The 71,728-nt window shown below is 44.7% G+C and overlaps 4 protein-coding genes across 8 annotated transcripts; all 4 read right to left on the minus strand.

Annotated features, from left to right (window-relative positions):
- Positions 1-6,724: 6,724 nt before the first annotated feature.
- On the minus strand, positions 6,725-12,333 carry LOC142784649 (uncharacterized). Its single transcript, XM_075883078.1, has 3 exons — positions 12,242-12,333; positions 8,686-9,019; positions 6,725-7,002 (listed from the first exon to the last, which is right to left on the minus strand). The coding sequence occupies exons 1-3, from the start codon at positions 12,276-12,278 to the stop codon at positions 6,789-6,791; spliced, it is 585 nt and encodes a 194-aa protein (XP_075739193.1). The 5' UTR covers positions 12,279-12,333; the 3' UTR covers positions 6,725-6,788.
- Positions 12,334-13,348: 1,015 nt separating this feature from the next.
- LOC142784618 (uncharacterized) lies at positions 13,349-26,772 on the minus strand. The gene is made up of 8 exons (XM_075883045.1): positions 26,766-26,772; positions 23,294-23,499; positions 22,595-22,750; positions 20,980-21,103; positions 17,291-17,622; positions 15,132-15,261; positions 14,556-14,672; positions 13,349-13,575 (listed from the first exon to the last, which is right to left on the minus strand). Exons 1-8 carry the CDS (start codon positions 26,770-26,772, stop codon positions 13,349-13,351), a joined length of 1,299 nt encoding a protein of 432 aa, XP_075739160.1.
- A 9,221-nt stretch (positions 26,773-35,993) lies between these two features.
- On the minus strand, positions 35,994-57,474 carry LOC142784705 (uncharacterized). Of its 5 annotated transcripts, none has more exons than XM_075883206.1 (8): positions 57,192-57,474; positions 56,837-57,097; positions 56,124-56,372; positions 42,645-42,731; positions 37,597-37,769; positions 36,950-37,053; positions 36,365-36,465; positions 35,994-36,288 (listed from the first exon to the last, which is right to left on the minus strand). In XM_075883206.1, the coding sequence occupies exons 5-8, from the start codon at positions 37,680-37,682 to the stop codon at positions 36,202-36,204; spliced, it is 378 nt and encodes a 125-aa protein (XP_075739321.1). In that variant the 5' UTR covers positions 37,683-37,769; positions 42,645-42,731; positions 56,124-56,372; positions 56,837-57,097; positions 57,192-57,474; the 3' UTR covers positions 35,994-36,201. The 5 variants fall into 4 exon arrangements, 2 of the variants coding, with proteins under 2 accessions (XP_075739321.1, XP_075739322.1); XR_012888736.1 differs by having other exon boundaries at positions 56,124-57,097; XR_012888737.1 differs by lacking the exon at positions 36,950-37,053 and having other exon boundaries at positions 56,124-57,097.
- Positions 50,382-52,205, minus strand: LOC142784706 (uncharacterized; the record flags this gene model as incomplete). The annotated part of the gene is made up of 1 exon (XM_075883208.1): positions 50,382-52,205. A coding segment is annotated over one exon (990 nt), but the record flags the coding sequence as incomplete, so codon positions are not given.
- Positions 57,475-71,728: the final 14,254 nt, after the last annotated feature.

Raw genomic sequence — 71,728 nt, forward strand, 5'->3', positions numbered from 1 at the left:
CTTCCAGAAATTTCTCGTCCTTTCGTCGGCGCGATACGCAGCGAAGGCTGGAGAGGGGCGAGACGGTTTGTCAGCCCTCCGCGCCGGGTGACTCAGCTCGGCGTAGCCACGCCTCCTTCGTTCTGGAATTTTCTAGCGCTTGCCCGGCCGCCGCTGTGGGGTGAGGAGGTTCGTCTGCGAAGCCGTGCTTCTGCGGGGAGAGCGCGCGCCCGGGAGCCTTGGATGTTTGCTTTCTTTTTTTTTTCTTTTTTCCTCGCGGCGTTTCTACCGCCCGTTGTCGCAAGGATTTGGCGGCGCGCTCTTTTTTTAGCGCTCGTTCTGTGACAACAACTGAACGAAAAACCACGCTATATCAATCCCGTCGTGAGGCACTGCATGACGTGCTCTCTTCCCCATGACCGCAAAGCACATGTGAAGGCTAGACGATGGGTGAGAGCAGGAAAGGGTTAATTGAGAGGGCGGTGAATGGCTGAATCGGGCACATCTGGCTGACATTGATAAAATTGAGGAGGCGCTACACTTGGAAGCGCATGACCACAGATAGATGCGCTTCGCTTGCGGTCTACGGAATTCTACAGAGGGGTTTCAGTGCCTCCATGTTGATGCATACGAAAACGGCAGAATTAGAGCATCCGTTGTTTCATTTCATAATAATTCACATCACACTCGGTAACGAGGAAGCGGATAAAGTGGCCAGAGGGTTAGTGAACGAGGTCGCGCTTTCATTGGAATCCGGCTCCACGATAGAAAAGCCAGTGACCTCCTATAACAAACTTACGAATATGTATAAAGATGACAGGAGATTATATCCCATACCGCACAGCAACCTCGCAAGAGCGCAGACCACTATCCTCCTCCGAATTCAAACGAACAGCCACTCCTCACCGCTTAGCGATATTCACAGGTGGAGAGGTTGACTCAACATGCAAAAATTGCGACAAAAATGCCATATCAAACCAAAGTCACATCCTCTGGGAATGCGAGGGCCTTCCCCACCCCGAGAGTTTCTGCCAGCTTCCTCCGAAAGGACGTGGGAGACCTTAATACGGTCCCCCGACAAAAAACTGCTGAAAGCAGTGATTGCGTGGGCACAAGAGGTCGCCGCAGACAATCGGCCAGCTCGAAACCCATGAAATTTCTTTTAATAAAGTTGTATCCTCCCGCTCCTCTACAGCTCAAGGTGATGGTGCCCACATGTCTAAGATAAAATAGTCTATAAGAAAGTCTAGACATAGAGAAGAAATTTATTTTAAAATAAAAAAAACCTGGTCCGGGCCTACTAAAAAATGGCAGCACATCCACGGAGTGAATGATGGAGAGTGCGGCGAAGCATTCGTCCGTCCATGCGTCCGTCTGTGTGACCGTCCATGCGTCTGCTCGTGCGCCCGTCCCTGCGTCCGTTCATGCGTCCATCCATGCATCTGTCTGTGTGTCCGTTCGTCCATCTATTCAACACTCCAAGTCCCACCATCTCGCATCTTTTCATCATATATTCCCCATATAGAAGCACCGCCATTCAGTGGACATTCCAAGGACTAAACGAGAGGTGGCACACGCACACTTTTTTACGGCTTGCGCTTCAGGTCTACTTCCCATCTTCAACCACCTTGAGCTCATGGTATATACTAGTTCACTGTATTCGTGGCACTGCGGCCCAATGCTCGCTAAACCTTTCTAAAACCAAGGAGGTTACGCCCAGCGAGTATAACGTAGCAACCTTTTCCTGTCAGATAGTGCTCAATGTACATGCCAGTGGCTGCTAATGTAAATTGAGAGACAGGAGGATTCAGCTTTTAATTTTTTACGGCTTGCGCTTCGTATCTGTTTTCCCCTTCAACCACCTCGAATTCATTCATGGTATATACTAGTTCATTGTATTCATGGCCTTGCGGCTCAACGCTCGCTAAACCTTTCTAAAACTAAGGAGGTTACACCCAGCGAGTATAATGTAGCAACCCTTTCTTGTCCGATAGTGCTCATGGTACATGCCAATGGCTGCTAATGGGGATCGCAGTGTGCGCGTTGACTAAAAGCCGAATGCTCCTGTCTCTCATTCCCCATTAGCAGCCATTGGCATGTACATTGAGCACTATTTTTTATTGTTAAACAACGCACAGCAGAAATCTCTCACCGGCACCACCTTGGATGTCAAATGTTATACCTATTTCGGGTATGTGCCACTGATGGTTACGTACTACGAGGAACGCACAAGCCACGCCATAAGGAGCTTCGCCCCTTAAAGCCTATCCATCAGACAGACCTAGAAGTTGCAAATGGTGGAGCAGTGTCTTCATGATGTCCGGCGAGGAGTCTGCCAGCCACTCCTCCAGGGTCGCAGGCCTTAGGTTTATAGATATGTGCTTGAGGCTCTCGGCCAAGGCTGCGCGACCACCCGGACAATCCCACAGAACGTGAGCATTATCCGGAAAGCCACCACATGACATGCAAGCAGATGATCCGTCTTTTCCTTGTATGTAGTGTTGAATGTGTGGTGTCATTAAAGAGTGAGTTTGGGCACGCCTTATCAGGGATGCCTCGCGTCTCGTCATGAAATGAGGAGGATCGGGATAAACCCTGCGATTGTTGCACATCTCATCTAATCGTTCGCGCCTCTCTAAACGTGCCATATCAAGTAATTCTGTGCGTTCAGTGAATCCGGCCACCACAGAGGAGGGCCTGGGAGATATACGCAGGACATGGCGTGTGACACTTCATTCCCTCTGATCCCCGAGTGACCAGGTATCCACTGTATACAAACACGTAACCAAGGGTAGTCAGCTAAGTGCTTCGTAAGTTTGTTGTAATGTGCGTCTGGAATGTCACCTGTCGCGAGGGCTCGACAGGCAGCTTGGCTATCTGTGCGTATCAGTAAATTACGGGCATTTGGATTGGGCATGGTATTTGCTTTTACTATGGCCATGATTTCTGCAATGCATTACGTACTAATGTTGTAATGGAAGCCCCATGACAGTGGTAGTCTATCGGAAGCTATTCCCGTTCAAAAGCCCTCGCCGGTATGAGACTAAGATGCATCCGTGTACAAGATCCACTCTCCTGTGGTTTCTCGGAGAAGCTAAACTCGTGATTTACGTCGTCCTGTTTAGTTATCTCGATCCATGTGCCGCGGAACTGGTTCGACGGTGCCCAAGGGGGCCGGGTTGCTTCAAGTGCGACAGGTGCAGATATGTCGTAGCCTAATTCACGAAGCAGGGTGTATCCTTGTGAGCAATGTTTGAGGCGCGTGAATTGTGCTTCCCGGTGAATTTGGGCCAACTCGTCGAGTTTTGGTAGGATCGCAGTTCCTTGAACCCTATCAGACTTTGCATAATGAGGGGTACCCAGTATCGTGCAAGAAATCTGACGGAGCAGGGTCTCGAGCTTCGATTTTTGGGTCTTGGTGATGTCAATATATGGATATTGATACATGACGCGGGGAATGGCTAAAGCTAGGGTCATGTGCCTGAGTTGGTGTTCTTTGATGCCTCTCAACTTTCGCATTGTGCGTTTCAAAAGACGGTGTACTTGCTGCAACTGTTGTACTGTATGTCGGAGCCACTCCTTTGACTTGCCGTCATCTTGCAACCAGAAGCCTAGCACTTTGATGCAGGGCTTCCTGGGAATAGGGTCATTTTGTATGGAGAGTGTAACAAGTTGCCGGTCTTCCTGAGCGTTTGGAAGCTTCCCATTTGTTACGACGATAAACTCAGATTTGGCACTGGAAAGAGTGAGTCCTCTTTCTTCAAGGTATCGAGAAGTCGTGTCAATGGCCGATTGCAGCGTGTGTTATATTTCTGATGGGGAACCCCTTCCAGCCCAAAGGGTGATGTCATCCACATATTGTCGCAGTACAACGCGAACAAAGCACAAGTACGCCTTGAGGCACCGAAAGCAGCGTGTTCTCAACAGCTGAGCCGCAAGATCTTCTTTTTTGTTCTCGCGTCAAGCCAGAGGCCCACTACCTGGTGTCCGCTAAATGCCCTCATCATCGTTTTTATCCACATGTAGACACGTGTCATTTGCCTCCCTCTCAAAGAGCATCGACGTGATGCGAAGTCTATAATGCAGCTTTTGTTAAACGATAAGTCTCATGCAATCACTCGCTGACGTAAGGCTTCATGCGCAATAAGTGAACGAGTTCAGGATGGTGCTGGCGACGCTTGGTACTACACGAATTGTCGGGGACAACTTCGTAAGTGACGTCACTCAGTTGTCGCAGCACTCGGTATTGCCCAAAGTATCTTCTTAAGAGCTTTTCTGATAGTCCTCGTTTCCGTACGGGTGTCCAAACCCATACTTTGTCGCCAGTTTGATAGACAAGTGCTCTGCGGTGAGCATTGTAGCAGCCTGCATCGTACTCTTGCTGCTGGCGGATCCGTAAACGTGCCAGTTGTCTGGCTTCTTCCGCGCGTTCCGTAAACGTGTTGGCGTCTGGGTCGATGTCATCACTTTCATGCGGTAGCATCGCATCTAACATAGTTCGTACTTCTCGTCCATGAACGAGGCTGAACGGGGTCATGCTGATCGTTTTTTGCTTGGCCGTGTTGTACGCAAACGTTATGTATGGCAAGATTTCATGCCAATTTTTGTTTTCAATGTCTACGTACATCGAAAGCATGTCTTCAATGGTTTTGTTCAGACGCTCCGTCAGCCCGTTTGTTTGTGGGTGGTAGGCAGTGGTCTTACGATGCGTTGTTCCACTCAGCATCAGGACATGATCCAAAAGAGCTGCCGTAAATGCGGTTCCTCTGTCTGTGATCATGACAGTTAGTGCACCATGCCTCAGTACAATATTTTCGATGAAAAATCTTGCCACCTCTGCTGCTGTACCTCTCTGAATAGCCTTTGTCTCGGCATAACGGGTCAGATAATTCGTCGCGACGATAACCCAGCGGTTCCCTGCAGTAGAAACAGGAAGTGGGTCCAAAATATTCATGCCTATCTGGTAGAATGGAGCTGTCGGGACCTGCACGGGTTGCAGGGGGCCAGCTGGTTTAGTCGGTGGTGACTTGCGTCTCTGGCAGTCGAAACAGGTACGAACGTGGTGCTTGACGGCTGTATGAACGGCTCTCCGTGGGAGTGTGGAGCATCAGGCGGAGTCGCGGGCCAGCACCTCCACCAGTGTCGCAGTACAACGCGAACAAAGCACAAGCACGCCTTGAGGCACCGAAAGCAGCGTGTTCTCTTGTCTTGTCTTGTCTCCTAGAAGACTTTGGCTCATACCCACATGGGGGATTGGCCACACTGTACCTCATGATAGATAATTTTTATAACGCTTGCTAAAAAAATAAAGAGAAATTAGATAGAAACAATAATAATGTTCCTTTGAAAAAAACATGATAAAATTGTAAAAGAATTGTGTTCTCAACAGCTGAGCCGCAAGATCTTCTTTTTCGTTCTCGCGTCAAGCCAGAGGCCCACTACCTGGTGTCCGCTAAATCCCCCCATCATCGTTTTTGTCCACATGTAGACACGTGTCAATATATTGCTGTTTTTCAATCCTGGCGCCATCTACTGTTTGCGTGCAGTGATCATATGTCTGGTGTTGGCTTACTCCAGCATACGAGTGCGTTCCAGTTGCGAACATAATCATGGCTGCAACACGCATAGAATTTCCTAATATGCCCTAGAAGGAACTCTGGCGCTAGTGTCTATTGAAGATGCAACGCACGGCGCCTCAGCGAGCATGGGAACGATGGGTAGCACGCACATTTGTCTAATCTTCGTACTTCGGGACTGCTTTTGGCTCCGTGTGTGTTCGTGTGCCTTGAAGCTGTTTTCTTACGAAACAGAAATGAGCAAATGTTCAGCGCTGGCACTTAACCACCTTATTTTTTGACTTACCTTTCCAAATCCGGCCACAAAGTTCAAAAGGGTTGTATCATTCTTTCAAAACAAAACTGAAACACAGCAATAAACGAAGCCGCAAGTATGAGTCGCCGCCCACAAGTACGAAGACAGGGCAAATGTGTGTACTACCCATCATTCTCATGGCTACTGAACGATCACAGCGCCAGAGTCTTCTCTAGTTAATTTTGGGAAAATCTATGGCAACACACACCCCGGATCTGCCTCCATCGCGTGTAGTGGCATCTGTAGGGGTAAATTACCGAGTATAGGACAAGATCTTATGTCAATGTAAGAGTCAGTCTGTCCCAAATGCCGAGCACACTCTCGAGATCATCGTTTATCACCAAGGGGGCGAGAATACAAATGTTTTTGGGGTAGAGAGGAGGGAGGGGGGCACGCGCCGGCCCGGTGCGCCACCTCGTAACTACGCCACTGTTTACCACCCCTAAATAAAAAACGAGGGAAAACAAGTTCCAGTGGATATGAAGGCCTGAAGAGTCATCGAGCAAGGAATGGCGCTGCAGCCCCAGCTTGACCCACACAGTCTTTATTATAGGTAGCAAATGTTTATTTTTAGCAGAAATGTTGAGAGATAGACGCTCATAAATAAGTAAAGAAAACGATTGCGGTACTGACAAAGGCGTGTTCTATAAATGGCGGCTCTAGCAACTAACCTTGTTTGGCGACTACGAATCAGGTTTTTATAGAGGCAATGTGAAGGCCGTGCTGCAGGAACCACGGGTCTTCTCTCGGCTTTATTCTCAGCAGATCGCTGCACGCATGAACATCTAGCAAATGGAACCATAAACAAAGAGTTGGAACTGGGATCATTCACACTAAAAGACATCGCTTAAAACTTCCGCAGCTGTGCCATAGATGCCTGGATGCAAGGCGGTATTTTTATTTTTGTGCATCTGCATATCATGCGGCTACAATGCACGTCAAAACTGCTGCGTGCCTTCAGGAGCAGCCAAGATTGTTGTCATAGATGAGTGCGGCTGCTGCACTAGAGCTATGGATTGGTGAATCATATCCAGGGCAAGGCCGATTTGTGAGCCTGAGGACCCTCCCCACGATGGCTGCTGCTGCTGTCCAACTGTGTGCTGCTGTCGCTGTACGGGTTGCTGCTGCTGCACCATGAGTCGAGGGTGGTGCCTGCGAGTTGTCATAGAGTTGGGTAGTTATTCAAGGTCTGTCTTTTTTTTACCTCGACAGCGTCAGAGAGCTCGTTTCGCAGGTATGTCGTCGTCGGCGTCATTGGTGGTGAGCGAAAAATTATCTTTTGCGCGACTGAAAAATTAAAACAAAATAAAATAAAATAAAATAAATTAAACATTCCGAGTCTGAGGATTATGTAGATTGAACCCTAGCTACCATGAAGCCACGAGATATGTTGAAACTGTTTTAAAAAATAAACATGAATTTCGTGCAGATAAAAGGAGTTTACACATCATATATATTTTGTGAATAAAGTGTAAAAATCACGCCAGCCATCAAAAGTTGCGGATTGAGCAGATAGTGGGTGTTTTAAAGGCCAGCACATTACAAAGCGCTAAGACACCGGTAATTATCAACAGCAGAACGATAAACAAAGTGAAAGGTTCACGTGTTGCCCTACGGACGCGTAGGCAATCAACGACACTTTTAAATGGCTAATTTTCAGCGCACAGTCATTAGTTTTCTTACGGCACAGTCAAGGCTTGCACCGAGACCGAAGAAGGTTGGCAGTTAAGAAGGCGATGTAAACGAGGCCCTATGAACTCTTCGCGACTTTCTTTTTAAGGCGGAGGTCCACAGCAGAACCATAAACAAAGTGAACAGGTGCGAAGGGTTCACGTGTTGCCCTACGGATGCGTAGGCAATCAACGATACTTTTAAACGGCCGATTTTCCGCTCACAGTCATTCATTTTTTTGTGGCATGTTTAAAGCTTGCGCCAAAAACCGAAGAAGGTTGGCAGTTAAGAAAGCAATGTACACGTGGCCTATTAACCTATCGCACCTACTTTTCAAGGTGGAGGTCAACTGTGTTGTGTGTTTTTTTACAATCATTGCATAGTGAGGTGTGTCTGTGCACATCTTTGCGAAGTATGATGGTAAAGGTTAAACCTCGTATCACTTTGGGATGATTTATTTAGCGCATAACAGGCACACTAAATGCGTAAGCGACGATATTACCACTGGTGTTCTTTATAAATACTGCTGCTAATGGTTGAATCTTCTTTTGTATAAGAGTTAACGAATGTTCTAATTTTATTAGGTGAATTGTTTTTTAATTTTATTAGGTGAATTGTTTCCAGCTACTTCGAAGCAGCTTTATAACACCCCTGGCCTCAACATATTTTTGTATGACCTAACTCAATACGATCAAGGGTCGTCCACCACCCATACTGCGTGGTTGATTGCTAATAATACCACATTTCTATAGCCAGTTTTTATGGTTTTTTGAGAAGCTGTCTGGCTAGACGATACCAGAAGCGAAATTTTCTTTTTTTTCTTCGAACAAGTCGAGGTAATAAAAAGCACAAGAGGGGACTAGCAATTTGAATGCATCATCTTCATATATATATATTCATTTACCCTGTCTTGTGCCAGTGGATTCCGTGGCATGCTTTAAGGGTTCTAAAGTTTATGACACCGTCTAATCATGCGCCACACTTCCAGGCACACCATTTTTTTCAGCTTCATTCTGCATACGATATCCAGCCTTATCTGCTCAAGCTCCTTTGCTTCTCCCCCCGAATTTTTCCAAGTTCAATTTCAAGGTCAGGAAAGCAGGAAATGCGTAGAAACCGCACTCCAGGTGATAATATAGACAGTATGATGTAAAGAAAACTTACCGGTCAACAGCACGCCCGCTACGGGGTGGTTGGTTTGAGCCGCTGGTTTCGGGCTCCTGAAATGACGTTGGCGTTTCCGTCAAGATGGGGCCACCTCCACGGCCCGAGTACGGGCCGCGCAACGCATGGCAGGGCTGCGCACGAGTACCCATGCAGCAAACCTGCGTCGAGTAGGCATAGGGGAGGGAGGTAATCGCACGGGAGACCGCGAGTTCGCACGGCTGGAAGGGTCCGCCCATATCCTGGTGCTGCGTGGCCTGGGCCGTCACCGGTGAGCAGAGCGTTGCTTCCACAGTGCTGGAAGTGGCAGCTTCAGTGAACCTCCGACGGGACCCTGAAAGAGGTCAGCATACGTCACTCGTTGCTTGGTGCATCCAAATCCAATACCCCAAGCCACATGCTCATTTAGCCCTGCAGTGGAGTTCGGCACGGTGGTTCACTGGTCACGGTACTCACCTGATCACCCGAAGGATTCGGATTAGATCTCAGCCGTAGCATTCGTGTTTCGGTGGAGGCGAAATGGTGTGTGCCACATTAGGGCAGGAGTACACCAGATGGTCGATATTTCTGGAGCTATGCGCAATGGTGTCCCTTACAATGGCACCGTGGTTTTGGTACGTAAACCCCCGGATATTACTACGCTGGTGCTTCCCTGTGGTGCAGAACGCCTTTGTTCAGAGTCAGTATGGGCGACCAAGTGGTCTCGTGACATGCCAGCGTGTGCGGCCGTTTTAAACGAGCATAACCTGAACAATACAGAGACCCGCCGCGGTGGTCTAGTGGCTATGATACTCGCCTGCTGACCCGCAGGTCGCGGTATTGAATCCCGGCTGCGGCGGCTGCATTTTCGATGGAAGTGAAAATTCTGCAGGCCCGTGTGCTCAATTTGGGTGCACGAACACCAGTTGGTCGAAATTTCCGAAGCCCTTCACTGTCACATCTTTTTTTTTACATATGGTGACTTTGGGGCGTGAAACCCCACGTATCAATCGTGAACTATACAGATGCATTGACATCACCTTGCTATAAAGCTCGATCGGCTTATTTCCAGTAGCGCAGTGGAGGCTGCGATTTGTACGGGAAATATCATGCGCTGAAGTCAAGCACATAAGCGCTGTTGTAGTCGGATGTCTGCCTGCTTCTTGCAGCAGTTAAGATTTCCGGACCTGCGAAGAGAGATGACCAATAAGATTTAGTGTGGTCAAGTCGTCCATGCGCTGGCACCGCGAACGTGCGGTACAGTGTAGCAGTGCGGGAGGCTCGATGTCTACGTTCATATGCCGCAATCACAGTTCAAAAAGCAGAAATTTGATTTGAAACATGGTGTGAACGTATTATTCTGGATTGATGCTCTTCTTAAGCATAATTCTAACTTTATGCGCTAAATTGGGAAAAGTACGAGAAAACAAGCGACACCAGAACTTGTGTCACTTCCTTGTTTGTCATTATATTTTGTGCTTTAGATTGTACTGATGCATATGTATCAACGTGCTAGTCTTTCAGTCTTCCTTCTTAACGCTACAGAAGTTTTATGGTCGTCTTGGTGATATAGTGACTTCAGCAATGCAGGTGATCGAAAACGCTTCTGCGAGTGCTCAGTACGAGTTTCAGGCTGCTATTCGCGAGTCCAACTGAGTGCTAGCCACCTAGCGGCCATGTCTGTAAACGGCGCTACCTGGGAAAAGCGTTAAAGGAGATGTGACCACGTTGCACGTGTTAAGACGCGGCCGCATAGTTTCTGTCTTTCTGCCATGCCGCACGTGCGAGCCTGAAAAAGTAGAAAGCGCTGTTCAGAGACCATTGCAGTTTTTCGCAATGCGTGGCATCGTGAGGGAAAGATGGCAACGTATCGTTCTGTCTCTTCCTTACGCCTGCAGACATGCACGACGGAGAACGGTGCAAACCGGAAACTTGAACATTGGGAAGAAGGTGATGGCCACTACAGTAGTTTGTTCTAATTACTGCGCTTGCGATTACTAAACTCTGCTCGGTGAGTAAACCATTATTTAGCTTGTGTGAATTTTTATCAATATCCGGCCTTCTCTAAGCGCGGAGTCGTTTATTTAAGCAAACGCTTTAGGAACTTTGTTGCGTTACACGTGTGACTGTATTTTTCTCATATGCTTGTTTTCTGTGCAAGCCGTAGTTCTACTCATTCTCCAATCAAGCTGCTATAGTCGTTCCTCCTGATTTTTTTTTATTTGGCATATGTGCACACACAAACGCGTGCACAAAGGTCACGCGTGCGCGTAGCATGCATGTATGTTCGTGCGTATATACGGCATGTCCGTCACGGTGCATTCGTAGCGTACGTGGTGGGCGTGCATATACCTGCTTTCAATATCATCTACTGCCAACACGAACAACGGAGTGTCCGGAAGCACACTACCTTAATCATTAGAAACCTGATAACATGGATCGGCGAATGTACAATAGAAGGTACGATTTGCCTTACATCAAGACACACCAGCACAGTAATTGTTCCTTTATGTAAGAGAACGAACGGGCGCTGCACTCTGCCACGCGCCGCTCACCGCTCGCGAGACGCTGAATGCGTATTCAGCTTTTGATGGCAAAACAAAACTCACTGGGATACATCAAATCGGCGGCAAAGGTTGCAGCGTACTTAGCTGAAAAACTGATAAGGCCTTGCCTGTAGCAGTGTAGCAACGCAGCGCAAAAGAACTATAGGGCCTTTCGAGGGGACCCGTCAACATAAACACTGGCCGTCTTCAACTTTGGGCTCGCTAAAAAGTTTCTTTGTCTTAAAGTAAATATGTTTGCGTTCACCGAAAAGGCTGGGTGTTCCCACCCATAGCACAATTATTTCCGCTCTTTCGCCAATGAAATTCTTTATGCCGATAGGAATTAAGCGGTCCGCTTTCACCTTCACTGAAGCAACGCGATCTGACGCCACAATAAAAAAAAAAACTTCAGCACAGCACCAAGCGAAACCATGGCGAAAGTGCCACGTTGACCCTGTTAGGCGTATTCAATTTTGCTTATTCGACCAGCATTGCCTGCACGCAGAGAGTTTTCTGAAGTTGTGAAAAGGCAGTAATTGAGTTTACGTAATGTTGATGCCGTCAATCTGTAACAGTCCCGCCGACATAAATTGCAGGGGGCGTGTCGTCGAGACGTTCTGTCAGGTTAAGCGGTCCTCAGCAGGACAATTCTTGGAAATTGACACTCTAGCCATGTCCATTTTTCAAAAACCTCATGGTAATTATTTGTTGTTTTTGTTTCCGTCCTAGAACCACGATATGATTATGAGCAACAGAGTAATGGTGGGCTCCAGAAACTTTAGACATCTCGAGGTCTTCAATGCGCCCCTAAACCTAAGCACACGAGCCGTCTCGCGTTTCGACTCAGTCAAAACTCAGCCGTTACGATTGCGACTCTACCCCCGCTCTGTTTTCGGGTCAGCAGTCGAACACAATAACCACCAAAGTACCGTGGCGAATTCTGACAACTTCGCAAGGATGATTAGCACGTAGAATACAAATTAATTATAAATAGATAAGCCACACAACAGCTTACGCAGCCATTGTCTCACCTGCGATTCGCTGTTGGCGACTGGCCATATTCGGCATCGTGGTTCCGGTCGGTGCCCTCCTGGTAGCAGTGGCGGTGTTCCTGTGCTGCTCCGGCTGCTCAGCGAAGGGTGCCATATGTAAACTTTCGGACGCAAATCGCTTGTAGTATGGTAAGAAAGGCGTTATGCTGTATTATGGCGCCACAGATGATACGACTGTAAGAATTTACGACCTGTAGCAATCGTCATCGCGATTTTGTGTCCATCTATAGACGGGCATCACACTCGGCGACTTGGATCGACTGTGATGTCGGTTTAGACGTGCAGCTGCAAATTCCCTAACCCTATCAATGCGCCTATAGTTTCCTCTCAGTTCTGGTGTCTCCCAATGAAAATTTCTTACCTTAAAACCAATTATAAAGCACTAATCAGTAAACAGTTACACAGGGTGTGTCAAGAAATGTGTCCAACTTACTGTAAAAATCAGGAAAATGCGACATTTAATGCAGGCTTCAAAATTGCTTTTCTTTTTGTACAGCGGTATGCATCCAAATGAATTGGAGACATTATTTGCATAAGCAAAAGTGATTGCGCCCTAAAATATTAGAACATATATAGAAAACCTAGTTTTCGTTCCTACTCTAACGTTAAGTTATGACGCAGAGTGAGCTTCCAGTGCCGCAAGCGGGCAAAAAATCGTCACTTATCTACGGTCGCCTCGCTCGGCGACGCACAAGATAACGTCATCACAACTCGCCGTATGAGCGTTTCTAATCACCGGTATTGGTACTGTAGTCTGACGTGACGCTAGTGTCGATGTAGTAGTGGAGCAGGTTGGGACTCCCTGTAGTCCCTCTCATAATTTGTCAATATCAGTAAGTGCGCCAAGCAAAATTTGAGTTCAATGTCAAAATAAAATGTTATCAGCAATCTATGAGCTTCACGTCGGATCGAAGTCGTCTTGATATGTTGGAGATTTGTATGACGACATGAACTAGGCTTATCCAATTGGTGCCGTAACTATTTAAAATCCAAGGTACATTTACTGCCGGGAGTGATCGCCCGACGGAGCTTTACAATTGATATATCGAATAATGGGATTTCATTGCAACGAGGATCAGGCCAGCATTAACAACAGCGAAACTGAGTAAAATAGCTCGCCTGCATCATGTGGAAGAACTGCATCGGACCAGGCCTGGCTGCTGCTTCCGGCCTGGGAAGTTGCATCTGTAGACCTGGCAAGGCGAAGTGGGGTCCTACCGTTGCAGGAGCCATGGCCGCGGGCAGCAGAAAGGGCAGTGGTGGAGCCAGGGCTGGAGATGCAGCAGCCGCAATAACTGGCCAGCACAGCACCGCTGCATCGTGGAAGACTTAGTTCCATTCGCTTGCTTCTACCACGACGCAGCATAAATGACTGCTACAGGCGTGCAGTAGACGCCTCCTCTGTTCAAATGAACACACGAGGCGCACCTTTAGCCATGTTCATCAATAATACCACCCGACACGTCGCATATTCTGTGTGCGAGTGCAAGCCCACAAAGGCTGAAAACGGGCGCAGCTCAATCAGACATGAAACACGCCGAGGAACTTAGTCGGTAGGTATACCGTGAACGCATGCTGGGGGGGGGGGGGGGGCTGCATTGGGGCACTGCGCTTCTACCAGGTGAATATTTCGGTGATTTTCTATAACACTGGACTTCAGTGAATTGCGACCGGTAAATCAAAAAAGGGTACCCGGAAGACTTCGCAGTGAACTCTGCATGCTCAAGGCTGCTTCAAAGGAAAGTAAAAAAAGACTGGGTCTAAGCGTACTTGAGGCAGGGTATGTATATGTGAGAAAATGTGTTTACAAGTTTGAAAAAATTGTGATTCGTTAGTTTGTCCCACCCGTCTGTGTCTGCTTCTTGAAAGACGTCATTTGCAATGCTGTATGCTTGATATGTGGAACGGTTTTTCATTTTGAACGCCATATTATTCCTTTCCTATTTTTCGACAGTAATTGGCGCATCTTTTGTAATGCGACTTCGACACGAAAACTTAGCGGAATCTGGCTAATTGAAATTGTTAATATTTTACCACACTTTCTTCACGGGAAAGAAAGATACAAAGAAAGAAAGAGAGAAAGCAAGCAAGCAAAAAAGAAATAAAGTAAAAAAACAAAAAAAACAGAGAAAGGAAAGAAGGAAAAGTAGGGCTTAGCCAGAGTTCGCCCCAAAATTTAAACCTTGTACTTGGCATGGGAAAAGAGAACATGTATGAACAAAAATGAGCGAAGGGCAATGAAGCTAGACATTAGAGTCATCACGGCACTCTAATAATATCATGGTAAACTCACGCGCTGCGGCTACTCCGACTGTCATGTGAGCAGCAGCGGTTTGGGCTGTTTGGTCAAAGAACCATTCCATCGTTCGGGCGCTTGCATCGAAGAACTGTGGCAGTCCAGGGCCGTTCACTTGTGGATGAGATGAAAAGACGCGGGAAAATTATATTACAGCTCGTCTTTTTAATGTAAAAAGTAATATATTGCCAACGCAAGAAGACACGGCTGGGTTTTCAATGTTAGGCATATAATTTGTAGGTCTAAATGACAGGAAGGAATACAATCAAATCGTATGTGTGTTCTGTCGCATTTTATTCGGTCATAGACGTTCCGCTTTCAAGCCTACACATGTCGCACCAACAAGGTCGGAAATCAGCCCTTGCTAGCTGAACTTTATCGCCGAATACATCAAGATCTGTCAAATACTGTCACGTTTAAACAACGTTCCACGTAGAGAAAATAAGATCAAATTCCTTACCTTCGTCTACATCACCAACAAGATCTTGACAAAAGCAATACAATGGTAAGGTATTCTACGCTGTGCTACCACACCCAATTGGGAACCTACAGCAAATGGTTGTGAATACTTACGCACAGCAGCGCCATCTCTGCTGAGGGCTGCCAGTGAGCTCAGCTGGTTTAGTGGGTAAGTGGTTGGCGGCTCACAGGAGGTGACAGTGCCAACCCTACGCAGTGGCGGTGGCGGAGCTCTGCGTAATCGCTGAATATGACCACGGTATCAATAATCATTCAATAAGTCAATCAATCATTCAATCAATCAACCAGTTAAGCAATCAATCAATCAATTGATATGCACTCAGACAGTTTGTCAAACTGGGGACAGCTGTGTGCACAAACGTGTGCAGGGTTCCTCAATGAGGGAGGGGGGGAGGACGTTTTACCGCCGTTCCACCGCATCATCGCCCCCTCCCCCCCCCCGCTTTCCGCTTCCTTGTTTTTTATCAATTTTGACGAAAAGAAGCTTCGCAATACATGCGAAAATCTAAAAAAAACGAGTCCACCGTAGTGGAGTAGTCGTTTAGGAGCTCGGCTGCCGATCCAAAGGTCGCGGGTTCGATCTCAGTCGTAGGGGTCGCATTTCCATGGAGGCGAAATGGTAGAGGCCCGTGTACTGTGCCATTTCAGTGCATGCGGCAAAGAACACCAGATGGTCTAAACATCCGCAGCCCTCCCTTACGGCGTCTCTCGTAATTATGTATCGTGGTCTTGGAACCTTAAACGCTACTTATGATAATTTTTTACACGTTTAATAGCCGGTAGTCAGCGATAACGCGTAATGAAGAAAGTCAGAGCAAGGCACGGACACTCACACGAGCGGCACTCTTCTTGTAGATGACCCACTAAAAGGTCCTCGTGAGTGAAACACGTTACTAAGTTCCTAAACATCGCTACGTTATTTGAATGAAACGAAGACATGATTCCCGCACTGGCCTGTATTCGATGCCCGGTTCACAGGGGATAAAAATTGAAACAGCTCTGAGTAAGCAAATTCAGTGGTTCCCGACCGTCATTAACGTAAAAGGAAGCTTCATTGTTAAAACCTGCATTTTCATACCTTGCACAAGAGCGGCGACAGGGACGATAGAGTAAAGTTAAGGGACCGATTTGGCGCTCTCTTCTGTGGTAAGCTCCTCACCTCTCTCCCTGACCATTTTCGTCAGCTCTATTATACGCAAGCTTATGATCAGGTACAAATAGATAGAGAAACGGAAACAATAGATGCTGGCTGTTGACGCATGCACCACATACGTGTTCTCAGTGTGTTTTTAAGTTCACGTTGATGCGAAGTGTGCCCGAAAGCGGAGGCCTGTGCAAGCGCTGCTTAGCATTGCTGCAATCTAACTTCTCCGCAATGCGGAATTCACTAAGGCGAAGCCATCTTGACGTGCTGTCTACAGTCGTCCCAACGCTATTATTATTCGCAATACTAGTTTCCAGCCATCTGGATGCTGGGCACATCACCATCAAAACTGGTTCACAAGTTGTGAAGAACATTTAGGAACAGAACACTTTGCTAATTCGACTAAACACTTTCGGGTTTACACGCTGTGTTACCTTACCTGATTGCAAGAGAAATGATTGAAAACGGTTCATTCAGTTTTTCTGGTTAGGCAGATTTCTCGTAGCTTGAAACCGGAGGTGCAACTTTAATTATTCACTCTAGTGACGCGCTTCAAGGCCTATGCTGAGTGACATGCTAATTGACCTGTCTCATTCTTCCACTACTGGTCCTGCTTCAACAACAACAACAACAACAACAACAACAACAACAACAACAACAACAACAACAACAACAACAACAACAACAATAATAATAATACTAATAATAATAATAATAATTACCCCTTACTGTTTCTAAAGAAAATGTGACAATTTTGACCTAATTAGGCTACCGTGTTTCAACTCGTATTACTGTCATAAGCCAATGCTGCTTTACAGCCAATGTTGTAAATAAGGCAATGTTGTTTACTGTTAGCTAGGGTAGATTTACAGTAGTTATCCGCTGCTGCGACAGCATTGTTGATTTTACGGTATGGATCTTGTTCCGGTCAATGGCGTTGTCATTAGCGATCATACATCGCGCGAAGGCCGTGCTGTTCCGACTGTCCTCTTGCTTTTTCCTTCGCTTTTGAAACACCACCTTTGAATTCGAAGTTAATGCGGCAGCATAAAATTTTAGTGGCGTTCGCACGTCCTTATCTGTCTAATGCCTTAATACACGCACTTACGCAGTATGGCCGTGCAACTGGTCTAGCCGATGCGGTGGATGGTGCGGCAGCCGTCGACCTGCCAGTTGGCGTTGTCCGACCGTCGGCCTGAGTGCTGGCCAGGGTAGCAGTGGTTGCCCACCGCCTGAGCCGGAGTGGCAGTGGGGGAGGTGACTGTGGAGGTCGAGGTAGGTTCTGCAATGCAGGAGTACTTGGACCCAGGGATGCAGAGGTGCTCTGTTCTTCCAGCTCCTGGTCTTCCGAAGGCTCCTGCTTCACTTTGCTGACAATCGCCTTGGCTATGCGCGCCTGCTCCTTGCGTCGGTGTGCCTCGTGTGGGTTGTAGACGTAGCCTGTGAATTGAAGAAATCACTGTAGCGTGGTATACGCCGTTCGAGCGATTCACGTCACCGAAGTGGTATGATTTTGAAACGAGACTGCATGCACGAGCATTGAAAGAGTACCTAAGGATTAGCACAGCGCCGAAGCTCTTCAGATCAGCGTTACGAAATGCGCGTAATGGTCAGTGATGCGACACGGCCTTGAAGGCTCGTTCACACCTGCGACCGTTTGCGAGTGGCGATGAAAAGCGGTTCAAGGCCATCATTGTTCACGCCTGAGTGCGACCTGTACGCATCATCGTCACACGAAATTCATGACTTCTCGCATATAGCTTTCCTACCTCCATGTAGCTCGCTCTGCCAGTGTCCCGCAAAGTAAGCTCACGTGATGTTTCTGCTCATGGGACTTGCTCAGAGTTTTGTAACTGATGCCGTCCGGCTGAAAAATCAAGGAGCGAGCGGATGAGCCAAAGCAGTCACCTTGTGGCTGAGGCGGTCGTTTGCGACTATTTGCAACCAGTCGCTTTTCAACTACCTTTATCGCACGACCAGTGCTAGACCTAGGTGTGAACGAGTGTTAACAATTGATGCAGTTGCTGCTCTCCAATAGAAACAGCATTTGGCTGGCGTTCTATACAAAAACGCTCGCTTGGTGAGGGGGATACCTTTGATGTATAACAATAGCTCTCATCTTCACCAACTGTCCCAGTCAAATCCTTTACGTGGACTCATTTTGCAGGGTCAGTTTACCGTTTACCGTACAAATGTACCACAAGTTCGTGGCTGGCATGTCACTATTTCAATCTACCATACATGTATTTTCCACTATAACCATTCAATCACGTTATCGTACGCGCCCCGAGCAACTCGCACAAAATTGTATCAACTTCTCGGATAGTGTTTGAAACGGATGTTTTGAAACGCAACGGTAATGTCCCACAGCGTGAATGGTACAGTAGTACCATCATATCTGAAAGGTCCAGATGACGGTGGGCAGGATAATACCGGCGAGAAGTACAAAGTGGGGATTTCAAAAGACGCCTTTGACAGAGCGACACGATTTTGGTTCTACTCTTTGTGATCACTTTCACTTTTATGTTTAGTTGATAGAAAAATAGATAGATAGATAGATAGATAGATAGGTAAATAAATAGATAGATAGATAGACAAATAGATAGATAGATAGATAGATAGATAGATAGATAGATAGATAGATAGATAGATAGATAGATAGATAGATAGATAGATAGATAGAATTGTGACCCCCGTTCAGGAATTTCATTGACTGACCTTGCATTACTAAACTGATTTTCCGTTAAATTCAGCAGATCCCATGCAACTTGGGAATCGACGTTATGCGAAGCATGCGAAGGGAAGGTGGCCGTCTTGCAATATATGTTATTGAGTGACACGTTACGAAATGACGCTAAGTATAAGCGAAGTGTTGTATGCACAGACATATGTTGAAAAGTCGCACATGTTTTATATAACCAGTTGTTTGCACTTAAGACATGATGTCAACAGCAACATGAGTATTAGCAGCACAAGAAGCGGTAAGCTGATATGTAACACTTGTACATGAGGATGGTAGCCCTGGACACTGCTACAAAAAAAAAAAACCCACAGCATATCCACAGAGTGAATGATAATGAGTGGGGCAAAGCGTCCGTCAGCCCTTCCGTGATTCCGTCCGTCCGCGCGACCATCCGTGCGTCCCTCCACGCATACGTCCGTCTGTCCATGCGTCCATTCGTCCGTACGTCCACGCGTCCGTCCATCTGTCCATCCATCTTCTAGTCTGTCTGTCAGTCCATCTAGTGAACACTCCAAGTACCCCCATCTCACATCTCGCATCTCCTGGGGTACATACCCGCTCCTCGGGTATGTCCATCCGTCCACTCGTCTGCTAGTCTGTCGGTCCGTCCGTCTATGTGTTCGTCCGTGCGTCCATCTAGTGAGCATTCTAATTACCACCATCTCCCATCTCACATTCTGGTGGCTACGTACGACAACCACGAAGGATGGACAGACCACGCCTTAAGGAGCTTCGCCCTTAAAAACAACAGTACATGGTGCCTAAACACAACTGCCGCTAACGCTACAAAATGGCTATATCGTAGCAGTACATATATAGCGTTTATACAATTGCAGATTCACAAGCACAACTGACGTTTCTCCCACATGACGTCCAAACAGCGCATTTTTATGAATTATTATAGAGACCCGGCGTTGCTCTGTGGTAGAATACTTGATTGCCATGCAAAATGGTAGGACTCGATTCGTACTGGGACAACAGCATTTATTTTTTGCTTTCATCCAGGCAACGCTGCCGATGTCACTTTTTTTAATACTCTCGCATTTGAATTACCAATGTTGTTGTCGCTGTTCCTGGGTACATAGAAAGTGTAAATCACCTGTGGTGCATAACCACCACTAGTGGCACATACCCGCCCACGAGTATGGCCACCGCGTCAGAAGGTGTTTGACGAGTACGTGTTGGAAGTGTGAAATTAGACAATTTTAGCTTACCGTTAGCGGGATAGCAGGGTTAAAGAAATAGCCTTACCGTGCAGAAACCGTACGTTACGGACAGCTTCTTATAGTTTAGCGGGATTGCGTTTACACGGTTTACGTGCCCTAGCTAGGATGGTGGTGCCATCTATCGAACAGTCGACAAGTTAAAGAACATGACAAAGAGGAGAGATCTTGTATGTTCGCCTGTGTCACCGTGCGAAGTATAGTTACAAGAAAATTTTAGGAATATTAAAGGTAAATAAATATAAAACTCACACAAAACGCTAAAACATTTATGCTTCCCATTTGTTTACACCGATTTTCTATTTAGGCGTAGGGACGTTCACATTAAGAAGCTATCTGAAAAATTACACTAGCATATCCGCAATATTTGGTCATTGAAGCTAACTGTAGGCAAGCGCAGTTATTTTAAGCAGTCGTTTGCTGCGCACGAAGTCTACCTTTCAAGAACTACGTATAATCACTTCGAAGCGGGCGCCCGTAAGCGCTGCCCTATTTACGTACACTGCGTACAGCACGCTAACACGGTAACGTTAAATATGAAAAATGACGCGCGTACGGTAACTGGTACGAGCAACGTACGCATCTGTGCATGCGCACTTTGATCCCGCTATCGGTGCAAGACCGCTAGCCGCTAAGCTTGGTATACAATAACTGTTCCCTGTTCATGCTACGACCAGCGGGCCATATTCGTCAAACCACCTTACTTTTTCATAACAATTCAGGGCCACCCCAAGTTGAGCACCCACACGTAGGCGGCTGATAGATAGATGCGCAGATAGACGCCAAAAGTGTCCGCAGTACGGACACAAATCATTTGCATTTAAATTATACCAGGATATTTGATTCGGTGGATTGCTGCTGCTACGGCCGCCTTGCGCCGATAAGATTCTTTAGCGGCCGCGCTGAGAGAACGCCACAATTTACCCAGTCGGGTGCTCACACGCTGGTTGTCCTCCTGCGTCGAAAACAAGCACAATAATTTTATAGGGTTTCACGTGCCAAAAGGACATAATAATGAGACAAAAAACATGAAAACACACCTAAAGCAGCCATCAGGTTGTAAAGATATGGTGAGCCAGTGTATGTACGGGAGCTTCATACGAGCTCAAGAACTGCCGCGAGTTTCTTCAATAAAGTTCAACCTAATATCCGAGTATTTCACTTTGCCTGTATACCTACAAGTCTATTAGACGAAGTTTCCTCACCATTCTCCGTGAGGTCACATATAATGACGACGCTTACAAGAGCCTACCTAAATCCTCTTCAGTGAAAATGAAGTAGATTGTCCTCTTAGGGTTTAACACCCCAAGTTTGAGAAAAGTTTGTGAAACCAATGGTGCTAAAATAGTACTTTGGAATTCGTGGCGTCATGCGTGGGAGCTTTGGGGCTAAATTTAAAAACGAAACGTTGACCTTGATTTTCTCCACTGTTAGTGAAGTTAGGATGATAAAATAATTGATGTTAGTGTTCTCACAGTACAACTTATCAATTTAAATCAATTCAGTGTTTCTTTTTAGTGTACCTTTAAGCTCTATCATTGTCCTATAAAAAAAACCACAAGAAAGTATGAAAGCGAGTACAGTGCCCAAGCCCTGAAACATGCTATCAATGGTTTTAGAATAGCGACTACATTCTACGGCAATGCCAGCACCCGCTGCCTGTCACAATTTTGCCACGCTAAAAACGTGGCATGCGTTTCCACAACCCGTTGCAGCACTACAAACGTGGCTTCCAAAGGTGACATTTCTGTGATATAAGCGTTTGCATCGAAATTACGGCGACATGACGTGATTCCAATATGGTGGGAACGAAAAGTAAGTGCATTGCTTGGTGCTAAGTTTGGTGTTCCGATCTACGAGCACTGCATTAAAGTATATACGAGGCATTACGCCTACAAAGCAAATGCTAAACGAATAAAAAAGTTTCCGCCGTCATGTATGCGATAGCGCCACGTGTTGTTGATAAGAGCGGCCTGCTAAGCTTCCCTGTAATGATGTGACCTGACTGCGATCAGTATAAAGCTGGCATGTCTAGGCTACCTCCCCACTCCCCCTTTTCACTTCTTTTCTACCGTCGTACTTACGGAACGATATATCAGCAAAGTGTTTTTTACTGTTTTACCTTCATCTCCGGGATTTGGACGTAAGAGCCGCGCACGTTGGAGCTCTGTGCAGCTATTACCCTCGTAGTCGGCAACTAGACCAATCAGCGTTGCTAAGAAGGGAAGTATAACAGCAATAAAAATTAAGCGAACAGCTGGAGAAACTCTATGTTTGCGAGGAATGGCTCGATTGCTGTAGAAATAATTCGAGCTCCCAAATGAGCCTCGCAAGTGCTTTAAGCTAAACGCTCACACTGTGTAGGTGTTTTTTGTTATGTATAGAAAACGTTTTGTGGAAATTTTTTGTTGCAGAAAGGGAATGCTTTGAGAAGTAGAGAGGAAACTGCACGTAAGTTAGGGTTCTCAGCAGCCACAGATCGCCTGTTCTCCATTGCGAACAGCATGAACGCGTTCGGGGGCCGCGTAATGCGCCTGCGCAGCGGATAGCCATGATGCTCTCCGCTGCTCATTGACGGACCTGCCACACTGAGGTCGGGCGGCTGCGTGAAAGATATACGTAAGAAAAGTACGCAAGTTTATCCGCAAACGTAAGCTACACAGGGACAGGAATAAAGAAGGAACAAGACAAGCGAACATGCATTCATACGAAGCCCGATTTACATGTTTATCAAGTCGCTCTTCTTTGTTCTGCTCAATATCATCTGTTTATGAATCAAAGGGGTCTTGAAAAGGTCGCTCCTAAAATTACACAGCGAAAACTGCCACAACCACACCTATTAGGTAGGTGACGTTTTGAGTGAAGTCAGCGTAAGAAGATTAGACATGTATGAATAATTTTCGTGGCAAAGCGTTCATGCTCGATAGGCTTATCGAGGCTTTGTCTTGCTAAGCATCCATGCAGGTCTACTCTTCTGAGGCGTACATCACCTAAAGCCGAATTCGTACGCTTTGCGAGTGCTCAATCTAAGCGGAACAAGACGTGGCCGGCTACAAAGGCCAGCGCCGCCACACGCGCGTCCAATCCGAGACAACCTCCGCGGCCTAACGAAATTTCCACAAGGTTTCTTCAAACTTTTCTGTACCTCATCCGGTGCAGTGGTCGCTTCCGTTGCTGCAGTTGCTGCCGCTTCTGCTCCCGGAAAAAACGGGTGACCCTCCACAACAGCTGAGACAGTGGCTGATGACGATTCTTGACCATCGCCGGTAGCACCGTCCACGGAGTCTAAACTGTCCAGAAAGCCTCCGCCGTCGAATGGCGAGCCGGCCACCGACGAGTCGTCATCCTCTTCTTCCACCAACGAGGATGCAGAGACATGGTAAGAGCTTCGCACAGCCGCAGCTCCACGAACTTCTAAGGCATAACTTTCTTTTCAACTTGCATAATTTTACGGTTGAAGGGAATGTGGCTGAATTTAATAATTGAATAATGGTAGGAATTCCAAGTCCATCTTCAACTGGTTGGAAGGGGAGCTTAGCGCCCACGAGGATAACAGAAATCAGGTGCCCTTTTCTCTCCTTCAAAAACCACGCATTCATTCTCTCCTTGTATCCTTCTCACCCTCTATATCTCTCCCACACTTTTGCTATGGTATACATTTCTATACCATGCATTGCCATGCTGTAATAAGAGCGTCTTGGCTCATATCCACCGAGGTTTCAGTTTACGCTACGCGAAGAAACCTTGAGCTGTTAGGATAGCTCCGCTTGCTGCGCCCCTGCGCCAAGTAATCCCATGTCGTAATGACAGCATTTTAAGCCCCCCACAGAGGCCTCCGCAGTGCTCTCGACAAGTCATAGTTGACAAGGTGGTGAATTTGACAATATGGCGTAATCAAGTGGTAGTTAGGATAGAACCTCTTGCCGATCACACACTAGCTGCATCACAAGAACTTTGAACAAAAAACGGCGGCATCTTGCCGCCGCTGCCTTGCTGATGTGGCTTCTTGTTCCCGTACAGCCGGATCTTGCCGACGCTGCCTTGCTGATGTGGCCTCTCGTTCTCGTACGAAAGGATCTTGCCGACGCTGACGTGCCGCTGCAGCTTCTTGTTCACGTACGGCGGCATCTTGCCGACGCTGCCTTGCTGATGTGGCTTCTTCTTCCCGTACAGCAGAATCTTGGTGGCGACGTCGCACAGCTTCCCGGCGCGCTTATGCCTCGCGTATTCTCACTTCAGGGTACTATCTGCGAGCGCGCGCTGCCGCTGCCCTGCGCGCCCGCGTTTCGGCATCTTATTCATACGAGCACACACCGACGGCAACGACCATCGGAAACTACAAACCTGTATCGATATTGTTTTGATTATAAATCCATTGCTTTAGAAAACACCTGGCGTCTTTCATTAGGCAGCTAGCGTCTTCTTTTTGTTTTGCTTTATTAACATCTGGCGTCTTTTCGTTTTGCTTTTAGAAAACATCTTGCGTCTTTCGTTGGTTTATTTCACCAATCAACGGCGCTTTGAACAAAAAAATTTATTGTTTATTCACGCACAGGAGAAATCTCACCAGGCACTACCAGGTAAACAAGGGCTGCTACTGGGAATGAGAGACAGCAGAAGTCGGCTTTTAACACTTCTACTTCTTCTAACGTTTCCTACTGGAAAATGCCAATGGCTGGTAATGGGGCATGAGAGACAGAAAAAGTCGGCTTATAGTTTGTGTGCACGCTGCGAATTTTTTTATTGTTCAACAACGCACAGGAGAAATCTCCCACCGGCACCACCTTGGAGGTCTAAGCGTAAGACTGGTTACACACTACGACTACGACTACGAGGTACGAACGGGTGCCGCTATAAGGACCTTCACCCCTAAAAAGAAATCCAATAGTGATCCTTATTTTGATGCAATGACTTGATTACATTTAACGTTACATTCATCCAATGATGTGGCGGCAACGTTCCGGCGTCATTTCCGCTCGCAATAGTTCTGGCAAGCACCACTACGAATTATGCAGTTAGCACCTATGTTTTTGAGCGTTAAAGGGCCCTTTTAATAGCAAAACACAATCCGTCGACGCAGCAGCCATTTTCAGGCGCTCCCCGGCGGCCCCAGGGTGGCTAAGGGAGTTTGAGTGAGAGAGATGCGTGTGCATGGGAGCCATTTGGCCCCATTCGATCGTTGATTCGACTGACTCGAGCGCTCCAACGAGACGCTGTGTCATAACGTGAAGTCTGAGAGTGTGAGAGGGGAAGAGACCACAGCTGGCACTGTGACAGGGAACGTATGGAGGGATGTATGGACGCACGGACGTGAGCACGAGACATCAAAGGCTATGACATCAGAAATTTAGAAAGGAAGCTGTCACAACGCCTTACCGACAAAGTTGAAGCTTGTGCTTGCCCCCCCCCCCTCTTCCAAATAAAAAAATGGCCTGTTCTGGTGACTTTTTCGAGAGTAAGTGACGTTGATCTATCATAATATTTGGTAGGTTAGTTGTAAACTAAAAATCTCGGTGGAAGTAACAAATCGAGATGAGTACTGGTGATTTGATCTTCAATAGTATTTCAGAAGACTTTGACACTTTCTAATGAAACGGTTTACACCGTGACTCACGTTGAGCAGTGCCTGCCCGAAGAAAGTTGCAGTGACGTTCAGCCTTCAGTTGAAGCCCGCAATAGGCGAGCGTACGACGCATGCGCAACGCTAACGCAAAGCTTTGCGTTGGCCTCTCGAATTAAATAGGCAGGCTTGCGAGGCAGAATGCAATTCTTTCTTCGCCGAATGGTATGGCTTTACCGTGCTCCTACTGAGATGGCGGTCACACCTGCCATGTTGTTAGATGAATGGCTTTACCCTAAAGCAATAATTTGCGCTTCATTGCCCTCTGTGTCAAACGTCATGGAGCCCCGTCCAGTTGTGTTCGCCAACTTACGTTTTTTCAGTTCAGCCATAGGGCTACGGGCCTCTGCGGGTTGCACGGCAGGTCCCGCGACTGAAGTCCTGGCAACAACACCTCGCTGTTGGCTTGTAGCGGAGACGATTACTACTGGCTTGCGCCTCGATGTTCTAAGAACCCGGTAGAACGTCGTAACTCAAGCTTCGGCACGCAGGAACATGCACAAGCGCGAGGACCGTGCGTTCGAAACGAGAAGAAATGCACGCGGATATCTTCTTCCTCGTCTTCGCTTTATGGGCTGTTTCACGGTTAAAAGCACTCTGGTGGATCCGCCATGAGTTCATCGATAAAAAATTCCAGCATCTCCATGGAGTTTTCCGACTTCTACTAGGATATACTCAAAAACACGGCTGTGGTGGTCGACAGCCAGGGAGAGGTACGGGACGCCCTGACTACACTCACTAAAGACTCCATGGTGGCGGAACAAGCCGCGATTGCTTTAGCTATCAGGAAAAGAAAATGGCTATACATCTATAGCGACTCCAAAGCAGCAATTAACAGCTTCGACAAGGGCTATGTCGCAGGAACTGTGATTAAACTTATGAACAAAGTCAATCCTATCAATACTGAAATCCGATGGTTTCATGTGCATATGGGACATGTGGACCAAACTCGAGTCAACCTCAACAAGGTGACGAATGAGCTGGCACGAGGACTCACTTGCCATGCCGGTGAGACCCGACCCGACGCCCACTACAATTCCGGGGACTATAAAGATAATTCATTCACATAAAATGACATCACAAGATACTATTACTTGGTGCTCCACCGTAGGGTGTTGACCAGTGCAATTCTCTCTTTAAAACGGGCCACACTACTAAGAAGAATATTGAAAGCATAAAAGAAGAAGAAAAACTTAGTTGGTCATCGTGAATGGAACTCACGTCATACGCCAACAACGTACTCACTCGCCTCAAAATATCAACGTAGTTGGAATGTATATAACAACTGGCACAAACAGCGAAAAACATTTCTGCAAGAAATCACAATTACGACTTCTTCAGAACAGTAACATCACTCTTGATGCATTACCCTGAAAAAGCAAAAGTAAAAAAAATAAAATGTGAACCAGAACTGACGACCTGTGGCACCATCGGTTTCCCAACTGCACGTCAACCCCCTATGCCAGCTGAACAGCTAGATGGTGGGCGTCTAAAACGACTACACATTCAGTGCAACGTACCCTCCCCCCTCATTTTTTCCAGTACACTGACGTGACGGGCCGTAGTCAATGCTTAACAAGGATGGGGCTCGTCGATATAGCTGCATCGCTTTTAGAGGGGCCCCCTTACTCCAACAATAGTACTGCGTGGACGGGTCACAATAGCCACTGCTTCTTCTAATACGGCGTTCCTTAAAATGCAAACGATGGCTCTTGACGTAGTACCCCACCACTATCGTATTATCTAACGGTAACCACAAATCGTTCGCTGCATCTCCCTGCTCGATACTGTTGAGGCATAGTCTGTTTCGGTAAACCAAGAAAAGCGGCTGGCATACGTCAAACTTTCGAAGACTTTACAATCAGCATATAAAATCATGAGACGGCAATCATAATTTTATTTTAATACTTTCTGTAGCAATCAGAAACTTCGGCATACTTACAGATTCTCTTTGTGGCAATTTCTGTTCGGTGTCTTGACTAAGTCAGCACGTGTCTCTACTTTAGTGTCCTGCTTTGGAATCAGAAGCTGGTCACCCTCTGGGACTAATTTTACTTCCCATTCGCAATTTGTTCATGTAAGCTGAAAAAAAGCCATTTCAATTTTTGCGAGGCTTACATTCTATGCTGGTCTTTGCCGTCACCGTGATATGCCACATATTCTCTTTGGTCCCTGGGTACCCATTTAAGTACAGTTGTTTTGAAGGCTCTAGATAATCACAGTTCAATATCCGCGTGTCCAACTTTGTCTTGGCACAATAAGGATAAGTTGCTTTCACGAAGGAACTCATCGAAGCAACGCGGTGCCCTGATAAGTGGCGCATCGTGTCTAGCCATATTCAAAAAACGAACGAACAGAAATGACTGAGTACTGCGCGAGCGCTCAGATGCGCACTGCACGAATGCTCGGCTGTGTTCTCGTGATAAGTGAAAGTTGTTTCCTTAGTTTCAGCGCGAGCGGCAACGTCTGTATTACATTTTTTCAACTGTGGAGGCCCTATAGATCACACTGAAAGTCATTTTTGTCTGATAATTTTGTTTCACCCAATTTAGAGACATCAAAAGATCAGGAGCACGCAAAGGGTATAATCACATTTTGAGAAAACCATTCAATTTTGAGGAGACATCATTTTTTGGTGTTTTTTTTTCTTGGGTGCAGGGAGTGAAATAATAGTTTTGAAAAAGCTTTTTTTCTTGGTGCATTCTTGTGACTGAGGAGAGTATGTATATGTGCTTATATATTTAGGAAATCATCCTAAAAAATTAGAAAAACGTTTTCCATGCGCGGAATCGAACGAGCGACCTCTCACTCTGCAGCGCCCAGCGTCAACCAATGAGCAACGCAGGCACTCGCTCTTGAACGTTCAAATGACGAGCTATTTATATACACCACTTACCACTGGCAGTGAACGTCTCGGGGCGAGTATCAGCGTGTTCATAACATTACCAGTGAGATTACGAGAAGCGCTAAAGGTGCGCTCGGCGCCCTTCTCTGCGCGATGCGTGGTCATGCGTTCTCCTCCTAAGCATACTTAGCCCCACAGGTAGTATAGACACCGATGTGCACGCGCTAATCTCGCGGGGGGGGGGGGGGCATTGTACGCTTTTGTCCTTCACTATAACGATCACGTTGTAGTTCACTTCAGTGGTTGCAAAGTCCCGACCTGCGAAAGGACCGTGCTTTTTAGACACAACAAGGTAACAACCGTGGCACTTGTTAGTTCGCGCTCGTCTGTACATGGGAGTGCGTTTCGTGCATCGTATTTCTTTGAGCAGCGCAATAAGTGTCGAGCTGTGAGCGTTGTTAGTTCGCTCTCGTCCTGTTTGTGTTATTTTCGTACGTCATTTGTAACTTTTGTGCACAGAAACATGCTGCACGTTTTCAATTCGCTTGCCATTCCTCGCGTGATATTCCACTTTGTTTCAAGGGCCTTCAAGTGCATGCCGCCTCCGCTGGTACGCACATGAAGGCTCTCTAATTTTGTTGCTATCGCGTTCATTGCTGCGGCCTTGCGGTGAAAATGTGACTTCTTTCTGTTGAATGAAGCACAGATATACTTATGGCGGCAAATGTTTACGTGCAAGTTGAACACTACAATGCGTGTTGGCAACATCACCTGCATGCTTTGAAAGGAAGCCGTTCATAGCATGAACATGATTTTTATCCTTACCAGCCGTCTTAGAAAGCGTTGGCCACAACAAAATAAGAACGTCGCTGCATAACGAAGGTGGCGCCCTTGATTCGTTCATTTACCCTACAAAAGGAAGAGGTAACGAATAACCTTGAACAGAGTCATGAATTGCACAAAACAGGCAGCATATGGGTTGCGACCAAAACAGCTCTGATAGAGATTGAGCTTTGATAAATAGGAACTCTGATAGTCAATGAGTTCTGAAAAGGAGCTCTGATGGATACTTGATGTTCTTCCTAGAATAAAAGTACAAATGGAATGAGCCGGACAAATTACGCCGTATAACAGTGACAGTGATAATTTACAATAAACTTTGCACAGCCGTGGCCACGTCTGTGAAGGGCGCACGAGCAGCTGGGCTTCCTTCTGCGGAGCGGCACCTTGAGGCAGTTTCGGGCTCTGACATGATGTGTCAGGAGCATGCGTGGCGTAGCAGTCAGGCTGACCACGCCAGAGCCCGAAACTGCCTCAAGGTGTCGCCACGCAGAGTGAAAATCGGCTGCTGACATGCACTACAAAGACATGACCACGGATCTTCAAGCACATGGTGAAACCAAGGAACCTGGGTGGCAGCCTTAAGGAATACTTCAGGAGGGTTGATATGTTGGGACCTACAGGCAAGTGCAGGGAGAGCAACAGAGGAGAAAGCCAAAGATGTTTGGCAGTTAATGTTCGCAGTCATGGGTGGCTGATACAGACTTTTTCTGTGATTAGCTGCACACTTGAGCGCAGCTTGAATATGCTGTAGCAAAAATATACGACTTACTTACGCGAGAGACTTAACGGAAAACAACTGTGTTCGTACGTGAAGTAATCAGCTGCTAGGTATACACAATATTGCCACCGCACTCGTAAACTATATAATGGAGTATGCCACGTTACAGTTACTTTTAATTAAGTGTAAACTTAACGTGCAAATTGACTGTATCATACTCTAAATGTGAGAAATTCAACACAAGCCAACAGTCTTACCAGTTATAACACAATCAATATGCTTACGAAAATTACAAAGAAGCTGCTCGACAACGGTGATATGTTAAGCACAGAAAACAGTTACACAGACATGAAATGCAAAATAAAAAAAATAATTGAACAGCTCTCACAAATCGTCAGACATTTTATCCACAATGCTAGATTGTGAAGTTAACAAGTATATCCTGCCGGCCGGGTGTAGGAAAGATGTCATGAAATTTTATATAAAGTTACTAGGTAATGATGTGGCGTGGCAATCGTCCAGAAAAATTAAGCCCACTGGGTGGTAGGGTTGGTTATCTATATGGTACTGATGGCTGCGACATCACACGCTCTGTATGCGTTATTTTTACCGCTTATCTTCTAGTCACGAGCAGTTGAGGTTATGGGAGTCACTCTTATCGGACGGCTACTTCCAGTGGCACACATGCTGCGCATGACAGATGCGCATGACACAATCAGACCATTCACAAGGAGCAGCTGCTGCTATGGCCGAAAGTTTGCTACGCGCTGGTGGGCGTGCTTTCGCCACTTGCACCGCCGAGACGTAGGCAAGTGAACAATGTCGTGGCCCGTGCTTTTTATTTAATTCAAGCGTGCTCTTTGAACATTCAACCACTAATAAATTGTCGAAGTTTTCATCCACGGTTTCCACATCTTGGGGCAGATGGTCTGAACTCTTTAAAATTTGCAAAAAAATTCTAGCTATTGATTTTCACAGAAAAGAGGTAATCATGATTGGCCGTGCAGCACATTATTCTGTAAAAAAATATAGAGAAATGCTTATAATAAAGTATGTGAAAGCGAAAATGTTGACATAGCGGACGCGTGAGTTCGCCACAATCAGGGTGTCACCGTTTTACGAACGTCCTGCGGGGGCCGCCCATGACATCGTTACTTTCTTCCCAGCATCACTACTGCCCTTTGGGTCAACATCCTACGGTGCCTTGAAACAAGTGCTTTCACCATAGCTTTATCAATTTCCAATGGCAAAAAAGCCGTTTCACGTCATAAAGACAAACTTGAGCCAAATCTATGCATTGGCTGCGTCGTTACCATGCTGGATAAACCCTCACAATTGCAGGTCCCACCACTACTGTGCCATACCTCTCTTTATATTGCGCCAAATTATTCTTTAAGAAATGTCACACGAAGCTAAATATTTTAGGCTGGTTTTGTGAGTCAAAATCTGATATTTGTGTTAGCACATACGCTCCACTATACCTTCGACAACTTTTTGTGGCAGCAAACCAAGGCTAAGAGGCCGACGCACGCCCTTTTTTATTGCCCTTCTGCAGGTAGTCCAAAACCCTCGTATATTGAGTAGAATAAACGAAAATGTAAAAAAAGATATTGTTATTATAGTCAAGATTGTTCGCATTGTTATCAAGAAAACTTATTCCGTGTGGTATTTTCGTTTTTCACTGTTTCTAGTTTTCTGGTGTCGTTTCACCTTTGCTTGCCCCGGTAAATCACAATGGCGTTTCCGGGATGCAGAAACTTGACGTCGAAGCTTGTGAGTGACCATGAGTACGCGTTCGAGCCCCCCTCGAAAGTTACACCAGCGACCTCACAATCTTCAGTGAGACCAGCGAAATTGCGATTGAAAACTGTAAGTAAAGTCAACGAGTTTATCATAAATTGTTTCATACTTCGTCTATATTTCGATAGTGCACTATTGCTGATACAATAACGTTAAATATCGCGTGTTGTAACACCGTTAGCTGTCGGTGTCTATGAGGGGAGTGGTTCCGGCGCTTTGCGATGGGAGAGGTATTCGAGAATAAAATATCCAGTGGAAAGCTTTACCTTGGCAACAGGCGCATCCCTGTCTAATACGCGGCTGACTGTGCAGGAACACCGTTCTTCGCCGAGCAAGGAGTGCGTTTCATTCGCCTGAATGAATGTCACGAGCTTGAGTTGGCTGCTCGTGACATGGTTGTGGCCAAGTTATCTGCCAAGGTAACTACAACTTGTAGCGAAGGCTCCATAGAAGCCCATACGTTCAGAAGATGGCGGATGATCAGCTGCTCATAGAGCTTAGCGCCATCGCTGTGAGGGGGAATACTTCCGATGGAACAAAAAAATAAATTGAATGTGACGGAATAGCTGGTTAACGAGTGACGTAATTTTGCGTGCACTAGTGGGAGATTTGATCTCAAATTACGTTTCTTAGGCCCCTTATCGCTGAGAGCTCGCGCTGAGGTGGTCAACGGAAATCTTTTTTTTTTGAACTTTTATTAGGTGTTCGTGGCATTTTTCGCAGATGGTTTAAAGCAAAGAACAGCGTAATTATGTCGTATCTGCAGCACTGCTAATTTTCTCCACACGTACGCATCTTCTTTAACATGCACAATACTTGTGTTCTTCGGTTTTAATAGAAAAAAAGATGACGCCTAGCCATGCCAGAATTATGAAATTTCAGTTTTATTCAATGGCCGCATTAACCCGAACTCCTCACACTACACACATTGGTAATATGCACAAAAGTCTGCGAACACTACTTATATTTGTATGAAGTTTTATTCAATACTAAATTACCGCTGTGCAATTAGTGTGGTTCAAAGAAGCATTTGCGCCGACCAAATCGAAGCGAGAGATGCCTGTGCTCCCATAAGTTTTCTTAGCCAACTTGTTGCGCAGCTTCCGCAGCGCTATACCCGATGCACGAAGTGGAATAGAGTGCATGCACTAGTAAACACCGATAAAACCGCTTCAATAAGCGGCGCAGAAAGATAGCGATGTCAACGGTCTAATTTTGTTCAAGCGGGTGCTTTGGCCCAGCGCAACACACACAAGTGGAAAGCGGGACCCATTCGCGAGTTCACGGCTTGAGATAAGAGTTTTGCGTTGGTGTTTGTTTCCTGAAGTGAAGGTGATTTGTAAGGGTGCATGTCGAGTACCAGCGTTGATGACGTGCATGTTGACGCCACCTTTGTGAGGAATTCACAATGTACTTTGTTCAGGTGTGTGTCAAATACTTCAAAACGTTCAATATATATATGAATTTTTCTTGTTGGGATAAACATGTGCCACTAGTGGTCGATGTAGGCTCGTCTGCAATAATGGTGCTATAGCTGTCATACGACTGACATTGAACCATCTCTCGTATTTAAATGTGCAATATACATTCAATAACTTTAATAAAGACACGTTTCACTCTCTTAATATACCAACAACAATCAGATGTGGATATACCACGTTTTAATAGTATACACCGCACACCTAAATTTCATTTTCTATTCGTAATATTTATTTATAAATTACCCTGATACAATATTGAATATGCTATTAAAATGAGCAAATTTTCATTAATCTTTTACGGTGGTTGTTGGCTACAGTGATCAGGCGGACAACGGCACATTCCTGGGCCATGATGCTGGTTTGGCAGGCGTTCGAACGCACCTCAGTGGTCACTGCATATGCTGTTTGTTCGTTCGCAAGTTGTCGATATGTTTAGTCGCGATTGAGTTAACGTCTAGCACCATTCCACTCTTTTCAGATGGCCGAGAGAGAGAGAGAGAGATAAATAGAAAGGAAAGGCAGGGAGGAAAACCAAGCTTGGCTTGGTTGACTATTCTACACTTGGGGGGGAGGGGGACAGAGTATAGAAGAAAGGGAAGAGATAGAAAAAAAAGAAGTAAGAATCAGGAGGATGAATGTTCAGCTCGAGACTACAAAGCACGGTCCCACACTGTGCTTTTACAAGCGGTCTTGAAGTCTGGTGGTCCTTAGGAAATACAAGAGGGCTTTCGTGGCTTTGCGCATATGGGAAATTGTCGGCCAAGGTTTCAGTATCTTCTCTTCTGTAAGCGGCCGTGAATACGGCTGACAGAGCTTGGCTTCCATGATACGTCGTTCAGACTGCTATGCTGGGAAATGACATAGAATGTGCTCGAGCGTTTCCTCGCAGGCGCAGATGTTGCATGCCGAAGTGCTCGCCATTCCAAGGAGAGGAGAATACGCATTTGTAAATGCCACGCCTAACCTCATGTGACACAGTAAAGTTTCAGCGCATCGTGGCAGCCCGGATGGCAAACGAAGTTGCAAGTTTGGGTCAATCGAATACAGGTGCGTGTTGGAGAAACCCGGCGTATTTCATTGTAGGAGAGTTATACGGCGAGTAAGTGGCCGAGTTATCCACAAAGACACTAGTCGCATTTGGTGTATATTTTCAACTGGAGTTGGCGAGAGCTGTGACTTTTTATGTGATATTACAAGAGCGAAAACTGCTCCTTTAGCTCATCCTCGTCGACACGAGTTATATGTGAATAATCGACATTAAATAAAAGGAGCCATATACTAATTTTGAAGTTGCATTGATAAACTTCAATATCGTCTAATAAACAATACAACATATCACGACTAAAGAAATAAAGCATGTTTTTCTATAGCTTCACAAGTCATACGTTTTGACAACTCTTGCGCAGCACAATGAAAGCAGCTTGTATAATTAAGATGCATTCGCAAACTGCGTAGAGAAACATCAAAAGTGCTGACAGTGAAACGCTTTGAAGTGCACTAATGATCATCAAGAGCTAAGAACTGTGCAGTAATGCACAAACAAAAGCAGTATAATTGACAAGGTCAGTGTAGCTTCTCTGAAAACATTTCCTTATTTTGGTTTCCATATAATAACGATAAGAATCTTCTCTGATAATAATATTATTATGTAAGTATTTACGGCCTAAAACTCACGATAAAATTAAGAGAAACGCTGAAGAGAAGGACTTTGAAAAATAATGACACCTAGTGGCCTTTAGGGTGCATAGGCATCGCAGCGTACGTGAGCCTTTGTCATTGGGACCACATCAAATTGTGTACGTCTCGGTCGGAATCGGCCCCGCTACCTTCGGATCAGCAGTTGAGCATGCTCTGTGCTGAGAAACTTGACTCCAGCGTTCGGTTGGTGTTTATAAGCGTTTTCATTTGAGCTTTCGTTATAATCGGAATCTTCTTATGTGTTTTTGTGAGTATAGCCAGCTGTGAGTCTAGAAATGGGTGCCACAAAGCCGTTGAAGCCTTGGTCGATTCGAAATTTCGCGTTGGGGGATGTAGAATATCAGTATATGTTGTTAAGCTACAGTTAGGGTGATGGTGCAAGGGCTCGCTGAGACCAAAGTGAATATTTATGCTTAGACGTAAGAGTGGATAATTAGGTGATATACCTGCTCAATCAAGAATAATCTTGATGTATAGTTAGAACTTACATATATTTAAAACGCCATAGGTGAACATCTCTGTGGTTTACACCTTCGTTGTTTGATATCGCAATCTTATTGTCCAACACAGAGGCGGATGCCAGCAAATCTGCAGTGCTTGTACCACAAACTATGAACTCTGCTGCGTTTTCTGCTCATAGGTGAATGTGAACATTTATGCATCTATGGGCACCCACTCCACACTGTCGCCATGACGCGGCCGGCTGTTAGTTCTGCCATCGCAGAAAATCACCGAGTGCATGAACGGCGTTGTTTCTTTTATAACGCAGACAATTATCTGCCAATCTCCGTACATCACAGCGAGGCCTGCGAGATTTCGTAAATTATACTTAGCCACACATGTACTCAGCTTGTATTTATTATATTGTACTTGAGGTGAAAGGCATCTTTGTGTATAGTTGGCCTAACTATAACTGGCAACCGGCTGTGTAACTGCAAGTACTCAGAGTTTGAGGGAACAAATATACCATTACATAAATTCTAAGGATATGTATGGTTGCTAACCAATATAGCGCCCGCGAACAGCCATAAAGCATGCAGTGGGTACACTAAAACTTCGTCGTTTGTGTCAGCAGTGTTTCTCCTATAAGCTCCTTCTCGTGGTGATCGACATCAGCCAAGTAAGCATTCCAGGCCTGTAAAAGAAGTTGCGCATAAGACATGAATGCGGTTTGTAAAATGAGTAGCACGGAGCCCGAAAATGATACTAACCGGCAGATTTATCTCATGACGAGCAGGAAGGATGCTTCTCCAGAAATTGAATGCCGAGTCGTGACAGAGATTGCGCTGCCATTTTTCCTTCTTCACTTCACCTAAAACACATATGGCAGTGTAAGGTTCAGAAACATGTCGAACAAGATATTGAGTTTACTCACGTACTGAATTGCGAGCTCTTGGGCCACAAAAACATCACAACCGTATGCATCTTTTCAAAAAGTACAACCCTAAGCTTGTTAGCACATGGAGTCTTTTATTTTTTTCTTACAAAACACTTCAATATAGCCTTCGATTTTTATCAAACCTCATAATGCAATATCCTCGAGGTATTTTACGTATTGCTACTTTGGCAGCTACATAAAAGAACATCATGTAACACCACTGCATTGTCTTTGTGGTAAGGTTTCACAGTCGCAAAGAAATGCGCGGAATTTATTGAGCATAAGCCTGCCGAATGTCATGGTTTTCTGCCTAAAGTACATGTAGGTATACGTTTTAGGAAGTGACAAGAATCAGCACATAAGTACAACCAGTTGCTTACAAGAAAAGGTGATAGTTACATGTGAATATTTGTATTACCTGTGGCAGCACTCACGGCAACGCCAATTATTAGTGTGGCAAATATGGCGAAAAAACTGGCCCACAGGTAAGACAGATGGAAGAGAATGAACGGTTTTTCACGGCTGCATAAAGAAAAAAAAAGAAACCGAACTCTAACTCTTAGGTGCTCGTGCACACAGGAGCACAAGTGCACGTGCAGATATGATCGTATAATTATAGTGGCAATAAGCTCGATCTCGAAGAATCGTGTACAAGCAAAACTCGCATCTAAAAGAAACTGTGTAGTTCTAAATTTTTTTTTTCGGTGCTTACAAATATATACCACATCCGTATTTGAATGAGCATAAAATGTAGTAGTATTATGTCAAGGGCACTTACTGCACAATGACAATCCAATTAGCCATCTTCTGGGCTCATAATAATTTCCAGAATATTGGCTGAAAACGCACTAAGCCATTCAATTTTCAAAGAAAAGGCATTTTGAGTTGATCTATTTGGTGTCTTGGCATTACTGGTCGGCAAGATATATGCATCTTGTTTTAGTTATACAAAAATATTGGCATTATTAAGCCGTTATTTTATGCGGTAAGAAATACCGCGTGTGCTCAATGATCAGACTAAGCGATTCTAGCATGAATGCATTGGTAAGATTTGGGCTAACTTACGGATTTGGTGTGAGGACGAACGTATTATTTACTGCAGAAGCAATGCTACTTTGATTCCCAGGGCAGCTGTCAAGTGACACTTCCATTCGGGGAGGTCTTCGTCCACTTTGAATAATTGTAGTGATGTGTCAGAGTTGGTAGAGAATCATCGAAAGTGTTGCCACCCCAGCTCCCTGCGCCATATATATTTTGGTGCTTAAAAATAATGCTTAAAAGCAAATATCCAAAATGAGTCAACTACCTGGTATAAAACATGCAGCTATGGTATCTAGCAAAACGCGTAGCATGGTTTTATATGTCTTACTATTACGTAACATTGAAGAATTGCATTCTCCAAGTAATTCATAGTGATATCACTTATATGAATAGTTTCAGCAGGTCGTTTCTGTCACTGTCAACAATCTTCAAGAACTCACTCGGCGTTAGACAGCTTAGTCATGTATTGTATGTCCTCCATATTATTATCTCTAGCATATTTATATGGTGTACCTCATTTACCGCTGACAGTGTGAAGGACCCGGATGAGCTTCAGCGTGTTCACCCATCAGATGGCGCGAAGGGCGTGGTGCAAAGTATGCCACTATGTTCGGTTTTCGCAGGACAATGAGAAACGTGCTTTGCGCGTACGACGTGTACTTTGCCCTATTGGTCACTCATGCTCATTGGCTCGGCAGGAGGGTGGAGGAAGAAGGCTTGTGCTTCAAGTGGTGTCACCTAAACGTTTGCGATGAAGGTATGGGCCGCACGAGTTCTACTTCACTCGCATCAGTGCTTGCGTATGCGAAACAAGTGAGCTCCAAGCTTGAAAAATCATAGCATGAGTAAGTTCCTTATGCTGAGTCCCCACTGCCAGCGTGCATCTGAAACACACGTAAAAAAATGGCAGATCCCACGTACAGTGGGAATCGGTGATATGCGAAGCATCAATCAGGAAGATTGATATACCGCTTTAAAGTTAGCGAAACGTTAAGAGGTGGAGGTAAATTATGCCGTACATGACTTCCATGTTATGATTAATATGTTTGGCCGTTCCATTTTCTTTCGTCATCTATTACGTCACTTGATACATATAAAGAGCTCACGAAAAGGCCACGAGCGTGCTATAAACGCAGTATGTAGTCAAGTTTTACATGACACAGATGCCATAAGTATCATGTTTGTACGTGTCATTTAACTTCGTCGTCTATTCTTGTCACGTATTACCAAATTTGTTATGTGTTGAAATAAGGTAACTGCAGCGAGCGTGCTATGAGCGTAGCATGTAGTCACGTTTTACATGACACGCATATGATGATTATCAAGTTCGGACGTGTCATTTACAATCGCCGTCCGTTCACGTCATGTAAAATTAAATTTGGTATATGGAGAACTAGTGAGACAGCCACAAGCACATCATCGTTACAGTGTGTAGTCATTTTTGACATGACACGCATACCATGATTATCACGTTTGGACGTTTCATTTACATTCGTCGTCTGTTCATGCCCCGCTATACCAAATTTGGTATATGTGGAGCTAGCAAAACGGCCGCGAACGCATCATGAGCGTGGCATGTAGTCATGTTGTTACATAACACGCATCGCATGATTATCATGTATGCACCAGTCACATATATTTATTGTTCATTCACGTCCCGTAATACCAAATTGGTTATATCCGAAGCTAGCGAAGGGCCCAATACACTCCGACGTAACGTTGCTGCGGGCGCAGGCTGGGCGCAGCGACGCCACACTAGCGAAAGCTGAGCACTCTATAGTATCACGCCAGGAGCGACCGGCACGATCAGTGCCATCGGCGTGGCCCGGCGGCAACTGGCACGAAATGCAACCTGCTGCATTTCGCGCCGGCGGCGTTTCCCAGACATTCCCATGTCTGCCTTTCTTCGTGACGGAGGGACGCCAGGCGCACTCAAGGGCGCATGCATCACAGCAACGCAGCGCGGCGCTCACTTGTGAATATATGGCAGGCAGATCGGCGCGTCGCGTGGCATCGCCGGCGTGACCCGAAGAAACGAACACCGGCGCGCACGCGTGCATGGTCACGTCGAAGAGCATAGGCGCCTTGTGTGTGGCATGTAGTCATGTTTTGCATGACTTGAATCTCATGATTATCATATTTGCACACGTCTATGTACATACCTATGTCATTCATTCACGTGGCGTAATACCAAATTCGGCATAAGTGAAGTTAGCAAAACGGCCGCCAGCGCATCATGAGTGAGGCGTGTAGGGATACTGCTACATGGCACGCATGTCATGATTATCGTGTTTGCCCTGGTCATATACCTTCGTCATCCATTCACGTCCCGTATTACCAAATTTGGCATATACGAAACTAGCAAAACGGACGCGAGCGCATCGTGTGTGTGGAATGTAGTCATGTAGTTACATGACACATATGATTTTCATGTTAGGGTCGGTTCTTGTGTTCCCCATGCAGTCAGGTCATACCACACCAGTTTTACAACATGTGATGTGAACAAAACCACCGCAAGAGCAGCAAGACCATGAAATATAAATTATGACATTCATGACACACATATAATGATTTTCATGTTATGAATTATCACTGATGCTTGTCATACAATCATGGTATGCAATACCATTTTCTGTATCGATACTGTTATCTAAATGGCCAGGAGAGCTGAAAACTGTAGGGGGATGGATAGATAGATAGATAAGCTCAAAGTCACCGAAGTTAGCCAACAAACGCTTCACATTTAATAACAACTGTGGCAGTTAGTTCAAGCTAGTATTGATTGCTGCGCTTTATTTTCATACGTCCTTTGTCTTTCAGCAGCGCATTGCATTTGTCAACTTCTGACAGTTCTTCCCGCTCTTTTCCTGTGTGTGTTTGTTAAAAGCGGAGCATTTCTTAGTCACATGAGGTCGCGAAAGCGGTGGTGGTGTATACATATTTTTATCTTTTTCACATGTGCATCATATGCATATTTTCTGTTTTTCCTCCTGTGAGAGCGAATCAGGGTGCTTCGATGTACTCCCTCTTCTATGCATCAAAAATACGCTTAATACAGCATACACAGTAAGAACGACGCGTTCATCACCGTGGAGGCATACGTGACCTGTAAGAAATAAACTAACAAAGAATGCATCGATTTGCTTGATTTCCAGTTCAGTCAACAAATTTTGAAGCCGAGAAAAGCTACAAAGCATTGTTGGTAGTGTTTCACTATAGAGCACATGGATCCTCGAAGCAGTGCTGAAAACGCAGACTTAAAGGGCCACTCACCAGGCACCTAAAATACAAAAGAGAGCACACTATTCTTTTCTGATATTTATTGTCCTTTTTGGCGCGCTACTGTGACACAGTAGTTCTCTTGACATCTATGGTGTATACGCTCTCGATTAGTTGATATACGCGAAATATGCCATGTGATTTGTCTCCTGCACTGCTTTGCCATGCAGCCGCCCATCCGTTCTTCTTTTTACTGGATGGATGTTGTGTACAATCAGCCGATTAAACGGTTTTTGTGTTAACAACTGTGCAAGCGGCGATAACAGCGTGCAGCCAAGAAGTGCGAAATCATGAGAGGCTCTAGCGCTTAGTTCTGCTATTGCTCACGTGCATTCAAGAACTGAGGGGTGAGGAGTATCCATAGTGTGTATGAAGGAGAGGAGAAAATCACCTCATCTTTAAACACGGGGTGGTGAGTGGCCCTTTAAAACGAAACGTACGGAGAGGACCTTAATAGCTAAGTCTATCTACCTTCTTTTTCTTTTATTGCTGATTGAAACCTGCACTTTTATTGACTGTCGCGAAGTCTTATTCATTTGTGACAAGATGGACGATTATGAATAAAAATGGCCCGACAACAATCTGTGGTCAGCGGCGGTTACGCCTACAATATTTGCATTATGCGCGCAGTGTTTAGCCAACAATGCTATAGTGTAATAATGAAAGCTTCCTGCATCTGCTTTTTTTGCCATTTTGGAGTGTGTGTTTCTATGTCATGGCTGAGAAAGAGAAACTGTAATAGGGAATAGTCGAGATGCTCCTCTTATGGAAGCGAATGCTCCTTTGCTCTGCTGGAGTGAGTTGAGATGAGAAGCACGGACGGTATCTGTTCAACCAGAATATGGCGCAGTCGGTATGTTCAGAGTGGCTTCACCGCAGCGTTCATGAGCACGCCATACGCACAGGCATCTTTGCTATTGCAAGGTGGAATGAGGGCAATAGACAGTTATAGTATACCGGGCTTACCGGGCGTACCGTGATAGCGGGATTGAAGTTTGCGTGCGGAAGTACATACGTTACCCGTACCGCTTACCGTACGCTTGCTATTTTTCTGATAAAACGTTACCGTGGCAGCACAGGTGTATGTAAAGTACGTACAACGTGGCGGCGCTCTCGGACGCCTGCGTCGAAGTAATTTTGGCGTAGTTGTTGAAAGATTCACTTTGTTCGCAGCAAAGAACTGTTTAAAATGACTTCGCTTGTCTTCAGTTAGCTTCGATGAACGAGCATTACGGATAAGTTTGTGTAGCTTTTGAGATAGCTTCCGATTTGGAACGTTTCTCGGTCTAACTTCAAGATCGGTGTAAAGAAATCAGCAACACAAATGTTTTCGCGTTTGGTACATGGTTCATATTTATTCACTTTTATTCTTACTAAAATAAACTGATTGTAACAGTGCTTCGTGCGGTGGCATAGGCAAACATTCTCGTTTTCTTGTCGTTTTCGCTGTTCTTTAACTTACTCACTATCCAATAGGTGGTGTCACCGTCCCAGCTGCGGCACGTAAATTACGTAAACGCTATCCTGCTAAAGTATAAGGCATTGCCCACAGCTAACGTTTGCTGCAAGGTAACGCTATTTCATTAACCTCCGCTATCGTGCTAACGGTAAACTATATCTGTCTAGTGCCTCAAGGGTGTATTATTCTAGCTGGTCGTAGCTAGAATATTAAGTCGAGTATTAAAGCCATTGCGAAATCACCATTCTTTCTCTCAACATGGGCTCAATGACGGCGCCTCATTCTAGTTGTTTTGGCTGATGAACGGAGACAACCACCAAACCGCAATACATACCTTCGAATGAACAAATGGACGTAAAACAGCCAGAAGACATAATCCCACAAATGGTGCTGTGATACCATTGTAAACCATCAGGAACGCCTGAAACAACAGCGAAACATTTATAAACTCAATATAAAAGAAGTGAACACCAGTGAGACGTTGTTTGCTAATATTAGCTAGGCAATCGAAATAAGTGAAAAATAAAATACGCAAAATTTCAGCAGAGCCGATCATAATTCTTATATGTATCAACCGCGTTGTAACTTGCTGCTACCAGTTATCCCCTGCAGCTACGTTCTTGTACCAACCAAGAGTGACCTACTGTGACTGTATGTGCTCTGTAATATATGTATGTGCTCGGTCTTTCCATATCTTTTCAGCCCACCTTTCGGTTTTCCCTTCCTGTTCCGGTGTGAAGGGTAGCAAAGAGGTTGTCCTAAACTAGTCAACCTCCCTGCTTTTTCTTCTCTACTACTCTCTTCTCTTCGCTGATGTATTGATGTTTATTCTGCCTCACAACCCCTTCTAGTTCCCTCATGATTGTACTGTACGTTCTTAAGCGTACGTGACAAACATCCACAAGCAAACTCCTACAGGCATGCAGCTAAGAAAAAATATTTCAATCGAATAGTTTTCAGATATGTTCAGAAGTATGATCATATAGTTTCTTAATAGTCATAACAATAGGATGTCTTTCTTATGAAGACCGCGCTTATAAAATACGTTTTGTAGTCTTTTTTGTATGTAAAGATATCCATACACTTACCCTCGTCACAGAACCCATGCGAGCGCACAGCGGGCTGTAGAGTGTCATTACTATGCCCAAACTTAAAGCTGAGACAAGATAAAACAGTCCGCATCTTCGTCAATTTTAAGTAAACATAGTAGTATAAAGTTTACTTACTGGCACCTTACATTGATTTTCGTTTATTTACACAGAATATATATCGCCAAAATTTCCTTCAAAATATTAGAATGCATCATTTTTTTATTAAAAGGCACTTTGAATTGCGCTACGACTAGTTGTAATTTTAGTATTTTGCCTCTTTATAATACTGAAAACCTAACGGTTGCATTTTATGAATGTATTTATTTTTATATTGTTAGATCTGTTATTTGAAATGAACGAAGCACGAATAAGACAGCGAAGTGACATTTTCTTTTATCGTGTAGCCGTTTAAAGTTTTGTCATATATATATATATATGTTATTATAGCGTGCTCGTATTTTAATGCTTGCCGCTGGTTCACTTATTTTAGAAAGCGTTTTGTTTCTTCGAACACTTCATGTAAAAGTATTGAGTGAAAAAAATATCTTTAATAAAAACCACAGAACATTTTCAGGGGTGCTTAGGCATGTTCCTGCTGTACTGAACAGAGAAGTGAGCTTAGAAAAAAGTTGCTGATTAGAAGAGGGCGCTACGGAATAGATGGATATATATCTAGCGAAAATTCTATAGACATAACTGAAATGTATAGGTGCTCATGGTGAGAGGCTGGTATTCGTGCAATAATGAAGTCACATCTCATAAAATACAACAGATCACGATGCATTAACAAATGCCCTAAAATACATGCTAAAGAACCTAATAGCTATATCTGATGTTTTCTGACCTCTTTGATCGAGTATGGTGTTTTAAGAACCACCTATGTCAGCAAAACGAGTCCTTTCCTTTTTTTATCATGAAAAATTGGGGGATATATAGTCATTTGCATGCATTTATCTGCGCGACACTATTTTCTCGCACATGCTAGGAAAATAGGGGAATGTACAGCACAATGAAAATAAAGGTTTTAGGACTGTATCTCAGCTGCGTGCTCAATGCTCACTGTGTCTTATTTTGAAATATAGTATACCACAATATTCATGCACCTACTAGCACAATTAAAAGACGCTGTGCTGTTTTGCTCTCCATATTATACTGAATGAGGTGAAAGTGGTGACTGATACTGTTTAGCGTACCTGTTCCACGCGTAATCCATAGCACGTCATTCTCAGCACTTTTGTAACGACGGAAAATGATGTCGACGTACAGAATAGCAGTTTGAGAGTTGATTGTTGATGATAGGGTACTTCAGATGGAGTGAGCAGGCAGAAAGAAAAATGCAAAAAACACAGTTTTCAGCCAAGTGGCAACTGTGTTAATACGTTCAATATTATTAAACCTTAAATTATTCGCAGGTGTAACGTGCACTGAAAACTAATGTTATGTCTAATATGACGGTAATGAATTCGATAAATCAGACACGCAATACCGCTAGAGCATATCACTTCTGATTATCAAATTCAAAACAGAAACAACGATACAAATACTATGCGAGAAAAGAAAGTCGCGTATTTGGTCGAGTAAACGACCCTAAGTTTAATGAGCTCCCCCGCCTTCCACGGCACCCACTTTCTGTAATATGGCCCCATTCCAACCAGATATAAAACGATTCGTTGACATTGAGATAGCTTGACGAGGATAATAAGGAAAGTTCATACGAGTGTAATTTGTAGGACATTGTAGACATCTTTTTTTTATTCAGTAATAGCCCAATGCTCCTTGCGTTTTACGAAGGTCAAAAAGAAAATTTAAAAGGCAGTGAAAAAAAAGTCCTAACTGCACCGTCTTTCCAAAAAGTATATTGTATTATGGGTGTAACATGTCATAACGAGATGCGAATAAGTTAGTGGAAAACATTTGAGAGACGCAAAGAAAGCTATCATGTAGTGGTGTTTCTATAACTATATTTAATTTCTCTGGCATAAGTCTCTCTTGTTTTTCGTGGATTCCGTGTTGTCCTCGCCGCAGTGGTTTTGTGGCTGAGGTACTCGGCTGGCGACCCACAGGTTGTGGGATGGAATCCCGGCTGCAGAGGCTGCAGTTTTGATGAAGGCCAAATTCCCTAGGCCGTGTGCTCAGATTTGGGTGCACGTTAAACAACACCGGATGGTCAAAATTTCCGCAGCCCTCCAGTACGGCCTCTTTCATAATCAAATGATGGTTTTGGAACATTAGACCCCACATATCTATCAATAAACTGCGTGTTTTAGGGTAAGCCTATTGTAACAAGTTTACTGCTTGCGTATGACTAAGCAGCCGTTTAGGCCGGTTGCTTTTGTGCTCGTTCCTGCCTTATTTACCTAACATATCAAACTATCGTAAATATTGTGGTGTGGTTTTTTTTTACAGAAGTGTCTTGTTTGGTTCTAAAACAGCGAGCTCAAGTAACAACAAACATCTTTGTCACCCCCAAAAGTGGGCCTCATAATGAAATCATGTTGGGTACTTAAAACGCTACATTTGCATAGCGCTAATTTGCACTACCAAGAAAAGTGTTGATTTTTGTCTGATTAATTGCAAGCTTTATATTTTGAAATCTTGAGTTTATCAAGAAACATATATGTTGAAAGAGATTTGCTTTGTTCATGCTAGCAGAAAAAGGAATAAATTACATTTTGGCTACTCTTTAAGAACAGGCTTTCTATTTCAATTATATGATTTGCGGAACTTCCCATGTATGTATGTATGTATGTATGTATGTATGTATGTATGTATGTATGTATGCATGTATGTATGTGTGTATGTATGTATGTATGTGTACCTTCTCGCCGTTGGCTAAAATCACGGGGCTCGCTGATTGCCTTGTCATCCATTGACAGTAACATGAACAATAAATGCTCACGACAATGCCAGCGCACGCAGGAAGGGCGATATTTTGTTTCTCCATTCCGCACTGAGATAGCGCTACAATCTCTGGGCTTCTACGAATTCAGCTGTGGACGTTGTCGGGATTTCGAACACAGTTCCGAAACATGAATGATTGAAAAACAGCTTTAGTTTACACGTGCGATATTTAACAGCTTCTTATAAATTTCGTTTGATGCCAATGTTGTAAAACAGCGTACCATGCACTTAATGCGATATTACAGGGTCACGATTTTCATGCAGCTGCCAGCATCAAACCAAAGAAGAATAAGTGAAATGAAAAAGAGGACCGAATGAAGGGGAGGGGTGTCTGCATACTAATGAGGATGTATGACATCCCAGGAAGGGTTAATGAAATAAGAGTAGCAATAGAGGGCATGTTTCTGCGAATGAACGGCATGTATTATATGTGGTACCTCGTTGCGGCACTCGCGATACCAGCGAGAAATAGGCCGGGAAATCCAGGCACTTCCATTAAAAAGGTGTTGATATAGTATGGCACAATCTGCATGTAATAAGAAGTGAGATAAATAGTTTTTATCGCGCTCTTCATAGAAAACACACAACATGTGTAAATACGTTGATTCCTAATGTTGTCGCACTGTTGGACATTTATCGTACCAAATGCTAGTACGGCTACCCCCATTTTCGAAGGACAAGGTATTAAAATTTGTGGAAACAACTTTATGGATTAGATCAGTGGCTGATATATCTGTGTAGGTGTGGCGAACATTAAAGAAAACGACGGTTAACTTCTTGTAGTCGTTAAAGATTCAGCAGCAAAGAAGACTTGTAGCCTAGAATAGTGTAGTAATGCTTGCGTGTAGAAAACAACCGAAGACTTTTCAACCTGTAAACATTATAGAAGAGCCGCCGGATAAGACATGATTAGAGCAGGAACAATGCGCAAAAAAATTACCCCTATACGCACATACGAGTCTCATTTTCCATATTGCAAATAGGTTATTAACTAATCTTCAAGGTAACAAACATCCTCCTATATAGATGAAAAATATAGAGATATAATATGCAGTTTAATATATATGTTTTGGCTAACTTCGAGAAGAGCTACTGAATAATTACGTAAACCCTTGTCTAAGTACCTGAGTGTACATTTAGTGAGGTGTGATAGACTGATAAAATGACTTTATTGATTTTAACGTGGGAAAACCAGAGCTTAATAAATTTAGAAAAAACTAACAAAACACTTGGGCTGACATTTTGTACCTCTTTTCGCGATTCTAACAGCTGATTTCATATTGTAGCGTTAGCTACATTGGCCGCGAAAAAGCAGTTTCACGCGCACGTGCAGTCGCGGCAATGTCTGTGTAAAGTGCGCGAGAAGCCTGTTTTTTCTCCGCGGGGCGAAACCTCGAGACAGTTTCGGGCTCGGATGTGGCCAGCCTGACAGCTAGGCCGCACATGCTTCTGATACAGCACTTGAGAGCCCGAAACTGCCTCGAGGTGTCACTCTGCAGAGCAAAAACCGACTCCTCGCGTGCTCCACACAGACGTGGCCGTGGCTGTACAAGAGCCGTGCTGCGCTTGTGCGTGCAGCGGTGACTGCGTGCCTTTCACCGATCTGCGAATGCCATAAGAGGGACATCATCCCTCGTCGCGTCTGCAGCGGCGCTATACATACACGTAATGGGGTAATTGTCAGCGTAGATAGCTTGCACGGGACGTCACGCTCGAGCACTCGCGCGGCGGTAGCCACACTGGTGCAGTCGGCGCAGTGGTGCCGGCATTGCCACGTGAGCAGTTCGGGGAGTGCACGCGTTTGCTGCTGAGCTAGCAATTGCTTTTCGCGCTTTTTCTGCGGCATGCCGCTGATAGCGAGCAAAATACTTTTAAACGCGACCTACCGCTCAGACTTTACGGGGCCTGCACGCGTGCGGTATGCGGAAAAAGTGCGACTGTGCGACAACGAGGACCCCTTCATGCTGCGACCGGGCACGGACACGGCCGGCGATGTGGACTTGTTTCCGGAGATAAGTTACGGCGACATTTTCAACTACCTCGTCTTTTCTGCCAACTTCCTGACACTAGAAGAGATGAAGGCTTTCAAGGCTACCAAAGCACATAATTACTTCACAAGCGGGTGGGTCAAGTCCCTCTCGGCGAAACAGCTACAAGACGATAAAGTGCTTCTGCTCGGAGAAGTAAGCGACCAGGATCTTTTTTCTATTTCGACGGTTCGAAAATCTTGCACGGAATGCTCGAAATAGAAACGGTCGCGCTAGAAGAACTCTTAGCTGTTTCCGGTTACATTTTGATTGATTGATCGATTGATTGTAGGGTTTTAACGTGCGGCCGCAACGCAGGCGATGAGGCGCGCCAAAGTGGAGGGCTCTGGTTTAATTTTGACCAACTGGGGATCTCTATCGTGCGCCGAAATCTCGTACGCACGGGCATTTTTGCTTTTCGCCTCCATCAGAAAAGCGGCCGCCGCGGCCGGGAATCAAACCCGTGACCTCATGCTCAGCAGCACAACGCCTTAGCCACTGAGCCACCACAGCGGGTGGTTACGTTTTGAGACGCGATCAACTGTGACGAGCGCTCGCGCAGAGATGTGGGCAAGAAACACTTGTGCATTGCCTTTTTTTTTTCTCTTGCAGGTGAACAATTCGTAAAGGTTGCGGGACCAGCCTCTGCATGTGTGGATTTTGTGCCAGAAAAGCGGGGTCGTGCTCACTGCTCATTGCACCTGATGGCGGGAGCAGGTGAGGCCTGTTCTCATGTTGGAGCCTGCCTGTATGCAGTTGAAACAGGTGTAAAGATGAAAAACGCTACAAGCTGCACCTCAAAAACGAACATCTGGCTTCCAGCGTACGTGGAGAAGGTGCAGTTCAAGAGGCTAAAGCACATCGACTCCACTTCGTCGAGAGGGAAGAAGCGAAAACTGGACGACGTCATTAACAGCAGCAGTTCAGGAGTGCACGAATCAAAAAATCGAATGGACATCCTACCAGCAACCCAAGAGGAGCTTGGTAACTTGTACAGAGCATTTCAGAGCCCAGGTGTCACACCGGCAGTATTTTCTGTGCTTCCAGAGTATTGCGAAAGCTTTCAGGAGCCTGTAAAAACACAGCCTGCCCACTTGTGAAAGCTGTATCTCGAAGAGAACTTGGAAGACAACCTCGACACGCTTTTGAAGAAGGCTGACGACTTTCTTGCCACTTTTTCCATCAGGGACGACACAGTGAAGACAGTTGAGGCTGCAACAAGGCAACAAAGTAACTCAAAAGACTGGTTCCTTTACCGTGCTGTCAAAGTGACAGCATCAGTGATGAAAAGTGTGTGCCACACGAGTGTGCAGAGTGCTAGCTTATCGCTGGTAAAATCGATTTGCTACCCTGAAAAAAATTCCCTCAGAGTTCCTGCCGTCAGGTGGGGCTTAGAACATGAGCGAGATGCTTTCGAGGCTTACAAAGCCAAAGAAGCTACAAAGCACCAGAACTTTGAGTGCCACAAGCCTGGACTCCACCTGAGTGCTGCTAACCCGTTCATCGGCGCAACACCGGATGCCATCACCTCGTGCAGCTGCTGCGGGAGGGGTGTTGTGGAAATTAAGTGCCCATTTTTGCTGACAGATGCTCAAGATATCACCACCAGCATTTCGTGTCCGAGTTACACGGACGGAAAACTTCAGCTTTTGGACAATCATGCGTACTACTACCAAATTCAGACTCAGATGACAGTGTGCCATGTTGACTTTTGCGACTTTGTGGTGTGGGGACCAAATGTGCTGCACATTGAGAGAGTGAGACGCAATGATCAGTTTTGCACAAACATTTTTTCTTACGCAGACAGTTTTTCCGGAACGTCATTCTGCCCGAGTTGCTCAGCCGATACTACACGAGGCAAGACAGAAGTCGTGAAGAACAGCCTGCAGACACAGTAGAGTACTGCGTCTGTCGTGGACCGGACACAGGCAAGATGGTAGCTTGCAACGAGGCGTGCAGCTACAAGTGGTTTCATTTCTCTTGTGTCGCACTGAAACGGGCACCAAAAGAGAAGTGGTTTTGTCCCGAGTGCAAATAAGACAAGGACTAATGTCAGGCTTCCACAGTTTATTTCACCGCCTGCCAGTGTGAAGCAACAGACTATATTGATGAAATTTGCTAAAAGAGCACGCAAATGTTTCTTGTGACAGGAATGTAAAATGAGCTTGCAGTCTTAAAATAAAGGACCACATGGAGCGACAGCGACAATTGTCGCTCAAGAGTAACTGAATGGATGCGGTGGGCTAATACCAACGATGAGCTGTTGCGGACACACATTCATACCACTGACCTCTTTATTAAGCCCTCAGTGCCATGTTTCTTTCAAAACGAACACTCTGCACGTGACAGCCAGACAACTTTGAACACACGTAGCATCAGAATACAAAAATGTGTTGAAACTGCATTGCACAATCGTATTACTGCCAACCTACAAACAACATCAAAGTAATAAATCTCAAGAAGTCGCATCACGTGCAGTGGCAAGGGTAGTTGCACAAATTTGCAAATCAAAAGAGTTGTAAATGTAACGCACGACACACAAAATATGGTACACTTGAAACACAGCAGCGCATAAGATCCAAACAAAAAGGTAAATGGTCATCTTGCCAGTCCTTGGCTGGCAAAAGATCATTCTGCCGGGAGTGCTACTGTACACATTTCGAACAAAACAAACAGCAGAAACAGAACTCAAGAATTCGAGTGTAACCACAGTGGCACTGTAGAAATTCCAGTTTCCATTGATTATGAGGTTTAACAAGCCGACGCTACACAGGCGAGGCACACCATAGTGGAGATCTATGGATTAATTTTGACCACCTAGGGATCTTTAACATGCCCCGAATTCCCATACACAAGAGCGTTTTCGCTTAAAAAGAATGTTTCCAATCACAGCTGACGATATATTGTCATCCGTAAACGTAAAGCACTTGCGCAATTAGCAGACTGTTTTAGTGATGCTACTATTGAAGGGCACAGATTAGACAGGGCACAGCAAACGGTAACAATTTTGTCAAGTGGAGTCAAATTATCTCCAGGTCGGCAAACCGCATAGTCGATGGGCAGCGTGGCCTTCAGAATTACATACTTATTTCTGATCAGCCCGATCACCCTCTCGACATGAATCCTGACATTAGCTAGTTTCCTGGTGCTTAGCACGTCTGCTGCCGACAGTTGCTTCTTGCCCTTGGTGAACGCTGGCACGTGAAGTCTTGCGCAGTAGAAACCCACACTTTCAGACACATTGAACCCGTGGTCTGCAAGAACTACGTCACCTGAAAGTAAGTTGTCCAAAAGACCGCAGTGCTCTGTTATGTGTCTATCGCTAGCACGCCCTCCCCAACCTTCAGAGATGAAGTTAAAAATATGTTGAGGTGCAATGCCAATCAAATACTTTGCCGTATTGCTGCCTTTGTGTTGAGACCATGTCTTACTTTGGGGCAAGTACGATGAAGGCCTTTCTATTTTTATCTCAAAACAGTCAATGATGACTGCAACATTTTCCCCAGAAGAATCGTAGAAGGCTTGAGGCATTGTGCGTTGCAAAACACTTCTAGGCAGCCAAAATATTTGAGATTTAAGGCGGCAGTAGGCAGCATGCAGCCATTTGTCGAATATGCGCGACACTGTGGCCTCTGACACGTTAAATCTAAAAGCAAGGTCAGTGATGTGCAAATGTAGCTTTAACTTCATCAAGAAAAGGAGGAACTCTTGAAACTTCAGCAAGCTGTTGTTGGCGTTATGCGACACAAACCCCGCTACAACGTCGAACAATGCGTAAAGGATCTGAAAACTTGCCATGCCGGTGTAGTAGACAACTTTGGGGTCACTATATTTCAGGGCATCTTCAGTCAGCTCCAGCAGCTTGTTTTCATTTTCTTATTTTTATTTTTATTTCCAGGTACTGTTGGCCGATTGGGCCGTTACAGGGGTGGGATAAAAAACTGACATAAAATCCGTCATGTCATGCGTAAAAAAGAAATGCATAGCCGATACAAAAGGAATACATCACTATACTACGTTCTACGACTTACATGCTACATCACATACATCACAAAATACACTTCCCAATATTACATCCTACGACGTACATGAGACAAGTTACAGCAAATAGATTCATAGTCAAAAGATGACAGGCACACACACCAAAAACAGCAATCACCGTTTACGAAGATTCACTTAGAAAATATTTCGTAACAATGTTCTCAAAATGTTCTGCAGTTTGAGAATCACGTATAGCATCGGGTAATACATTACAGTCTTTTATTGTTCTAGGGAAAAAAGAGTATGCATATGTGTTCACACGACATTGAGGAACTAGATATTTTCTGAGGTGGTCACTTCGTAGGCTCCGCACTTGACGGGGAATTAGGTACTGCTCTGCATCAAAGTTAAATGTATTTTGGGAAAGCAGGAACAAGAATTTAAGTCTGGCTATGCGACGGCGGTCCACGAGGGGTTGTAAATTTAATTCTTGCAGCATCTGTGTTACAGAATCTTTACGAGAATATTTTGAAAGAATAAATCTAGCCGCCCTTCTTTGTACCCGCTCGATGTTTTTAATTAATCCTTTTTGATAAGGGTCCCATATGATGCTTGCGTATTCCAGTGTAGGCCTTACTATTGTTAAGTACGCTGTTAACTTTACGGGAGCTGGAGCCAGTTTTAATTTGCGACGTAAGAACCATAACTTCTTTTCAGCAGTACAGCAAATATTACTGATATGTTGGGTCGAGTTCAGGTCTTCAGATATTGTTACTCCTAAGTATTTACATTTCTTAACAGTAGCTAACGCAGTGGAACTTAGTTGATACTCGAAATTTTTGACGTGCTTTACTTTGTTTGTAACTCGCAAAACAACCGTTTTTTTCTTTATTTATTTGCATTTTCCATGTTTCGCACCATTTCTCGATAGATGCCAAGGCATCGCTGAGTATTTTCTGATCACTATGATTACATATTTCTCGATAAAGTAAACAATCATCGGCGAACAGTCAGACAGTAATATTTTGATTCATGTCGGAACAAATATCGTTAATATAAACGAGAAATAACACCGGTCCGAGTACGGACCCTTGAGGGACTCCAGATGTTACGTGTAAACGATCAGACTTGTAGCCGTTTATGTCCACATACTGCGTCCTACATGTCAGATATGACCTGACCCATACTACTACATTGTTATTTATGCCAATCTGCTTCAATTTCTTAATTAATTCGTTATGAGGAACCCTATCGAAGGCTTTTGCGAAATCAAGGCATATTGCATCAACCTGTCTTTCGTTATCTATTGCTTTTGAAAAGTCTTGGATGGTCTTAAGAAGCTGCGTTACGGTTGATAGCTTTTGTCGGAAGCCGTGTTGGTTAGGATGTAGTAGTTTTGTATTTTCTAGGTACTGATATATAGCTTTGGATATAACATGTTCGAGGAGTTTGCATCAGACGCAGGTTAAGGAGATTGGCCGGCAATTTTCGATATTCTGCTTGTCTCCGGTTTTGTGTACCGGGACCACTTTTGCTACAAGCCAGTCGGCTGGGACCCGTTTTTGTTGCAAGGAGGCATTAAAGATTATTTCCAAGTATCGGGTAACCCATTCAGCGTATCTACGCAAGAAAGCATTTGGAACCCCATCCGGACCAACAGATTTATGTTCTTTAATGTTTAGCAGGAGCGATAGTATTCCTTCATAGCTAATGCGTTCTTCTGGCATGTCAGACATATGAGAGAATGATGTTGCTGTAGTTGAAGCACTACATTCGGAATCATTTGAAAAGACAGACTGGAAGAACTTATTATGGTAAGACGCAATTTTCGAACAGTCGGTCATGATTTTGTCGTCAACAACAATGCTGTATTGGCTTTGAGGGGTTTGTGACAAATGACGCCAAAACTTTTGGGGGGAAGACACCATGAAGTTTGTAAGTGTTTCCTCGTAATATTTCTGTTTTTCTTGCCTCAGCGTTGTACGCAACTGTGAAGATAAGTTTGATATCTTTTCATGATTTTGACTTTCCTTTGCCGTCCTATTTTTCGCTTCAGACGAACTATCTCTCGCGTTATGCAGGGATTATGCCTATTCTTTCTCTTTTTTTCTTAATGGTACGAATGAATTTACACAGTGAAAGATAATGGTTTTGAATCTTGTCCACAAAGAATTGACGTCATCATCAGGGCTCAGACTGTCTAGATTAAACGATAAGTAGTCAATGATGCTCGTGTCATCAGCTTTATAAAAATTGGGGATATGCGCAATACATTCTTTACCATTTGATGCAGGAACGTAGGCTTTAATTTGTACACATACTAGTTGATGGTCCGATATGCCATTTTCTACTGCTACCTGATAATCTCCAAACCGTCCCTCAAGAAATACTAGATCTAATATAGCCTGCGCTGTTCCCGTTTTGCGAGTGCCTTCCTGTACTAACTGCGTTAAATCGTTAGCGAAAGCAATGTCAAGCAGCACTTCACAGTCAGCTCGTTCCCGTCACTCTATGGTAAGTGATTTCCAATCAACCCCAGGCAAGTTAAAATCACCGGCAATTATTAACCGCTGGTTTCGAGTCTTCTGTTTTTCTACATAGTGCTGAATCGCCTCTAAGTATTCAATTGATGTGTTAGGGGATCTATAGATTGCTCCTATTACGACTAAATTGGTTCCTAATTTTACTAGGCACCGAGCGCTCTCGTGATTAGGGATACCATTCATGGTTACAAATTCAATATTTTCCTTTATTATGGTTGCAACTCCTCCATTTTCTCTATCATTACGTATTATCTTAAAACGTGGAGGAAATAACTCGTAATCTTGTATTTCTGGTCGCAGCCACGTTTTAGTAACAATAACCTGTGAGGGTCATCACTAGCGAGCACATGTTCTAAATCACCGACTTTATTCACGAGACTTCAAGCATTAAGGTTTATAAGTCGAAAATCTGCATCCTGGATGAAGGTATTTCACTGGCCACTATCTCTTGGTGTATCCTTTGGCAGCGCACCTTTGGTTTTCGGCAACTGCCGGATCCTGACACGGCTATTTTTAGAATAATCCCGTACGTAGACGTTGTTATCTACAGTAAGCATGTCTCGGTTCAAGCGCACGCGCGAGCCTTCTTTTTTTTCTTTCAACACAGACTTCCAGAGCAGCTTGCGCTTATTCAGTGTCTCTTTTAAATAGTCGTCGCTAACCGAAATACCACTCCCTTTTAGTTTTCCGCAGCTATTGAAAACCTTTTCGTTTTCCTTATAATCATAAAGCTTCAGTATTACTGGCCGAGGCCTTAAGGGCTCTTCTGTGGATTTGTTGGATGTGGCTTTCCGACTCTGTGCATCCGCTCTATCGTTTTCACGTTAACACCGAGCTTTTTCTTCAATACTTCTACAACTACCTTTTTTTCAAGTTCTTCTGAAGTTTCATTTTCAGTCTCCGGTATACCAAACACCTTGAGATTGTTTCGCCACATTCTGTCCTCTAAAGCAACAAGTCTTTCCTGTTGCTTTTACAAAGCTGAATTCAACCTCTCAGTTGTGTCTTTTAGTTCAGCAAGACTTGCCGTTTGGTCCCTACAAAGCTGTACAGTGTCTTCCAGGGCCTTACGTCTGTCGCTAAGGCCGCTTAGGTTGGCCTGAATTGCCTTTTGGCCATCACACAACCCTTGTACAAGTACTTTTATATCGGGTCCAGGGTCACCCGACAACAGCAAACATAGTGATGAAAAAGCAGAATACACCACCCGTGGGCACGGCAGCACTACGAGAAAGCGATTGTCGCTCTTATAAGACGGGTATGAACTAACCTGTTGAAACAGAAGAAAGTTGTTTGAGCACATCGCCCAAGCGTTGCCGCCGTGCCCACTGGATGTTGCCAGCGAGGGTGCTTGCTTTATACGGTCTTGCCACGGCGCTGTTCCACCTTGGTTCCTGATGTCGAGCATGTCGATGATAAACGGGTGAAGTTCCAATTTGGCAGAATCAACCACAGCAGCCGGATCACCCAGGCGCATGCTCCATGCGTTCCCATGGAAGGAAGCGCAGATGAGAATCACCTGTTGAAACAGAAGAAAGTTGTTTGAGCACATCGCCCATGCGTTGCCGCCGTGCCCATTTCGCGCAGCATAGAGGCGCTCATTTAGGGATAAGCACTCCATCTTCATGGCTTCAATGTCACTCATTGTGAGGTCTGTCTGGACTGCCATCCCTGGAACAAAATTAAGTTGCATGGATTATCAAGCATTCCGAAAAATTCACTTGAGATGCGGAGAGGAGTTATGGGCGACGGAACTGGCAAATAAGCATGCGGAGATTTAAGATCTGAAGTAATCCGCCGTAAAAAAAAAAACTCGCTCCCCTTTTGGCACACCCGGTTTCAAACCACGACGACGAAAGTAGAGAACACGCAGGACTAGCGCTAGTCCTGTGTTATCTAATTTTGTCCCGTCTTTATCGCGCTACTTAACCATGTTTCACAGTTCGAACCAACAAGCGCACATTTTTACCTGTGGACGCTCACCTGTTTCGTCACTGTTCTCTACCCCGACTCCTTCTTCCGCTGGCGCCGGCAACGACGAAGAAACGGCAGCTGCGTCCGGATGCGTCGTCCCTGTTGTTTCCATTGCCTCGGCTCTACGCTCGGCGTCAGCTGCACGGGCCTGGTTCCGTCGTCTTTTCGCGCGAGCGTGGCGTTCGGTATCTCCCGGTTTCGCGCTGTAGCCGAGTAACAGCGTCGGGGCCCAGTCGGGGTCCGCCTCTTCCCACAGCTGTGACGGTCTGCCTACGGACGCAAGGGCATGTTTAAAAACGAGATTCTCCGTACTGCTTCCAAGTCTCTCAGATAAATAATTATCGCGCACACGCCGATGGCTTACCTTTTACAAAGTGTGCGCCACAAACACGTATGCCAGTCCTCTTGATGTTGAGATCGGCGCGGTTTATCCGCGCCAGCCACAGACTACGTCGTTTCACACATAACTCTTTCGTGCGGTCGCCCTGATGCTCGATTACCTTCGGAAGGCGGAAGAAGTTTTTGTTTGTTGATTTGGACCAACAAGTACGGTTTGAGCATCCCACAATTGCACAGATCACCATTGCGACGCGCTGGCAGCGGACGCACGATCGCTACGGCAGACCGCACCACTGCACCGGAGTGGCCGAATGGTATCCCAGGGTTCCTCACCGTGACGTCAGTGCAAGCCATGTATAGTACAGCGATGGAGCAAGAGTGCTATGCAGCATGGTCTGAGCCATGACCTACTACACTCCTGACCTGCCCAGAGAGCACCTCTTCCAGCGCCCACGTTCTAGTTCATACCTTCTGCCGCTAGGGCCGTCACCTACGAGCGGCGTGGCGCTAGGCAGCACCTGTTCGCTGTCGTCTGCTTCAGCCATCGCTGTGGCAGTGCAAATCGTTCTTATTGTGCATGAATTGTGTATGAATGTGTAAAATATGGCAAATAAAGTGATATGATTCCTCGTCAGAGTTGGCTGCATTCGTGTGGACGTTTGAAGCAGAAATAGAACCGTAAAAAAAGCACACAAAGGGTCACAGTGGCAAGCAGACGGGAACTTTTCTACAAATGAAGGAAAATTTATTATGAAAATATTTCTTGAATGAAAACGTAGTCCAACGAGATAAAAAAACTATTGTTAGGCATTCATTGTTCACACTGAATCACGATGGTTCCAGACGATACGCATACACAAATTGCAGAAGATACGCAGAAACACAGTAGGTCGTGTGCAGAAACTTGCAGACGGCAGATAGCTGCAGTAGTCAGCTCTAATAGTGGCCGCGTGCAGTTTTTTTTTTTTAGATGAGCTGACACCTCAAATGTAAGTATGGTGTATTGCTGCGTGCCATATTGCAAATCGGAACAAGGCAAACAAAGTAAAGTAAGTTTTCACGAGTTTCCTGCCACAGACATACGGGAAGAATGGATCGAGGCAATTGGAAGAAAAGGTGAGTCTTGTGTTTTTGAGAGTCGTTTCAATTCAGAACGAGTTGCAAGCTAGCAAGAAGCACCAGGGTGCTTTAGTAAACTTTATTTCCGTGTGTTATGCTAATTCACTGAGCTAAAAAACATGAAAGCTTTTTTAAAGTACCGCGGCTAATATGGCAGGCTCCACAAATAGTGCCAAGAAATTTAAATATAGCACACAAGAAAAAAGTAAATATACGAAATCTGTAAATTATGTAAAAATGCGTAGCGGTGGGTTGCGAGGGGTTCGAGCACCCTTCCCGAAGGCTGCCTCAACAAATGCCGCCGAAATCCATAAAAAAATTAATGATATGAAATATTTACGTGCTGCCTCCACAGTTTGTCTCTCTGTGTGTGTGTGTGTGTGTGTGTGTGTGTGTGTGTGTGTGTGTGTGTGTGTGTGTGTGTGTGTGTGTGTGTGTGTGTGTGTGTGTGTGTGTGTGTGTGTGTGTGTGTGTGTGTGTGTGTGTTTAGCGATGGACAACTCTTGAACACTGGGTGTCACTGAAGTTAGCGACCGAATTTGGTCAAATGTATTTCTCATCTCAAACTTCTATCTTCCCATACAGCTTTGTTCGTTTCTGTATAAGCTTACTTAAGGTAATTAGAAACGTTACGCCGGTAACGAAATGTGGCGATTAACTGTTCACTCTATATAGGGCTGGCAGGCGGTCGGGTATAATGACATAATTGAAGTCCTTCGTGCAATGAGCCCATCGGCTCTGTGAGGGTTAAGAGACCCAGCCGGTGAAACCGAAATGAGGAACCTGGAATAATCAGCGACAGATACTCTATTTATGTGCGTGCTGCATCTGAGATTACATCATGCATGACAAAGATTCGTTTTGGAGAATGCAAAAGAACAAAAACCACTGAAGTCATCGTCGTCAACGGCGGAGTCATTGTACAGGTTAGAGGTTTGCGCTCTAAACCAAGACCAAGGCGCTCAAGTGCGCCTCGGTTTCGGCTCTGTCGTATTGGGTCGCGCTTCGTTACTGAGCAGCCATTAGGAAATTCAGCTTTGTTATGAAACCTTGTATAGCCAATGAGCTCTTCGAATAAAGGGCTTCAAGTATGCCACTGGACTCGACCACGTACCATCACTAAACATCAATCGACGAATGTAGTCATCTAAAAAGACATTTACAAAGGCTGCGAGAAAATATGAAAATGCACTAAATGGGTATACAGGTACTTCCCCAGAATAAAATCGTGGCTATGCTTTTTCTTAACCTCCCCATTTGGCTTGTTACATTTTGGAAAAATTAATTACAAAAAAGGTGTTATGGACTGTTATTTTGCAATCTTGCTAGCCATGCGTATACGCCTTTACCTTTGATGAAGGTTCAGGAAAGCATCGCTGGGAGCCCAGCGACCGGTCGAAGGTATGCAGCCTGCATTTTACCGCTGAAGATTACAGAACAGTGACGAAAAGGAAGATGTTGAAGCCCACAGCCGTGCCTTCCTTATTTCCCGCTTCTCCTGATCCACGTGGGCAAGATCCAATGCCGCGGAAAAAGCGGCTAAAACGAACGCAGGGGGAAACAACGCTGGCACCCATACAAGTAAAAATACTGTAAGTAAAACTTGAAGTCTAACACAACAACGGATAAGAATAATGTTAGCAGTATTCCCTTATGCGTTTAGCGGGACAATATATCTGTCATGCTTCGCTATTTTTTCGGCTTAACAGGGGAACGTCCAACGCAGATTCTTCTCAAGAAGAGCGAGCATCAGCGGAGCCTGGGGAAGTATATAGTTCTGAAAACCCAATTGAAACTGCACAAGAGGCCGAGTGGTTGCATTTTCCATCAAGTCAGGACAACATGGAGGACTGTAGTTCAGTTATACAAGGGGAACACCAGAAGAGGCCAGTGCGGCGCTCCATGACGTCGCAAACGTCGATCGGTTTGAAGAAGATGCGCTCCCTGGTCGCGGCAACTAAGACGTTGCGGCGGAAGTGCAGCAGGCTGAAAGAAATGAACAGTAATTTGCATTCACAGCTAGAGAAGCTAAAGAAAGATTTTTTCGAGATGAAAGCCCTCGCCGAGGCGAATGGCGCTCTAACGCTGCAGGTACGCAGTTACGTCAGTGGACGAATGTTATATTAATCCTTTTATATTCGCACTTAATTTTAAATGACTCTGAACATAATAACAATTTAGGAGTAAGTCAATTCTATCAACATCACCCGTACTACGAGAGGACGTCCGGTGAGCGAAGGAATTCTCGAAACTATAAGAGATTGTAAAGGTGGCGATGCTACCCTTAAGTTCTCGCGCATCGGCTAGCAGTGACGTCATACTTTGACGGCCTCAGGTAATGTCTAAGACTGCTGTGTTAGTAGATGCAAGGTCTGAAGTAGCAAGTTTCAAAGAAATGTTCTCAGCCAATGCGGCCAAGTACACAAGGAGCGACGCAACATAAAGCGACGTGCACGTGTCGAAGATTGTTCGCCAAACTCAGAACATTAAACCTAGTCTTAATTTTTTCTGTTCTAATAGTCGTATGATCGGAACAGGAACGATAGAGAATTATCAGGTACTCATTTATCAGTCTATTAACTTAGTGTCCCTATACTTTTTTGTAAGAAACGTCAGAAAGGGGAGGATGGAAGCTTGCAGTAAAAAACCTGTGAACAGGGGTTGTTCCCATTCTTTAATCGCTGTTTACACACACACAAACACTGAAAATAATCATGAACCAACTCGCTTAATCAGTAGTTTTAGCAAAGTTGTTTCGAGCCGGCGTTTCGACAAGCAGGCTTGTTTTCTGAAAGACTGAAATACAATTATAGCCTTAAGGATGACAAGTCCGCTGTCATGATGTCTGCTCGAGAGAAACTCTGTTTATAGATTTTCTTCTTCATATAAATTTACGTGACATTTTAGTGTACGCCGATGCTGGCAATCTTTCTGGTCATACGAAGGTGTAGGCCTGACATAAGGACACGGAATAAAAGAAGGTTGGTGGGTAAGCGCGCACATGAGCAAGTGTTTAAGATACGAAGGTCGGTGTGTACCCCCTTGCGTGATTGGCGCACCCCGAGTTTATTCCTTTATCCTGCGAACAACGAGTTCAAATTTCTGTCGTCGCAAACAATTAAGGACATTGGACTGACAACTGGAAAGACAGTAATTTGCAAGCTGTGTTGTGTTGGTGCTATGGGCCGATCGGTTTATGCTCGTACAGGAAGCCACGCTTGACGCACATGTGATGTCTGCCTTATAAACTTGAGCGAGCAGCATTGCATTCAAAAAGGAAGGAATGGTTTGGAAAGTGTAAGTGAACAGTTTCCGCTAGTCCGTATGTGTGAGTCGGTGGCCGGTTACTGAACATGACGCAAGTCTGAAGTTGCGCAATTCATTAATGTAGCATAGCTGCAATTGAATGTCCACGTGGTGACATGAAACATCTATTATTGTCTTAAGAGTAAACGCATATCTTTTCTCGCGATTATGAATTGTTGAATAAGGAATGATGCCAAATGCAAGGTTTCGACAATCAGGTGCACTATTCTTTGTCAGGACAGCAACAGCCTCCTTTAGTAGCGTGTGTGTGAACGTTTGCTCACTCTCCCACAACATCTAAACTTGTCTTGACAAGGGCAAGTCCAGTACGTAAATGTCGAATTGTTGGATGCGCCGGCATTCCCTGCTCTACGATGTTTCAGCGGGTCAAGCTTCCATTCTCCCCTGCACTTCCGCTTTCTTCCAGTATGTTATCTTGCGCGTGATTTACGCATTTCAACTGCCCTTTCATCATCAGGAAATGCTGGACGAGAACGACAAGAAGGCTGAATTTTTGAAGGAGCAATTGCAATGCCTGCGTGAGAAAAATCACCGTTGGAAAGAGGTGACCATCAGGCAGGCCATAATGTGGCAAGCTAAATCACCCTGCGGGTACGAAATGTTGCGGAGGTCTGGGTGCCTCACCCTTCCAAGTCGCATGACACTGAAGCGTTACATTGGCTACTGTACTGGAGCAGTTGTTTCGTCGCTAATGAAGCAAAGGCTGCACACGGAAAGCACACACTTGTCCGAACGGGTACGTTACTTCGATCAGAATTATTTACAATATGCACGCGAATAACGAAGGAAGCAGCGCACGCGGCAGTGTTTGACTGATCAAAATACATGCTAGTATAGCCGAATGAAAAGTGATTTAAAGTGAATAAACAGGGACCAGACCTGTGGCAAGGATTACTCGAACGTAAGATGTATTGTTTAAGAGTATACGGCAGTGCGCTATGTTTGCTCTAAACCCTAATCATTTCTGTTAAATTATGGGTCATGTACGGAACAACAAAGAAGGTTATTTATATAATTAACTGTCTCCGCCGATATATAACGCATGTCTGTTAACAGTGAATTCCCCCCCCCCCATTTTTTTTGTTAGGAAAAAATGGGCTCTTTGATTGTGGATGAAATGTCTTTAAAGCAAGCACTGACGTACGAAAAAAAAGGAGACAAAGTCCATGGCCTAGTCGAAATGGGAGGCCTAGAAAAAGAAGTGGGCATTCAGAACGAGCTGGCCACACACCTTCTCGCCTTTGTATTTGTAGGCTTATCAACGCACTACACGTAAGTGAATCATCACTTTGTCTATCACTATACGTTTCGCTGTGACTGAAAGACTAACCCCACCTATAGATATAAAAAGAAAACGTTGTCTTTAATTAACCAATGATGTGCTATTCCGCGACCAGGGCTGAAAGTCTGGGGAGGGGCAGGGGGAGTCGTCTTCTATTTTTTAAGGAGGGCTCCCCCCCCCCTTTCCCCCGGCAAGTCAACTTTAGCATTGTGCACTTATTTGACAAGCGCTCGAGATGAGCAATTGGCTCTCCTCCTCTCTCCAACGGAGTGAGATTTTAAGCCCAGCTGACACCGACGCTACAGAATACTGCTAATTTTTATCTTTTTCAGGCTACCCGTGGGATATTATTTCACGCAGTCAGTAAAAGGAGACCACCTGCATCAACTAACACTTGAAGTAATTAAGTCCATCGAAGAAGCAGGATTCCAAGTGGTCCGACTTGTAGCTGACAACCACGCTTCGAACAAAAAGATGTTCACCATGTTAGGGAATGGTCGTATGATGCCAGTTGTGCCGTAAGTTGCTAAGTATATATTTTTGCTCTCAGCTCGCATTAAGCTGTGCGCAATGCCTAGTGTAAATATTTTTTTATATGTATTCGCAGTGTGCCCTCAATGTATGCATGGATCGAATCCCAGCTGCGGCTGCTGCTTTTCCGATGGAGGCGGAAATGTTGTAGGCCCGCGTTCTCAGATTTGGGTGCACGTTAAAGAACCCCAGGTGGTCGAAATTTCTGGAGCCCTTCACTACGGTGTCTCTCATAATAATATGGTGGTTTTGGGACGTTAAACCCCACATATCTATCAATCAATGTATGCACGCGCATGCATGCCGTGTTTGAGTGAAAAAAAAAAAAAAGACTTGGTCGCACAAAAAAAAAAGCCTGTATCAGCATCAGAGCCCCCCCCCCCCTTCTTTTTTTTTAATCAGCGCTGCCATATAAGAAAGCCGTGTCCATAACAAGATTGCTATCAACAGTACAATCGCTGTAAATAGCCCGTCTTTACAAATCAATTGACGTTACGCGTTTGCGTAATGTATGCGCACCTGCATGCGACTGTATGAATGGGTGAGTATACTTAAAGTTTCGGAAGATTTAAGGTGTAGGTAATCTCAATAAAACACACACACAGACCTGCAGGATCATGGCATGAGTGGAGAAATTTTATAATAAGGTAATAATTAACAACGCACACGTCCTTCGAATGGCTAACATTTACATTACTTTGGTAAAAAACAGAAAACCGTATATGCAACTAATTATTCACACCGCAAACGCCGCCTTTCTCCAATTTATTTATTCATTTTTTTTTGTTGTTGTTGCAGACATCCAATGGATATGAATCGGAGGCTCTTCCTTTCTTTTGACCACTGCCACATCCTGAAAAATCTCCGCAACCAGATGTTGTCCACCAAACGCGTTCTGTTCAACAATGGGCATTACTACAGCCCCACGTATTTGAGAAAGTTGCTGGACATAACAGAAAAACAGTCGTCGTTCAAGCTTGTTCGGAACCTTACGCAGAAGCACGTTTACCCGACGAACTTCGAGAAATTAAGCGTGAAGAGGGCCGTTGAAGTGTTCTCTCCACAGGCATGTATAAGAAAAGGTGTAAACCCATTTAGCGTTAGTGTCACACACTCCCAGATTCTCTGTATTCCTTGTAGACATCACAATGCGTGACGCACACAGGTCATGCAGGAAATGCCTTTTCGTTAGCTGTAAATTATGTATGCTTCCTGCAACCTGTATTACACAAAAAAATACATCTAATTGAGCTAGAATCATGCTCGCAGTTTTCTATCAGTAGTGACGTTTATACTTCTCAAATTCTTTGGCGCGCTCGGGCAAACTTTTATGCGCTAATATTACGCCACAACTCATTTTACATCATATTACGTCAAGTGAATGTTCATGCAGAAGCAGAAAAAATTTTGCAGCTTTTCGTTCAAATGAAGCAGTACAAAAACTGCCTTTTAATAGTAATTCACCGCAAACGATACGTGAATATTCATGTTAGTTTCTGGTTTATTTGTTTGTAGAACCCAAACGGAAGCAAATGGTGAAAATGTAATTCAATACGTATATAACTGCTAACATATTTATCAGTATGGTCACATAAAAACATGCACATGAGCTGCTGCTACTGCTGCTGCTAACAGCGCATGGTTATCTGAACATACAATTTCCCTTTCTTAACGAATGTACCTGCGCGTATTGCTTACCACACAATAATTACGTATCATTAGAGCTTCTATAAATATATGTTCACTAACACAAACTCACTTAAAAGTGCACGTTATTGATGACTGCAGTGCCACTTGTAACTCGTCTCACTTGCTGTATACGAACGTCCAAGCTTAGAAACCTCTCTCTAAATAATTCCGATCATTTTTAATATGTCGCGTCTCCTTGGTTTCTAGGTGACATCGGCCTTACGATACCTCTTACAATACGGCCGCAGATTTGGCATTTTCGGGTTTGAAGACTGCCTGCCAACCATCGAGCTGATGGAAATGATATTTAAATGGTTCACCATACACAACATAAGAAATACAACCTTCCACGTAGTAAGCCGGGACCAAAACAGGATGCCGTTCAGTTCCCCAGATGATGACAGGTACATTCCATTTATCCCGCTAGGTTTCATATTTTCTACAATAAACTGCTTTATTTTCAGGTTGATATGGCTGGAGCAGGAATTTCTGCCCTTTTTCGCAGCATGGAAAGCCGCGGCACCACATAAGAGGGCATTCATATCTCTTGAAACATACGAAGCTCTCCAACTGACCACAATGTCCACAGTACAGTGCACACAATTTCTCATCCGTTCAGGTTTCCTATACGTGTTGACTGCCAAATTCTCCAGTGACCCTGTCGAAGCACTTTTTTCCACCATCAGACAGCTTCAAGGAAGCAACGATCAGACAGACGCCCGTGCTGCGCTTTCATCACTGCAGAAAGTCCTCGTGATGGGAATGATGCACTCATCACCAAGCGGCAGTACAGAGCAAACAACGTCTCCTCTTGGATCGCCCAGTGCAAGGCAGGCGTCGTGCTCCACAGCAGTAAAGCAAGCCGGACAACCTCTGGAAATGCACTCGCTAGTAAACCAGAATCAAGGGTCGTCAGGCGAGTGCGCGGCATCGACATCTGCTACTATAACCCAGACGATGCGGCCACATCTAGAAGCCCTGCAGACTTGCCGTGGTGCGCTTTTCATATCTCGTTGATTCCGTGTAATGGAATGATTTACATTATTTAAAAATTATTACACACCGTCCAACAATTCCCCACTATACGATATTATGCATATATTATAAACTCTGCGCTGCTTACTGTGTTACATGCAAGCCGCGTGAGGCAGCGTTTGCGTCAGTGCACGATGTAGATGAAAACATGCTTCTCAATCAGTTATACTGTGTATGTATGTAACGATAAGTCCATGGTACAAGCAGGTACTATGGCTTACATTTAAAAATATAACATGCTTTCACCAGGCGCCCACACAACTCGACTAACCGACGTCCCTTTCCCGCAATCGGGGAAGAAATTTTCGGCGGTTTTGAATCACTGTCATAACTGGCACACAGATGATGGCATGGCTCGTTTGCGTTCGCCTTACTCTCTTGAGATGCTGTCCCTTCCTAATCCCGTCGTCTTTCTCTTGCTTCTTCTCCTAGATTTTTTTTTATTTTTAAACGTTTCTCCCTCAGTTTTTTTTATGTTGTTGTTTATACTATTCTCCGGACTTCTTCCCTCCTGTCGTGACAAGCTATAAATCGACGCGGAAAATGTGTAAATATTATTATACCTTGAAAAAGACGGGGCTCTCCCGACGCAAACGTCGGCTGAATGAACAGTTATCTTGATGATATGTGGGGTTTAACGTTCCAAAACCACCATATTATTATGAGAGACACCGTAGTGAAGGGCTCCAGAAATTTCGACCACCTGGGGTTCTTTAACGTGCGCCCAAATCTGAGAACGCGGGCCTACGGCATTTTCACCTCCATCGAAAGTGCAGCCGCCGAAGCCGGGATTCGGTCCCGCGACCTGCGGGTCAGCAGCCGAGTACCTTAGCCACTAGACCACCGCGGTGGGGCAACAGTTGTTATCTGAAAGCGCATTAACATCCATATATATATATATATATATATATATATATATATATATATATATATATATATATATATATATATATATATATATATATATATATATATATATATATATATATATATATATATATATATATATATATATATATATATATATATATATTTCTCATATTTTGTATACGGACACGTGTCGGTTTAATCATGCATGCTTATCTATATACTGATAAAATTCTTGCACACTTTTCATTTCTACCTTCCCACAGGTGCCCCACAGCCAGGCATAAGGGCCAGCACGCTTGGCCTTATAGCGGGCTTCCTGGTGAAAGCAGCTGAGGATTGCATTACTTGCGACGACTGCATCGGCAAAATCAAGGCTCCCAGCTCATCTGGACCAGCTACTGCTGTGATATTTAATTTAGACAGGGGAGGGCTTTCATACCCAACGATCTCATTTCTTTCCTTTGTGAGCACTCTAGAAAGGGCCGCGGAAGCATTTGCGCCATTGGCCATTTCCAAAAAGAGGCCGATGGCACTTTTTGTGCAAACTGTGCTACCTGCAGTGGCCTTGAACCCTCTTTTCAGCCATAAAGGCGCTACTAGCGAGCACCGAGAAGCCATGGCGCGGCTAGTGTTGCAAAAATTTAGCCGTCCTTTCTTCTCAAACTACGTGCGGGACAAAACAGCCAAAGAAGGAAAGAGAAAGAGAATAGCCGAAAAGCCAAAATCTCGCAAGATTTTAAAAGTTTAGTTGCATGCCTCCATTGTATCATGTACGCGCCCAGAACCTTGCTAGCACATTTTATTGAACTATGACCCAAATGCACGCAGCTCTGTACGCGTACATATGTTTTTCTTTATTGCAGACACAAGCCGTCACTGTGTGCCAGCAAGTAGGATATTCTTCGAAAGTGCAGAAACTTTGTTTGAAACATCAGCTTTAACTGGCATATTGTGGCACGCATAAGTAAAGCGACAAATGTGTTTTGTTTCATTTTGAAGTGCTGTAACATTGCTCGAATCACACGCATACACTCGCCAAATTCTTTTAGCAGAAACCTTGATATCACTTTGAGGGATCTGCTTTTCATTGACAAACGAGTATAATGGCACATTTTCAGCATGTGTACGCGCCCCAACTGCGGGTGTCGCCCTTGGGCGCTATCAATCAAACATAACCACTAGTACAACAAAGGCGGTACTATTCCGCCCTAAAAATAAGTCTGTTAATGAAAACATGCATTTCAAGTATGGCGATACTATTATTGAGTTAGTAAATTGTATAAAAATTCTTGGAGTTACATTTTCGAGCAATATGCTTTGAAACGATCGCATTTACAGTGTGCTGGGTCAGTTATCTCGCGTAGAGGGCACGGTGTACAGTGGCAAAACTGTTCTACTATACAAGGTAAAATTCTTACTTTATAAATGACTGTTCTGTTGGCATCTTGCTTATTGTTTCTTGGTATGAAGGACTACGACTAACACGCGCTTACAAAAACTGTACCTGATGCAAAAGACGTATATTAGAATAATTTTTTACTGGTCGTATGATGCTCGCAGAAGTGAATTGTTTCAACAGGCTGGAATACCACCCCTACATCGTCTCTACGATTTTAAGTTAGCATTGGTGGTCAGGCGTCAATTTCAAGAAAGTCGACATTATTTGTACGACCTCTCGAAACTGCAGCCAAATAATTTGTTCGAAACATGACATAAAGAAACATGGAAAATAAAAACTTCGAGAACAAACTACTCCACAGATAGGTTGTTCTACACAGTTTCTACGTTAATTGATAAATATGTGAAAGCTGGCATAGATTTCTTACTCTGTACCCGAACTCAATTGCACGATATACACATGTATAGTTTTCAAGATTTCTTTGCAGTTGCTACATTGTTATCATGGTTGCTATTTTTATTTTTAGAATTTGAACTTGATATTTTTGTAATTGTTGCTTAGATAACATTGCTAACTGTTTGCCAGTGCTGTCGTGCTAAAGGCGTCTGTGGGCCTATGTCAAGCTGCCTCTTTCGAAGAGCAGCTTTTACCTGCCGCTGTCCTTCATCAAACTATTGATGAAAAATAAAACATTATTATTATTATTATTATTATTATTATTATTATTATTATTATTATTATTATTATTATTATTATTATTATTATTATTATTATTATTAACTATGCTCGACAAGATGATGATAATGATGACGATAAAAACTTTATTGGGGTCGCAATGTGTTGCCCTCGATAGGCACATCACTGCCTTTACCATATCGTCTCATCGCACGGACATATAAAATCATAGAAACGCGCATCGGCCAGCGCTCCCCGTTCCAGCAGACAAACTCCCGTAGCGAAATTTGACGCACAATTTTTGTTGTGTAGGTCACAGTAAGAGTTAAAGCTTCAATTCCTGTGTCTCTCCTTGATATGCGTCCGTTGGCGTATGTGCATTATTCTCTTCTATCAATTGACTACAAGTGTAACACCTGTCGAGGGCGAGTGTCCAAGGTAAGTGCTCAACAGGGGCACTGCGTTTCACCTGACGCGTCCTAAACAACCTAAAATCAGTTTGATATTCTATTACCAATGAGTACATTATTAGTCAAAAGCTTTATGAATACTAAATTGAAGTTTTTTTAGGCTGGAATGGCAAAAACAACCATGCAGCAAGACATTTCTACGCAAATATACAGCTTTAGAAGTCAATCAACCAGTATAGCCTAACTACTAAAATGTAACACATAGCACACGTTAGCCTTTTCAGCAAAAAACAATCACACGTATAGGCAGTTTGTCACAGAAGCAGACGCATGGTATCAGTCCGTCGCCCTCCTGCCGGCCGCACAGTAGCAGACGAACAGGTTATAGGTAGCGCCACCTACGGCGAGCGATTGAACGAGAGCGGGGACACGCGCTCCCATAGGAACCCCGCTATCTGAACAGGTCAGGAGTGTAGTAGGTCATGGTCTGAGCATAGCCTCCTATATTTTTTTGTGCCCGCGCATTAGCGCTAAATACATACGCGCCATCCGTCCCTTATAGTTTTGGCGCTCGCCGCCAGATGCCGCACCGATCCCATAATAACAGCAGACGACGCGGCCTATGCCAGCTTGCGTTTATGCGAAGTTCAGAAAAAGTGGGCGGAGAAACTTCACGAGCACAACCTCCAAAAGTTTTTTTATGATGTCCCGGGGTCGAGCACTTGAGTTTGTCACGTTTCTGTAGTATTTGCGCGGCGTTGTCAACGGCAGCCTTCAGTGGCTGATTCATCTTTCTCGCTCTTGCGAGGAAAACTTCCGCGTAATTCTTTAGAGAATTTAGAACCATTACGAGCTCAGTTGACGGATACAGGAGTACACCTGGGTGGATATCTCCACATTCAATCAGAACATGCTCCGCCGTTTCCTTATCTTTCCCGCAGCATGTGCATTGTTCTTCTTCTTTACTGAATCTTGCTTTATAACTACGCGTTCTAAGGCAACCCGATCTCGCTTCAAACAGTAAAGCGCTTCCCCTTGAATTATCGTAAAATGCCTCCCTCCTTATTTCATTTTTGCCCTTTCGGTAGTTACTCAAAGCCGGTTTTTTCTCCATAGCTGCCATCCATTCTCTCGTTTTGCGCCTCGGCGCTCCGCCAGGAGCGCTCGCATCCCATAATAGCTCGGGGGACGGCGCTGAGGGACCGACCGCTCGGGCACAAAGTTATAGAGGAGGCTATGGTCTGAGCTTCTCGGGCAGAAAGTTCACATGGCTCTATGGCGGCAATGGCATAAAGACCGCGCGGAGCGCGTCACAGCAGCGCTCATGTAAAATTGGCAGCCTATCTGCGTGCTTCGTTGGCAACTTGAAAGACAAGTCTTCAGACTTGAGAGAGTGACTAAAACGTTTATTTGACGTTCTGCGAAAGAAAATTGGTGTATAGGTGCTGCGTGAGATATGGACGCCACCTAGAAGTAATTTGAGGAAACGAAGTTTTTCTAAAACGCAAAGTCCCTGGTAGATGGCAGCGCCATATAGTTTTTGTAAAGTGTAGTAATCATCTGTTTTTTTTTTGTCATATGATTGCATTACTAGCGCAGCGTAATAAACACCGCAGTCTTTAAAATGAAGTACCTAGAAATAAATTAACAAGTGACCCCGTACTGATATTGTGCCAAAATATGCGCAATAATCGATTTTTGACTGACAATGTCAACGCATAACCAGTTCACTGGTTACGCCAGTGATCTGGTTATCTGCCCATAACCAGATCAAGATGGCTGATTGCTTAGAAAAGGGTTAAAGTTTTGCTGTTCTTCTGAATCGGGTGAAAGAAGCAGGAAGACGGTCCGAAAGTTCTGCGCTGAATTATTCCAAGAACTATTGTTTATAAAATGACTGCAACACGTGGCGATGAAAGCGCATGTTGCGCGTTTTCGGTAGTTATGAAAGAAACACCGCATGCATGCATGCACGTCTGTGCCACAATTCAGTCAACATTTTAGCAGTGCAGGACCTTCTGCTTGATTTTCACACTATATTTTTGTGAAGTAAACAACACGCCTCCCACAGGCATGTTCGTGGGCGTTTGTCTTCTTTCGGGCAGGTTGTTTTGTTCCACCTGCAGCATGTAAGTTTCCTCTCGTAGGCAGCAAGGAGGCAAACATTTGCTTCGATCGAATATTTTAGATATAGGTAATGACAACTTTTCACCAGGGGCGTTTGC

This window comes from Rhipicephalus microplus, unplaced genomic scaffold (assembly GCF_043290135.1).
Source record: "Rhipicephalus microplus isolate Deutch F79 unplaced genomic scaffold, USDA_Rmic scaffold_15, whole genome shotgun sequence".
NCBI classification, from domain to species: domain Eukaryota; kingdom Metazoa; phylum Arthropoda; class Arachnida; order Ixodida; family Ixodidae; genus Rhipicephalus; species Rhipicephalus microplus.

Excerpts from the sequence above, each read along its gene's own strand:
- LOC142784649 (XM_075883078.1), bottom strand. The coding sequence starts at position 12,278 with ATGCCGAATATGGCCAGTCGCCAACAGCGAATCGCAG. Across the intron at positions 9,020-12,241 it reads TCGCCAACAGCGAATCGCAG|GGTCCCGTCGGAGGTTCACT; the intron begins GTGAGACAATGG and ends GACCTCTTTCAG. Across the intron at positions 7,003-8,685 it reads AGCGGGCGTGCTGTTGACCG|GCACCACCCTCGACTCATGG; the intron begins GTAAGTTTTCTT and ends GACAACTCGCAG.
- LOC142784618 (XM_075883045.1), bottom strand. Across the intron at positions 22,751-23,293 it reads CGACCACTGCACCGGATGAG|CCGCCCGACCTCAGTGTGGC; the intron begins GTACAGAAAAGT and ends TCTTTCACGCAG. Across the intron at positions 17,623-20,979 it reads CCACCGAATCAAATATCCTG|GCTACGTCTACAACCCACAC; the intron begins GTATAATTTAAA and ends TTCAATTCACAG.
- LOC142784705 (XM_075883206.1), bottom strand. The coding sequence starts at position 37,682 with ATGGAAGTGTCACTTGACAGCTGCCCTGGGAATCAAAGTAGCATTGCT. Across the intron at positions 36,466-36,949 it reads TGCCGTGAGTGCTGCCACAG|GTGAAGTGAAGAAGGAAAAA; the intron begins GTAATACAAATA and ends TATGTGTTTTAG. Across the intron at positions 36,289-36,364 it reads GTCATGAGATAAATCTGCCG|GCCTGGAATGCTTACTTGGC; the intron begins GTTAGTATCATT and ends CTTCTTTTACAG.